This window comes from Hevea brasiliensis, chromosome 4, assembly GCF_030052815.1.
Source record: "Hevea brasiliensis isolate MT/VB/25A 57/8 chromosome 4, ASM3005281v1, whole genome shotgun sequence".
Lineage (NCBI taxonomy): Eukaryota > Viridiplantae > Streptophyta > Magnoliopsida > Malpighiales > Euphorbiaceae > Hevea > Hevea brasiliensis.
This window is the reverse complement of record NC_079496.1, coordinates 103,893,290-103,957,861: the sequence shown is the minus strand read 5'-3', so window position 1 is coordinate 103,957,861 and position 64,572 is coordinate 103,893,290. Positions and strand designations below refer to the sequence as shown.

General features: G+C 30.7%; 2 protein-coding genes across 2 annotated transcripts; one reads left to right on the top strand and one right to left on the bottom strand.

Moving 5' to 3' along the window:
- Positions 1-20,299: 20,299 nt before the first annotated feature.
- On the bottom strand, positions 20,300-24,560 carry LOC110649834 (sulfite exporter TauE/SafE family protein 3). Its single transcript, XM_021804557.2, has 12 exons — positions 23,748-24,560; positions 23,103-23,262; positions 22,701-22,901; positions 22,543-22,607; positions 22,361-22,388; positions 22,181-22,251; positions 22,019-22,105; positions 21,870-21,920; positions 21,408-21,629; positions 21,066-21,159; positions 20,817-20,957; positions 20,300-20,702 (listed from the first exon to the last, which is right to left on the bottom strand). Exons 1-12 carry the CDS (start codon positions 23,961-23,963, stop codon positions 20,617-20,619), a joined length of 1,422 nt encoding a protein of 473 aa, XP_021660249.2. The 5' UTR covers positions 23,964-24,560; the 3' UTR covers positions 20,300-20,616.
- Positions 24,561-32,946: 8,386 nt separating this feature from the next.
- LOC131179479 (uncharacterized) lies at positions 32,947-33,408 on the top strand. Its single transcript, XM_058146335.1, has 2 exons — positions 32,947-33,070; positions 33,161-33,408. The coding sequence occupies exons 1-2, from the start codon at positions 32,947-32,949 to the stop codon at positions 33,406-33,408; spliced, it is 372 nt and encodes a 123-aa protein (XP_058002318.1).
- Positions 33,409-64,572: the final 31,164 nt, after the last annotated feature.

The following is a 64,572-nucleotide window of genomic DNA, read 5'->3' as shown; positions in this document are numbered from 1 at the left end:
CTCCCCATTGGATAGTTCAGGTTATGGCCGAACTTTATCCGGTTAGTTTCTTGAATTGGGACTTAGAGTATGGGCTTCATGGTTAGGCTAGAATAGTTAGGCTTACTATAGGCTTTGTAGGCCTTATGCTTACCCAAGTTCTAGTGCCAGTTCAGCCCATAATTTCAGTTGTGACACGAATCATTGGACAACCCGCCGCTGCCACTTTTTATTACATTCCTAAGCAGAAACAATATTTAGTCACCATACTAGCATGGGGAGTCAAACCAGAGTGGGATAAGGCCATCTCACCATGTTAATCACCAGACTACCACCCTCAATGGTTGCTTCATCCTGGCCTTAGTTCCCTATTGTAACGCCCTCACTTTAGGTAGTTCCGTATATTCTACTGTTTCGATGAATAACGTCTGTTCGGATAGTCAGGATATCTGGAACCACACTAAACTAGAGTGAGGAGTCATAAATTGGATTAATAAAGTAAAAAATTAAAGAAAAACAAAAGAAGTGAAGTGCAAATGGGTTAAATGAGTACAAACCTATAGCGATAAGTGACTACAGGTCTGGTAGTTATTCCATTCCTATAAGACTTTATGCATAAATAAGTCAAGAAAATGCAAAGAAATAAGTTCAAATAAGTAAATGAAAAGCTAAGGGAAAAATGAAAGTAAGGACTTATCGGGTATTAAGGAAAAAGATAAATCGAAAACCCGGTAAGAGTAAAATTTGGTCAATGGAATTTAACGGTTCCACATTGACTAAAAATAAAATTTATTAAGTTAACAAAGTTAAATAATCTTAATTAATTGAGATTAGGAAAAATTTAACTATAATTAGCAAAATTCAAAATGAAATTATTATAAAGTTCAAGGTAATTATAAAAATGTCAACTACCCATATTTACAACTTTGCCATTAGTTAATTAAATAATATAAATATCAAAAAAAGGATTTAAAAATCTGAAAACTTAATCTTTATCCAGTAGCCTGCCGTCCCTTGTTCATTTCTCACTCTCTCTTCCATTTTCTTTCACCATTAAAGCTTAATTCAAGCTTTATATCCTAGGCTTCTTCCACCAAAATTATAGGAAAATAAGAGAAAAACTAACCTTGAGTCTTGAATTGAAGAAAATAATCAAGAAAGCAAGAAAATTTAGAGTATGGAGCAGCCAAGAATTTTGGCCATGGTGGATTTAAGAAGGTGAAGAAAGTTTTGATTGATGGAAAAGGTGATTGGAGGCTAAGGGAAGTAAGAAACTAAGGTTAGTGCTAGTAAACTCAAGGGAATTTGAAATTTTAGCAACTTGGGGTTAGGGTTTCTGAAATTGGGGGTTTAAATTTCTATACTCTATATAATGCATGTATGCCTAAATTTAGTTTATTTGGCATGCTATGAGTGTTATAAGTTGATGAGATAACAAAACCATTGATTGAATGAAAGGATGTACAATGAGACAGATTCTAGACAGTTTGTGTCCAGAGTGTTCAATTGACCATAACTTGAGTTTTATAACTCCAATTGTTATGAAATCAGTGCCAAATTAAAGATGAAATCCATATTTGAAACTTTGATGTTTTGACCCTTACCGAAATCCTTGAGCAACTTGATTAAATTGCTAGACCAAAATAGAGTAGCTAAATCTAGAATTCCTGCAATTCCAACAAAATACCTTGTGATATCCATGTACTAAAAATAGCATAACTTACAATGTATAACTCCAAATGAGATGATCCAAATTGTTCTATAACCTAAGACCTAGGGCTACAATTTTGATTTAGAGACCCTACACAAATTCTGGGTGTAAGATGCCCAAATGTGGAATAGAAAGTTGAGGTGGAAACTTGAAAACCTAGAAATTCTGGACTTTAGGCCATTCGACCAGTTGTGGCAAAAATACTATAACTCAAACTACAAAAATGCAAATGTAGTGATTCAAAAGCCAAAATCCTCATAAGACCTAGAGCTAAACTTTTGATGTTTTGACCAGAACCCAAAACCCAATGCAACTTAGGGAAATTGCTAGGAGAAATTAGGAATTCCTAACCTGGAATTCCTGCACCTAGACAGATGTGCCAATTGACACCTGAATGATAAATAGACTATAACTTCCACTAGAAAACTTCAATTGGAATGAATCAAAATGATCTGAAAACTTAAGAAATGGAGCTACAACTTTGATTCAGGAACTTGCTCAAATTTTGAGTGTAAGGACCTCAATGTAGGTTGCAAAAACTAACCTGACCCTGAAATCCTAGATGTAGAGGGTTTAGGAGTCCAGGTCAGTTAAACTGCCATAACTCATCCTAAATAACTTAAAAATTAGTGATTCTTGAATTGTGTGACCAGGACACATAGGGGAACAATTCATATTCAGAACATTAGACCAAAATATAATTGTAGCTTGTCCAAATGGCTAGATAAAGTGAGGTTCCAGAATCTGTCAGATTTTGGAATAGCAAGGGGTCAGTGAACCAGACTTACTAAATCGACATATCTTGAGCTACAAAACTCAAAATTGACTGATTCAAAAAGAAAATTAAAGTTAACACATTAAGGAATAACTTTGATAAAGAAAGTGAGGTCAAATTTCTACTGTAGATTGGCCTAACATAACAGTGAACTTAAGATACAAATTCTGAAATTTTTGAAATACTCCTAAAATGACTTGAATTATGGTTGGCAATTAATGCCAATAGCTTAATGAACTAAAATGTGAGATGAATATGAATTTGGGCTTGTGTTTCCATTATGAATGGCATGATCAAGATTTAGCATGAATAGTGCAATGAATAGTAAAATGCAATAACATAATGTAAAGAACAATGCTTAAGGTACTAAGGTGCCCATGTATGCCTAGTTTTATGATTGGTTTGGATAGGTTGGCATGCTAATAGGGTTCTGATTTGCAGTACTGCTTATGGCTCTGTGCCATTCTGTGATTTATGGCTTTTAATGCCATTCTGTGATTTATGGCTTCTAGCCGTTCCGTTGCTATCTGATGCACATGGCTTTATGCCCGATTGATGTTATGGCTCTTTAGCCATTCTGTTGCGCACCTGGCAAACATTATGTGACCGATGGTGTGACGGCCCGAGGTACTTCACACCCAGTGCTAGATTACCCGTTTATCCAGTCTAGTCAATCTGTATAGGTTACTTAGGCATTAAAATAAGTCTTGAAAATTCAATTATAAAGAATGAATCAGAGAATCAATAAAATAAGTATATAGTAAATGATTATAAAAAATGCATCCTTTATGGCATAATAACATAAATTCATTATTTTTAATTATTTAGGTTACTTTTATATTATTATTACACCACCAAGCATTATGCTTAGCACGTTACTTTTTGCCACACGTAGGTACAGGAGATAAGGAGAAAACCTAGTAGATAGTAGACTGGGAGTGTTGGGATTGGATCTGCACTTGCGTGTCATTGTGTCACCTCCTCATCTAGCAATACATTCGGTAGGGTCTACTAGCTATTGTATCTTATTTTTGGACATTGTAATTAAACATTAAGCATGTAATGTAAACTATAAATTTATATATTAATTTTGTATAAGATGTAAATTATTAAGTTTGAACATTTCATGTATAAATGTTATGTTGCAAATGAATGTGAATCAACATACAGCAGAATGTAAAGTTATGGTTTGAAAATGAGTATGATTTGATATTATAAAATGATTGGAGATATGTGAATTTAAATTTTGATGAGATTTTTAACAGGTGGTCATTTGCCAAACTGTTAATAATTTAGGGAAAACTCCGTCAGTTTCTCCGCTTGAATTATTGAATTTAAAATAACAAAATGGAATATAATTACCAAGGAATAAAGTAAGATAAGATAAGGTGCTCCGGCACAGAGTATGGCATGCCTTGCTCAGCTACACTGTAGTCCGAGTAAGGGGTGTTACATTTAGTAGTATCAGAGCACGGTTTAGACATTCCTAGGCATAGATGAATAGAAAGAGATAGAGCGCATACTATGTATTGCATCCAATAAGAGTCGAGGTGACACTAATGTAGATCTGTTTCTCTATTTGTTATAGGTTGAGGTATGGACCTAGAGTCCCAGAGAGTCATTGAGGAAGAGGTAGAAAGCCATGCTCCACTCATGGATGATGTTAGAGACAGGGGAGGTCTGACTCCACTAGTGGCTGAGGGGCTTGCACAACCCCAACAGGCCTTGTTTGAGTAGATGATAGCATTCTTCAGACAAATGACTGGGGCTATCCCACCACCACAGCCTCCATAATAGAAGTCTCATATGGAGAAACTCAAGAAGTATGGGGCTGTAGACTTCAAGAGTAAGAAGGAAGATGACCCTTCAGCTGCTGAGTAATGGTTGGAAAGGACAGAGAGAGTCCTTTAATAGCTTCACTGTACTCCTAGGGAGAGTTTAGAGTGTGCAGTATCTCTGCTCTAAGAGGATGCATTTCAATGCTAGGATACAATTTCCCGTGTGGTTCAACCAAAGCCGATAACCTGAGGATTTCTTCTTATTGGAGATTAGGAAGAAATATATCCATCAGATATATCTGGAAGCTAAGAGGAGAGAGTTCATCAGTTTGAGATAGAGACAGCTATTGGTGGCAGGGTATGAGCGAGAGTTTGTGAGGCTCAGTCATTATGGCAGGGAGATAGTCCCGACTGAGGCTGATAGATGCAGAAGGTTTGAAGAGGGGCTAAATGATAATATCAAACTCCTGATAACAGCCTTGAGGATCACAAACTTCGCACAGTTGTTTGAAGCTGCATTAAATATGGAAAGGGTTAGAAATAATGAGCAGAGCCGGAGAGATAGGCAGCGTAAGAGGGAATTTGGACAAGGACAGTGAAGTATGCCTACTGATAGTAAGAAGCCTAAGGATTCACAGGACCAGACACAAGGCTAGAGGGGCCAGTCTGGAGTATCCGTGGCTAGTTCCCTGGGTACAGTAGTAAGGGGATCAGCCTTAGTGCCTGAATGTACGCACTATGGTAGGAGACATAGAAGGTAGTGTCGATTACTGACTGGAGGGTGTTTCAAATGTGGGGCTAGAGATCATTACTTAAGAGATTGCCCCTAGAGGAGTGGTTGAATAGCTCTAACACAAGCTGATAGCCCTGCCCCTATAGTTCAAAGGGGTAGAAGACCTAGTAGAGCAGAAGCGGCTGATACTTCACAGAAGGCTGCTTCTGAAACAGTCAAGAGGCCTGAAGCCAGGGTAGCACCATGGGTATATGCCATGGAGGCTTGGGAGAAGCTGGATCCAGACAATGAAGAGGCAACACGGGAAAGTGGAGAAGCAAGGAGGTAGCAGTTCCTCCACTATTTGCACCAGGTAAATTTTAAGGACGAAATTTTAATTAGAGAAGAATTGTAACGCCCTCACTTTAGGTAGTTCCGTATATTCTACTATTTTGATAACTAACGTCTATTTGGACAGATAGGATGTTTGGAACCACACTTAAACTAGAGTGAGGAGTCATAAATTGGATTAATAAAGATCAAGTAAAAAATTAAAGAAAAATAAAAGAAGTGAAGTGCAAATGGGTTAAATGAGTACAAACCTATAGCGATAAGTGACTATGGGTCTGGTAGTTATTCCATTCCTGTAGGACCTTGTGCAAAAATAAGTCAAAAAAATGCAAAGAAATAAGTTCAAATAAGTAAATGAAAGCTGAGGGAAAAATGAAAGCAAGGACTTATCCGGTATTAAGGAAGAAGATAAACCGAAAACCCAGTAAGAGTAAAATTTGGTCAATGGAATTTAACGGTTTTACATTGACTAAAAATGGAATTTATTAAGTTAACAAAGTTAATGATCCTAATTAATTGAGATTAGGAAAAATTTAACTATAATTAGCAAAATTCAAAATGAAATTATTATAAAGTTCAAAGTAATTACAAAAATGCCATCTACCTATATTTACAACTTTGCCATTAGTTAATTAAATAATATAAATATCATAAAAAGGATTTAAAAATCAAAAAACTTAATCTTTATCCAGCAGCCTGCCATCTCTTGTTCATTTCTCACTCTCTCTTCCATTTTCTTCCACCAGTAAAGCTTAATTCAAGCTTTATAACCTAGGCTTCTTCCACCAAAATTATAGGAAAACAAGAGAAAAACTAACCTTGAGTCATGAATTGAAGGAAATAACCAAGAAAGCAAGAAAATTTAGAGCATGAAGTAGCCAATAATATCGGCCATGGTGGATTTAAGAAGGTGAAGCAAGTTTTGGTTGATGGAAAAGGTGATTGGAGGCTAAGGGAAGCGAAAAACTAAGGTTAGTGGTAGTAAAATCAAGGGAATTTGAAATTTCAGCAACTTGGGGTTAGGGTTTCTGAAATTAGGGGTTTAAATTTCTATACTCTAGATGATGCATGTATATCTAAATTTAGTTTCTTTGGCATGCTATAAGTTTTATAAGTTGATGAGATAACAAAATCATTTATTGAATGGAAGGATCTATAATGAGATAGATTTTTGACAACTTGTGTCCAGAGTGTTCAATTGACCATAACTTGAGTTCTATAACTCCAATTGTTGTGAAATCAGTGCCAAATTAAAGATGAAATCCATATTTGAAACTTTGATGTTTTGACCCTTACCGAAATCCTTGAGCAACTTGATTAAATTGCTAGATCAAAGTAGAGTAGCTGAATCTAGAATTCCTGCAATTCTAGCAAAATACCCTGTGATATCTATGTACTAAAAATGGCATAACTTACAATGTATAACTCCAAATGAGATGATCCAAACTGTTCTAGAAACCTAAGACCTAGGGCTACAATTTTGATTTAGAGACCTTACACAAATTCTGGGTGTAAGATGCCCAAATATGGAATAGAAAATTGAGGTGGAAACCTGAAAACCTGGAAATTCTAGACTTTAGGCCATCCGATCAGTTGTGAAAAAAAATGCTATAACTCAGCTTACAAAACTGCAAATGCAGTGATTCAAAAGCCAAAATTCTCATAAGACCTAGTGCTAAACTTTTGATGTTTTGACCAGAACCCAGAACCCAATGCAACTTAGGGAAATTGCTAGGAGAAATTAGGAATTCCTAACCTAGAATTCCTACACCTGGACAGATGGGCCAATTGACACCCGAATGGTAAATAGACTATAACTTCCACTAGAAAACTTCAATTGGAATGAATCAAAATGATCTGAAAACTTACGAAATGGAGCTACAACTTTGATTTAGGAACCTTGCTCAAATTTTGAGTGTAAGGACCTCAAATGTGGGTTGCAAAGACTGACCTGACCCTGAAATCCTGGATGTACAGGGTTTAGGAGTCTAAGTCAGTTAAATTGCCATAACTCATCATATATAGCTTAAAAATTAGTGATTCTTGAATTGTATGACTAAGACACATAGCGGAACAATTCATATGAAGAACATTAGGCCAAAATATAATTGTAGCTTGTCCAAATGGCTGGACAGAGTGAGGTTCCAGAATCTATCAGATTCTGGAACAGTAAGGGGTCAGTGAACTAGACTTGGTTCATTGACTATATCTTGAGCTACAAAACTCAAAATTAACTAATTCAAAAAGGGAATTAAAGTTAACACATTAAGGAATAACTTTGATGAAGAAAGTTAGGTCAACTTTTTACTGTAGATTGGCCTAATGTAACAGTGAATTTAAGATAGAAATTCTGAAATTTTTGAAATACTCCTAAAAAGACTTGAATTATGGTTGGCAATTAATGCCAATAGCTTAATGAACCAAAATGTGGGATGAATATGAATTTGGGCTTGTGTTTTCATTATGAATGGCATGATCAAGATTTAGCATGAATAGTGCAATGAATAGTAAAATACAATAACATAATGTAAAGAACAATGCTTAAGGTACTAAGGTGCCCATGTATGCCTAGTTTTATGATTGGTTTGGATAGGTTGACATGCCAACAGAGTTTTGATTTGTAGTACTGCTTATGGCTCTATGCCATTCTTTGATTTGTGGCTTTTAATGTCATTCTATGATTTATGGCTTCTAGCGATTCCGTTGCTATCTGTTGCACACTTGGCAGATACTATGTGACAGATGGTGTGACGGCCCGAGGTACTTGATACCCAGTGCTAGATTACCTATTTATCCAGTCCAGTCAATCTATATAGGTTACTTGGCCATTAAAATAAGTCTTGAAAATTCAATAATAAAGAATGAATTGAAGAATCAATAAAAGAAGTATATAGTAAATGATTATAAAAAAAAAATGCATCCTTTATGGCATAATAACATAAATTCATTGTTTTTAATTATTTAGGTTATTTTTATATTATTATTACACCACTAAGTATTATGCTTAGGGCGTTACTTTTTACCATGTGTAAGTATAGGAGATAAGGAGAAAACCTAGTAGACAGCAGACTGGGAGTGTTGAGATTGGATCTGCACTTGTGTGTGATTGTGTCAACTCCTCATCTAGCAGTACATTCAGTAGGGTCCACTAGCTATTGTATCTTATTTTTGGAAATTGTAATTAAACATTAGGCATTTAATGTAAGCTATAAATTTATATATTAATTTTGTATAAGATGTAAATTATTAAGTTTGAACATTTCATGTATAATTGTTATGTTGGAAATGCATGTGAATCAACATACAGCAGAATGTAAAGTTATGGTTTGAAAATGAGTATGATTTGATATCATAAAATGATTGGAGATATGTGAATTTAAATTTTGATGAGATTTTTAACAGGTGGTCATTCACCAAACTGTTAATAATTTAGGGAAAACTCCGTCAAATTTTCAACTTAAATTATTGAATTTAAAATAACAAAATGGAATATAATTACTAAGGAATAAAGTAAGATAAGATAAGTTACTCCGGCATAGAGTGTGGCATGCCTTGCATGGCTACACTGTAGTCCGGGTAAGGGGTGTTATACCTATATATTGTGCTTGTACATATTTCTTATATTGTTTGGACAAAAGTTTGCCATGAATGGCAATTTCTAATTGTACAAAAATAGTCTATAAAAATATATTTTGGATTGTTTTCTTATTATTATTATTATTATTATTATTATTATTATTATTATTATTATTTATTTAATAATGAGTTTAAATAATGAGATGAGTGAAGCAATTTAACTTGTATATTAAAGATAAATACTTGGGCTAGATTAAGGGAGGCCAGCATGAGAGTGTAGAAAAGAAATTCCACATGGATAATTAAGAAAAATTTTGATCCTCTCCTCCCACCAACAAAAACCCAACCCCCACACCACCCAAACCAACCCCCCACCCCGCCCCTCCTTCCCCTTCAATGTCCATGTAGTCCCTGATTATCATGCTCGTATGAATCTCCACTTACCTTATGTTTGAATGGAAGAATGTAAAATATGATATTTGAATTCAATAAAAGTAAATATTTTCATTCAATTAATTAGAATTATAAATATATATATTAGGCTTTTAAATCTCAAAAGCATGTTATTTGAGTACGGATTTAAAATGATTTACAAAATGATGTTATTTTAAATCAATTCTAAAAAAATTTTAATATCCAAAATAGTGTTATTTAAAATTTGTAATCTATTAAGAATTTATACTGAAATTAAATTCAAATCCCTTCATTTCAAATGTTAGTATCAAACATAGCATTGAGTTATGTTTTCAAATATATATATGTACCGTGTTTGATTTGTAGGGTAGAATGTTACAGATGCAAAAAGTAAAGAAGTCCTTTCTTTTTTGCCGATATGCCGTGTATGTGTTTGTGTATGCACATGCACACATTTTCCATGTGTATGCAAATGTAAAAAGTTCTATTGAGAGCAATGAAATGCTTTTCCACTAACATTGCATCGTATATAATATAATAAAAATATAATTAAGAATGAAAAGATAGGGCATAATAATTGCATTACTTGTAATAGAAAGAAATTATAGACTATAAACAAATGATAGAACAAAAGAAAAGCATTGCAGATAATGTTTGGCTAAAGAACAGTTGGTAGGCTTGTCTATGCAATTTATGCAGTAAAAAATAAAAGAAAAAAAAAAGATTTTGGTATGTTAGACACCTTAGGTTTTGTTTCAATGATAATGAAGGAGAAGTAAATAAAAATGATGAGGGTAACTAATTTATGTATCATTGCTTAGAATGGATAAGTTAATAGAGTGTAAGAGTAAGTTTTACCCTCTCTTACCCCTTAAACCTCAATTTTTGAGTTGTAAACTAATTTATTTCTTACACCTCTCAAATTTATCATTTTTTCATTTATTTCAAATATAAAAAATATGCATTACCTCTCTTTATCTTTTCAAATATAATTTTTTTTTTATTGTAACCCTCCTTATCATGTCTTTTCATTAATTATCCTTCACTCACCCTATCCAAACAAAGTTGTAAACTCAAGTTAGAAATGGCTTATAAGTTAATGAAATCTACTTACAAATAAAAAGCCATAGGTAGAATAGTGATTGATTTAGCTTATGTCTTCCAATTATTTTAAAACTACTCTTTGACAAAGAAAAAAGACCATATGATCTTAATAATTTTTAAAAAATGCTAGATCCTTGTTCTAACAAACTCTTAACTACTTAGAAGTACTACATCCTTTTGGGTTATTTTGACATATTAATTACTTTTAAGCACATGTTAACAAAGCACTTAAATTAATTAAAATTAACTTTTAAATAATTTTATTAAATATTCATGTAACACCCTCACTTTAGCCTGACCGTACGTTCTACTGTTCTGGTGACTAAGGTTTGTTCGGACAGCTAAAATATCTGGAATTATATTTAGACTAGAGTGAGGAGTCATAAATAATTCAAATAAGTATAAGAAAAATTAAAGAAAAATTTTAGAAATAAAATACAACTAAGTTAAATGAGCCGGCACTCTAGCGATGGGTGACCTAACGGGAAATTGCTGTCTTCACAGCCAAAAGCCCTAAACCCGAGGGAAAATCCGTGAAATAATTTTTGGGACTCCAGAGAAGAGTCATTGAGGTTTCGATGGCATTAGAATGCCAAGAAAATGCTTAGAAAAATTTTTAGATCGGTACAGATAATTTTAGTCTGTTAAGCAAAACGAAGGGCATTTTGGTCATTTTGGTCATTTTGTCTTCAGAGATGATTTTTAGCCAACTTGTCCAATTAAGTAAATAAATTATATGACATAAAATGTAAATAAATATTTTTAAATATTTAATTAAAAATGAGTAAAAAAGAAAAGAAAAGAAAAGAAAAAGAGAATTAAATTAGATTTATGATATAGATATGACCTAAGCATGATGCAATTAAAATCTCCCAACCAATCCCATTTAGACACACACTTATAAAACCATTAAAAAGACATAAAAATTGACTAAAATTCTGTTGTCTTCCTTATTTGTTCAGCTGGCCGAAATTGTTGAGAGAGAAAACCTCCATGGAAGCCTTGATCCCAAGCTTGCTTTCCACCCAAAACTATCATAAAATCTCATCCTTCCTTCACTAAAAATTACCTTTACTACTAAAACAAGACTTGAGTAGCAATTAGAAGAAGAGAAAGTGAAAGAAAGTGAGGTGTGAACAAGCTTAGAAAATCACTAAAGAGGTTAGTGCCATATTCTTTACTCTTACTTCCTTCTAAGCATGAATTTAAGTTAAGTTAAGTTGAAAACTTGATGAAAAATGAATTAAATATGCATGATTATATTCCATGGAATTTTTTTAGGTTTAGGTGAATTTCTTGATTTAAAGTAACATATTAGTTGCCCCTAGTATGAATTATATGATTAGTACAACAATTAGGAGTAAGATGCATGAATTGACAGTTTTGGTCAATTAGGGTTGGGGTTTTGAAACTCAAGTTTGGGGGTTGATGAAATTGAACATAAATTAATGTTGTAATGGTCAATTAGTGACCATTTGGCTATATTTGATGAGGAATTGAAGTGATTTGTACCAATAGAATTGAGGTTAGATATGCTGCCTTTGGTGACCTGCAGGGCTGGATGTGAGTCCAGCAGGTTTGGGCAGCTGTAACTTGAGTTGTGTAGGTTCAATAGGTGTAGAGCCAATTGGACATGAAATTAGATACATAATGGAAAAAACTTTGATGAAGAAACCCTGCCCAGAAAACCACAATAGACTGACCTAAAAATTGACCAAATCCGGGTAACACACATTCTGCTTGGGCAAAATGACCAAATGAACAGGATTCATTCAATTGGTCATAATTCAGTGTAGAAAGGTCTAATTGACCTGAAGTTTATATCAATTAAAAGCTTAGACAATTTAGAATAACTTTCATGTAGAATACAAACTCAAATTCTAGACTTAACCAAATGAAATTATTAGCCAAAATTGAGCTACCAAATCTGGCAAAACCAGGACTACCCAGAAACTCTGGGTAAAAAGAAATCCGGACAGTTATGGTAAAATGGCCATAACTTGAGCTGCAAAACTCCAAATGGAGTGATTCAAAAAGAGAATTAAAGAAGACACATAAAGGAACAACTTTGATTAAGAACATTTGTCAAAATTCTCACTGTAGAATTGCCTAATAGAATAGTGAACTCTAACACCCAAAATTGAAATTTTTGATTTATTTCCTATTGGTTTTAAGTATTGATTGGCAAATAATGCCAATACTTTTGTGAACCAAAATGTGGTAATTTCATGTGATTAGAACTCATGTAACTATTATGCATGAGAAAGTCAATATTTTGACTTGAATAGTAAAATAAATAGTAATAATTGAACTTCAATTGCAAAGAATTGCATAATTAAAAGTGTAAGATGCCCTAGTAGGCCTAATATGATTGGTTTGGATAGGTTGGCATGCCAATAGGGTTCTGATAGCAGTACTGCGTATGGCTTCACGCCATTCTGTGTTTTATGGCCTATTATGCCATTCTGTGATATGATAGCCTATGGCTATACTGATTATGATATTATGCTTGGCTTTATGCCTTATTGCTTTTATGGCTTATTAGCCATTTTGTCTTCATACCGGGAGACACATTGTGACCGATGGTGTGACGGCCCGAGATACTTGGTACCCAGTACTAGTTTACCCATTTATCCAGTCCGATCAATTTGTATAGGTTACTCGGGCATGGAAAAGTATTAATAAAAATTAAATTAAGTTTAAAGGAAATAAATTGATGAAATATTAAGTTAAGAAACAAAAATGATTCCAATAAAAATAAATGTTCTTAAGGGTCAGAAAATGAAGATAAATAAATACATGAGGCTTAAAATCATTATGAGATCGATTAATAACATGCTAGGAAGAGTTAATATTATAAGATTTAATCAGCCTTAAATAAAACAAAAATTTAGAAACTATTTATTATTCTTATAAGTACACTAACTAAGAAATTATTATTTTTATTTGTATATTATATTTTCTTGTATTATTGGCACCACTAAGTTTTATGCTTAGCGCGTCGCTGTTTGCAATGCGTAGGTACAGAAGATTTGGTCAGAGAACCCAGTAGACCATAGACTGGGAGATTAGAAGTTTTGATCTGTATTTAAGTCCCGAGTGTCACCTCCTCAGCAGTGTATATTTTGATAGTGTCCAGCAGCTTGTATTTTATTTTTTATTATTATAATCAAATTTTGAACATTTAAGGGAAATTATGTATTTTTGTACATAAAATGTGCATATTATGTAAATTAATATAGTTTTAAAATTTTCATATTTGAATTGTATATGTATGGAAATGATTTAAATTTTTTTATGTATTTATAAGAGTGAAACTTATTAATGTTCTGAATGAGAAAACGATTTTGAGAATCTGTACAAAAATAATTGTTTCACACAGGTGGAAAATTTATCAAATTGTTAAGAAATGAGGGGAAACTCCGTCAGTTTATCCATAAAAAAAAGGAAAAAAAAATAATAAAATAAAATAAATGAACAATTGATTAAATTTAATGAAAACTGAATGTGATAATTAAGAAGTAATAAATTGAGATAAGATAAGATAGGGTACTCCGATACCGAGTGTAACATACCCTGCTCGGCTATACTGTAAACTGGTAAGAGGTGTCACAATTCAAAACTACTTATTTTTAAATTGACTTATAAATAAAATTTGTATATATTAAGTAAAAAAATTAAAAGTAATTAGTCAAACGATACACTCGTTAAACCTTTAAAGTTAGAAGACAAAAATGTCCATGTCTCAGATCCCAATCATCTCCTAATGTAGAGGTGACTACAGTCCAGTTTGGAATCGGAACTGAACTGGAATTGAACCAATCAAACTCAAACCGAAACTGATCAAAACTAGAATTTTTATTAAACTAAACCTAAACCAACTCCCATGATTTGGTTTAAATTCAAAATATTATAAAATTATTGAACTGTCGGTTCAATCCGGTTCAAAACCATCAGTTTGGAGTCAAATGAAACCGATAGCTCAATTAATAATAAATCAAGCTTGCACTGCAAGCTAGACTTAGTGCCCAGAGCTAGGCATCAAGCCCACCATGGCAGCACCTACCTCTTGCACCCTACAAATTGAATGACCATTGGTCATTCATAAGTCATTTCATTATTAATTTTTTTTATATTCATTAATAAGTATTTCATATGGTTTATACTTTTTTTTTCTTTCAAACGGTAAAAATTTTTACCATTGCATTTTTTTTTTTCAATTTTAGTTGTAAAATTACTCTTTAATCCTTAATAACAGTAAAAAAAATACTTTATTTTTAGGAATAGTATTAGAGTTAAAAATTTATAAAAACTCTATAAATACCCCAACTCACCCTTAATTCATTTATACAACTCTTAAATTGTCTCAAATCTATCAAATTCTCTACATAATTATTTTCAAATCTCTCTTTAATTCTCAATATTCTCTAAATTTTTAAACTTTATTTTTTTTATGAACTCATAAAAAATTCTATTATTCCATTATTTTACTCAATAACTCTATTATTATTTTTTTATACTATCATTAAAATTCAATATTTTCTCTATTACTCAATTTTTTTATATCCTCAAAAAAATTTCAAATGCCTCTATTTTTTTTATTTAATATTCTACTCCATTTTTTTAGTTTCAAATTCTAGTACCTTATTTTTTTATCTTCTATAATTTATTTTTTGAAATTTCTAGTACCTTCTATTTTTTATCATCTTCTACACTATTGTTTTTTTTTTTTCAAATTTCATCATAGTATCATACCTTTGTTTTTTTTTTTTTTTTTTTTTTGAGAAAATGGCAAGTAGTGAATTTGGAAGTTCATCAAGTAGCAGTGGGAAGAGTAAGGTTGGTGAATCAACATACCCAAATCTAAATGAGCTTACTACAGTTGATTTAGATAACATAATAAAGCAAATTGTGGATGATGATGATAATGTTGAAGTTCAACAGTTATTTCATCATGGGCAAGAAAGCCAACAAGCTGAGAAAGATGAGGCAAAAAAAGTACTCACTTTTGATATTTTCAAAGTCCACTTCACAAAAAAATGAAAATTCAAAAATACATTTGATGTAATTTACAAATACTATGGCCAAGTCTACAAGTTCAAAATGGGAGGTGGATATGAAACATTCAAGAGGCATTTGGAGTAGAAACATCCAATCAAAATCAAGGGTATAATAAGTCTCAAACTCAAATATTCAGGTACGCAAATACTAAATCTCAGCCTTTATTTCAATATTTTGATTAGAAAAATAAAGATGAGTTAGCAAAAATAATTTATATTGAGCATTTATTATTTAGTTTTGGAGAAAAACTTGGTTTTACTATCTATTGTCAAAATACTTTAAATGCTAGTACAAAACATGTTCCTAGAAATACTTTAAAATGCACAGTTTTTTCTTTATTTAGAAAAAGAAAAAAAGAATTGCAAGAAATTTTTTAAATATGAGTGCACAAGTTTCTATTTTTAGTGATATTTGGAGTGATCATTGACAAATGCATTTTTATATAGGCATAACATGTCATTAGATTAGTGATGATTAGATCATACAAAAAAAAAATTGCATTTCGTATTTTTGATAAAAGACATACTGCTGATAATATCTATAGAAGGATTAAAAATATTTTAGAAGAATATAGATTAGTTTATAAAACTTTTTCAATTGATTTTGATAATGTTGCTGTAAATTCTGTATCAATTAGTGACCTTAAAAAAATTTACCAACCCAATCTCGAGGGAAAATTTTTCCATATTAGGTGTGCATGTCATGTTTTAAATTTGCGTGTGCAAGATGGTTTGAGAACACTTGATGAATTTATTTCTCCCATCAAAAAATTAATTTCAGTTTTATAGGGACATCCCAAATTTATGAAATAATGTGCTAAATTTTGTAAAATAAATAATAAAAGACTAAAAAGATTTTCAAGAAATGTTTTCACTTGTTGGAATTTAACATATGAATTGTTAAACAAGTCATTTGAATATAGAGATTTATTATGCACATTTATTAGCAATAATGTGCCACAAGTTCAACTATATCTATAAAATTGAGACATTTATACAAAAATTTTGGATATTTTAAAATTTTTTAGTGATGCTGCATATACATTGAGTGTTGTTTATTATCCTATATCTCATTTATTTATAATTGAATTCTTAATATTATTGGTGTATTGCAAGACCATGAAAATGATGTTAATTTAAAAGATTACATTTTTAATATGAAGAAAAAATGGTTGAATTATTTCAAAAATATTCTTCCACTTTATCTTGTTGCTTGTGTTTTTTTTTTTTTTTTTTTTATCCTAGATGTAAATTAGATGGTTTAAATAATTATTTGTCTCTTTATTATTTATGTTTAAATCTTGATGATGAGATTGATTTTGATGTTCATACAATAATTGTTGAAGTTAAAAATTAATTTTAGATTTATATAGTGAATTTTGTTCTTCCAACCAACAATTAGTTTTTTAATCTCAATCTTCCAATCAAGTTCAGAATGAGCTATCCTTCAAAATAAGCATGGGTGATCATGCCTAAAACCTATGTAGTTGGAACTTAGCCAATCAAATGCACTCCTATGAAGCAAACTTCATGGATTTGTTTTTATTTGCTTCTTATTGGTATTTAAACATAAAAATGACAATTTTGAAATTACTAATTGAAGCCTCCATAAAACATTTTAAACATTAAAAAAATAACTAACTGTTTTTATATGGTATATGACCATATAAAAATTTAGGAGAATTACCTAGGTGCTTTTACAATTAAGAGCTTATGATTAATTTTGTGATAAAATGGTATCTCATAGTTTTACATTGTCAATAAATAGTAGTCTAGCTGATTTTTCTCCGCTTTTTAGGTGCAAAAAGCGAAGAGGTATCGGGTTCGACTCTCCCCATCTATATATTATAGGATTTTTCACCATTATTGCAAGAGAGAGAGAGAGCATTACCCCACTATATAGTCTATCAGTTGTATCCGGCTCCTCATAGTTCTTTCGCTGAATTAAAAAAAAAATTTAAATAGAGATTTTTTTTATTAATGTTATGTAAAAAAGCTAACGTGAAAAAGGAAAAAAAAAAAAAAAGGTAAAAGACTCTTTTAAATCCTTGAGAAATGGACTAAAAGTTACTTCAGTGTTGGTCAAATTAAATGAACCCCTTAAGCCCTTATTTTTTGAAAATGGCTCAATAATATGCAAAACTTATCAAAGTTTTGTTATTATATAGAATATTATATATAATTTAATAATATTCATATATTTTTTAATAATATTTTAAAAATTTTTTAAAGGAGGTTCTGACGTTCAAGTTTGGTTTTTGGTTGATAAAAAAAGAAAGAAAATTAATTTCTTTGTGTGTGTTTGGCTGAATTAAAGGAATTTTATACATTTTAAATAAATTTAAATTTAAAATATTTATAAATTATTTAATAATATTTCATTCATTTTATGGATTTTATAAAAAATATTTTTTATTTATTAATAGTATAAATTAACATAATTTGTTTAATAAATTTAGTTATTAAACAGTTAAAATTAAATTTATTTATTCAATAAGACTTAATAATTACTATATTTTTTCGTAATAATTTAAATGGTCATCTTTATTTAATTCAGAAATAGAAACTTAACTCTGATAAGTTTTGAATTTTATTAAGCTATTTTTAAAAATACAAGTGACCCACCCATTTAATATTTAATTCATTTCTCAATGACTTAAAAAAGGCCTTTTTCTAATAAAAAAAATTAACAAATATTACTTGACCCACTTGTCATAATAATAATAATAGAACACAATTAATCAAATACATAAAATGCATTCTGAAAATTTAAGCAAGTGGGTCATACCAACACTGACCTCTCCCTTTCAATTTTTTTCTCTTTTTTCAACTTTTCTTTCTCATAATCCAATTCAACAGTTTTCTTCAGCTTTTACCATATTCCTTTACAGTCCCATCTCTCAAAATCTGCTTCTTCTTCTTCTTCATCTTCCATCTCAAGCTTTAGCTACAAGTCTGTAATGCAAAAATAATTCTCTCTTTCCTTTTTGCGAAAATAAGGCCTCCTTGAGAAGTTGCTCTGTTTTCTTTTTTGGCATTGATATTAGAGAAGTTGAATTCTTCAAATTTTTGAAGAATTTGTTTGGTATTTCTTGAGATTTTTGAGCCCCTTTGTGGGTATTCTTTGGATTTTTATTTTTACTCATTTCCCCATGACACTGGACCTGCTAGCTTTGTCAACTTGAATGTCGACATGGTTTTATCCGTTTCTTAATATTAATCATAACATCTTTTTGGATTCTATTTTGAGTCCATTTCTCCTCTGCGGTGTGTTCAATGATTAAAGTAAAATTACTAGCTATAAAAAAAATAATAAAATGAGTTAAACAATTTTATAATCCAATCTCATGAGATTTTTATAAAATAACGTTTTTAATAAAATAATTAATTATGAAAAAATTATGAATTTAACGAAAATGATAAAGTAAAGCACATAATATTTTTTTAATGATTATGAGTAAGGGTAATCTATTAACGTAGGTAAATATAATTTATATTTATAATTTTTAAATAAATTTGCCACATGTAATTTGCTAATTGGATTTTTTTTTAACAAAATATTATATTTTTTTTATTTGAAAATTTTGACTTTTGTATTAAGTTAACAAATTTTTCATAATTAAATACTTAAAAAATTATTTTTAAAAAAATCTCATGAAATGAGATGTAAAATTATGTTAAATCATCTTAATTTTTTTAACAAAGCTTTTTACTTTGCATAAAACAATGATGGAAGAGAAATCCAAGTAGACAGAGAAAGAAATGAGTAGGGTTGGTGGGTACTAGATAGGATGGATTTTTTTTTTTATCTAATTTTATTTTAAGTGTCAATCATATTTTTAATTACATATTTAATATTATGTCAACAATATTAAGAGAAAAAGACACTTTATTAACGGTAGAATTCATAACTTCCATTGCCAATAGTAAAGTTAAAAATTTAAGTTAGTTAGGAGGTCAAACATCTTGTAAAATTTTTTACTCCCTTTTTGCTTCATCCTTACTTTTTTTTTCTTTTAATTGTAAAAAATGAGAGCTCTTCGGATATAACGGTCATAACTCCTAGGTTTGAGGTCCGGAGTCAATTGGTTGTCATCCTCAATTTAATCTAACTCTATAGGAAGACCTACCATTGAACCCAAGATGGTAACCACCGTCTTTCATTGCACTCCTAAGCTGAGACAATATTTAATCATTATACTGGTGTGGATAGTTGAATAGAAGTGGAATAAAGCCATCTCACCAAGTTAATTATCAGGCTACTACGTTCAATGGTTGCTTCATCCTGACCTTACTTATATATTGTGCTTGTAAATATTTCTTATATTGTTTGAACAAAAGTTTGCCACGCATGGCAATTTCTAATTGCACAAAAATAGTCTATAAAAATATATTTTGGATTGTTTTCTTATTATTGTTATTATATAGTTAATAGTGAGTTTAAATAATGAGATAAGTGAAGCAATTTAACTTATGTTAAAGATAAGATAAATACTTGGGCTAGCCCAGCATGAGAGTGTAGAAAAGAAATTCCAGATGGATAATTAAAAAAAATTTTGATGGAATCCACAACACCACCCCCCACCCAACCCCAGCATGAGAGTGTAGAAAAGAAATTCCAAATGGATAATTAAAAAAAATATGCTAGCATTATCCTCGTTCTAACAAACTCTTAACTAAACACCGGAAACAAAATATATCCGTGTCCCGTATCCCAATCACCCCCTACTGAAAAAGGAAGAGTGTGGTGAGTATCTCAGTACCCGTTGCATATATGCCACAATTGTTTGATGACTTGAGGAAAACATATTCTTCCATGTATGGTTGTAACAAGAAATATTCAGTCCAATCAACTACAAACTAGTTTAGTTGGCACTTTTAAGGTAATTTAAGGTCCAAATCTTGAGAATAAAATCAGACACTTTTCCAAGAAAATACCAAAAAAAAAATCCAGTGCGCCTTGTCTCCTTATCCTAAGTATGAAGTGAAAGTGTATACAGTAAAGTTCTAAGAAGAATATTAAAATCAGTTGGTGATCATCCTTTCCTCCCACCAACCCAAGTCCAAGAACTTGCAGTAGCGTCAACAAATATTACAGCATCTGGGAACCTTGAACACAGAATAACATGACAAAATTTTAATGAAAAATGCTACCTCTAGCCCTCATATTTGCAGAGGTTCTCAAATCCCATGTATTCGTTATGCTGTATCTTCCTGATCATGTTCGATATGCCAACACCACCTATCAAGACAAGCAAAAGACCTCTGTGAGAATCTGTGGAGTTCAAATAGTTTCATCATGTATTGAAAAAGTGCGACTCTTCGATTCAAAACAATAGAAAATATAATAACTCACCTAGTGAAATTGCACTAACAAATATGGTGAAAGCTAGGATGAAGATGATAAGTGATGCCCTTCCAAACATAATGATCAACCTTCTCACAATGTGCTGCCCTATTAAGGCAGCAAGTGTAGCCACAGCTACAAAGTAAAGAGCTGCCAGAAATATCTCAAACATGTAAATCCATAGGATACTGAGAGAAAATTAACATATTCTAATTCTTTACAGGCAAAGTTGTCCAAGTGTAATTAGTTCTAACTTACCATAAGGAACTGGAAAACGTTTCAGAAGGTAGTATTCTACAACAGACATGGATGAGGAGAAAGTCATTGCAAAAGTGGCTGTTGCACTTGATACCTGCATGGAAGTCATTATGCTGTTAAAACGAGAAAATCACAATCAGGAAACTTTTGCCTTTTATTTGGCCATGTCAATTGATTCATCCTTCAAGTAAGAAACAAGGTAAATCCCCACAAGTTCTCAGCAACTTTTCTAATGTTGTCCATGTAATCATGTTGATCACATTCACATAACTTTTATCAGACTTCCCAAATTTGTCTAGGGTACTCAACCTCGTGCAGTTGCTTATATCAGAACTGGCTCACCTGAGGAGGGATTCCCAACTCCAAAAATAGTGGACCCATAATGAATCCTCCACCTAGTCCAAGCAGCCCACCAACTACTCCAGCCAGTACACCACAGGCACTGTAAAGTACAAGCTGATGAACTTTGAAATTTGTGCCTTCATCTCCCTTGGATGCTATGATTCTCCGTCCTTTGTAAAGGCTTACTGCCTCGTATAGTGTCACCGCAACAGAGACTGGAATCTGCACAACATGGAATGGACACACCAAACCAGATTTCAGAGAATGCTTTGGGTTTGAAAAATAAGATTTTAATGCATTGTTTCTCAGATCCTAAATCTCAATCATGCAAGACCACCCCTAGTTGGCTAGCTTTCTCTATCTCTCACACAGCAGAACATGGTATGCGCATACAAGCAGAAACACAAACGTGCGTGCACACAATAAACAGAGATTATTATTTCTTGTATCAATTGAACGTACCTGTAACAAGTTCACTATCCAGTATTCTGTTGAACAAGTAGTCATATGATTCTGTTTCACAAAACTCAACATTTCTTATCACACAGCCCTTGTTATAGTATATAAATGGCATAAAGCAAGTATTGAATGACAAAGCATAGAATTAAAACCTTTGAAATCTGCAATGCAAGGAATGCAACCCAGACAAAAACAAGAAGCCCAAGTTCCTTCCAGCACACATTCTCAAGAATAGTAACCTGCAATAATCACACTTAAGAAATTAGACTCGAGAAATCTCTAGTGTTAATTCCAGCTGATGGAGTACGACTCACCTCTGCTTTGTTAGTGTCCTTTTCAGGGCCACTAGGAAGAGGCTTGTATTCCACTTCCCCATCTCCTATACCTGATTCAACAGGACAAAAAAATATAAGCCGAGTCCTAGAGAAGGAATAAATTATCAGGGATCAGTTTATGGCCTTTCACAGAATCAAAGAAACAGTAATTCAACTCACCATTTGATTCTAAACGCTTAGCAGCCTCCTGTAATGGAGACAAAAGAAGAAGCAATTAGAACATATAAAATAGGTACTACAACCACACTGGATTCTCTCTGTTTTGAAATGAGGTTCCACTAGAACCAAGACTTTAGGATTGAATGCAAAACTAAGTGCAAAACTAAGTTAAATAAATTTACCTGTTTCATTATTGTTTCCTTTTTCCACGTCTCAACACCCTTGAAGAATGCCTTTGTTGATGTGCCTGCAAAGTGCAAAACATGACAATCAGCTCACAAAGGAAGTTACAAGAACAGAATGGCTAGCAAAAGCAAGTGAAATTCAACTAAAAATTTACCTATAAAGAGAGTAATAAGCAGTACTGTGACCATCCAATCTGAAAATACCACGTTGAAAGCAACACCTATACTAATTCCTAGCATGAGCATTGGCTGGATGAGTAGAGTCAAATCATAGTCAATGATGGGCATATCAATTGTAGGATGCCTTAGCTTAAGGTTATAGTAAACAGTTGATGCTGCTGCACCCATAATCATACCTAAAAAAAATAAAATAACCATAATTAATTGTTTCATCGATTCTTAGAACAGTCCGGTTCAACTTTGATACCATCAAAAAAATTTTAATAGTTAAACCAACTAGTTTGATATTAAGACTTAATTGTTGTTCTCATCGTCTTTTTAATAGTTAGAAAAAGGAAGGGGATTCCTATCACAAAGATAGCATAGGAGAGTCTTACATTTAGAGATTGCAGTTGCGGATTTGGGATCAAACCCAATAATTAGGCTTAGCATGGGAACAAAAATGCCACCCCCACCAACGCCCCCTACACTCCCAAATGCTGCCCCAAAGAATCCAACAATAGTACCCAAAACAATTTGCCAACCAAATTTCATTTCCTGTACACAAAAACTCTTAATTAGTAGTAATAATAATAAAACAAAACAAAATTAGTAAGCCAAAAGGCGGCCTTTATTTTAACACTCCCTAATCTCCAAGGGGAAGATCACTTTTTATCACGTAATCATAAAGAAAAAGAAACAGTAGATTTTGCACTTACCCTTTACCACTTAAAACAACTATTTAAGAAAGCAAATGGGTCTGAAGAATCTAATGAAATATGATAGAGAATGGTAGCAGAATACTCTTGAAGATGGGTTGTGAATATCATAATGAGGCAAACTAATAGCCTGCTTGGTACAGTAGATATCTGATTAGATATCTGATTTTTGAAAGAAACACCATTGTAATCATCTTGAAAAAGCGGATTGAATATAATTAAAACACGTTAAGTTTAATTAAAATTTTTTAATAAATTTTAATTAATATATTCAAACATTCCTAAAAGGACCTTTAAGGACAAGAAGTATCAGCATTTAATTACCGGCCAAACATGTTGATACCCTGATGCATCAGGTTGCCATAAGAAATCTGCGGCTTTGAGAAAATAACTTGACAGATCCTCCTCTGTTTGAGGGACTGATGTAAATTCACGCTTCCAGCCTCTCTCGGCTGAAACAAGCACGAAAGCTAACAGAAAGTTTAAGGATAGCGTTAATGTCGATCTCAAACCCCGCCATTTCCCCCCAAACTCAGCCATCAGATCCTGAATTTAGCACCCACCACCACGCACTCCTTTTTCACTTTTTCCTCGACTCTTTCTCAAACACCAAGAAGTCTCGTCTGTTTGCTCACTTGGATTAGCTCAAAAGTGGTGAAGAAAATCTCCAAATTTCAAACTCTCAACAACCCAAAACTGGACAAGCTATTATCTATAACACTAGATCACAAGTTTTTCTCTTTCTTGATCTTTTCAGTTATAAAAGAAAATATTCAAGTGGTTGCTTAGCAAGAAAAACATAAAAACAAAAAGGAAAAAAGAAGAAGAAAACGATGAAGATCGACGACAAAGAAATTTGGATGCAAGTGTGATTGGCTCCTGCGAGATATGCGGATCCTTGGACAAAAACAGGTACGACGCGGAAAATTTTCCGGGGAAACAAGATCAGAAATAAATTTTATTTAGAAAAAAAAAAAAGAAAATATGTGCATGTGATTTGGAGACAGCAGGTGATCACCAGAAGAAAAAGGAAATAGTGAATATTCTTTGGAAGGTTTGTGTGAGAGAATCTGTTTCTCTCTTTTGCTCTTTCTCTCTCTCTCTCTCTCTGGTTCATGAACAGGAAACAGACATTTATAACAAGAAACAGACATTAATTAGGCTTGTTTGAAAGCTAATAAATGATTAGTGAGAAAATTTTCCATTATTTAGGCTTAAAGATGGCAATGAGTAGGTGACCGCAAAAACCACGGTGCCGAAGCTAAGCTCCATTCATATTATCAAAATTTGAATACCTCTTAAAATTAATTAAAATTTATTTTTAATTATTTAAATTTAATTATTATTATTTAAAAAAATTTAAATATATTAATTTTATATATTTTAATTAATATTTTATATAAAAAAATTATTAATAATTTATATTTTAAAATTTTAATAATTATATAAAATATTTAAATTTTATTTTATATAAAATAAAATATATAAATATTTATAAATATTATTATAAAAAATATATATTTTATATTTAATTAAGTATTTATATAAACAAGTATATCCAACATATAAAATTTAAATTCGTCATAAATATTATTTTTTAAATTCAAATATATCTCAAATTTGATTATATAATACTCAATTTTATTCTATTAAAAATCGATTAAATCAAATACCCGTAAAAATTTTACCCATTCTCATCCCTATTTGGGCTCTCTCATGAAGATATTTTCTAAATGACTAGTCAATGGTTTGCTACCAACTACCCCCACAACCATTCTTATACTTCTTAGTATACAATATTTATCACATAATAAAAAATATAGTAATTCAAATCTTAGTATTTCTATATATTACACAAAAATAATTTTTAATTATATTTATTCACACTAATTTTTTTATATATAAATTAAAAAATTGAAAATAAGTTAAAATTGGAAAATAAGCAAAAGAAAATAATTTAAAAAAAAAAAAGAAAAGCACAACCACTATATTATTTCTTTCTACATATTCATTGTTTATAAGACATAAAATTTCTGCTGGTATGTTAAATTTTTTTCTTTTTCCTAATAAAATTATATATGTATATTTATTTAATTTTAAATCTTGTAATTAATATATTAGTTGTATTTGCCTTTTTTTTTCTTGAATTTTTATTTCTTTATATTAAAATTTATATGTGCTCCATTTACTTTAGGAAAAAATATATTTTCAATATTTGAGAAAAAAAAATATTTTCCCTAATATTTGGAAATTAAAAATATTCACCATTTTAAGGCTGAAAACTACATAAAAGTCATTACAGTTTTTTCCCTCCTTTCTCTACACCTCGTTTGATTGAATTCTAAAACACAAAATTTTATGGAATTAAATTTCATATTTTATGTGTTTGGTGTATATATAATTTAATTTTATGAATCGATTACAATTAAAACAAATTCATATTGAATTTAATGAAATTTGAAAGTAATTTCATAAAATTTACGTAATATTATTTTACAGACTAAAATGCCTTTATTAAAAAATTTTCTCCCACTCCATCTATTATTTAGTCATATATTAATTACATTTAATATTAATTAATGCGCTTGTATATGTAATAAGAAGATACAAATGCATGTCTGGTAGGATTTTGAAATCTCCCATTCCTTTCCATGAATTTCATTGGGCTTTTAATTTTAAATATGCCAACTATTTTTTTTATTTTACAACTGATTTTGTAAAACATTTTTTACTAAAATAATAAAAATAAGGCCAATAATAATAATAATAATAATAATCTTTGTATTGAATTATAAGAGTAAGCAAAATTTAATTTAAATTGAAAAAATCATCCGAACCAATTTAATTCGAGAATTTAGTTTTTTTTATAATATTTTATTTGATTTTCTAAGAAAATAAAAATTTGTTTCCAAAAAAGACTTATGAAAAATAGAAATTGTTATGTAATTTAATAACTTGTGCATATTATATAATGTCAGATTTTTGCTAGTCCAACAAATTATGTGTAAAAACACCTAATACCATTGATTTATTTGGAAGAATAAAAACCAAATAATAATAGAGAAATTATCCAAAATCAAAATAAAATATTTGAAAATAAAAAAAATCACAAGGAAAAGGAAGAGAATCAATATTTCAATCAGAGATGTTGGAGTGGCATAAGAAATAATTTTTAAATTCATGAATTTCATCTTAATATTATATATTCATTTATGCATTATTTAGATATTTTACGTTTATAAATTTAAAATTAACTTTAATTCGGATAAAAAAAATTCATAAAAAAAGTGAAAATTCATTCATATACAGTTTGTCAAATAATAAGCCCAATTCATTAATATACATAAGTTTCATTCTACAAGAATTTAATTTTATTTGCAATAATGTTAAGCATAAATATTTAATAAAATATTTCTATATTATATAATAATATATTTATTATCTTTTTTAAAAATTATACTATATTTATTATAAATAATAAATATGAAATATATTTATTTTTAAATATAAAATTTATATTAAGAGATTATTTTGTTAATAAAATAAAATTTTAAAAATATAATAAAATAGTTATCAAACTATAACTCATGAGCATCAAAATAAGAATTTCTTAACTTATTTTTCTTTTTAACTTATAAATTTGACTTTTAAATTTAAAATTTATTATAAATAAATAGATCAATCTGTTTTTAAAATTTATAAGCCGATTTAATCCGCTTTCAAGCTAAAATAAATAAGCTTTCTAGTTTTAATACTTATGAAAAATGAAACCATTCCAAGCTCTAGGTTCTTTTTGGCAACATGTTTTCTGAATTATTTGCCTCCGTCTCACTTCTTTATTAATATAGAAATTATGATATTTAATATTGCTTATACAATACTGCATTTCAAAGTGGTGACATCCCAGTTCACCTATTTAATAAATGCCTCTAGTTATCAAATTATACCCAAAAAATAAAAAAAAAAAATTAAATACTAGCACAACAGTGTCTTTGTAAATTTTACCCAATACGAATATTTAAATTTAAAATTTGCTGGCTTGACAACTGACTGATCACTGTACCAATTTGTGGGGACAGAGTATCATTGCCTATTTATTTTTAGGATGAAAATGAATTTATTATTTAATTATTATTTTTTTGAAAACTATTTAATTATTAAATGTTATTCAATAAGTATAAACAATTCATTGTGTTTGCCTTCGTCATACATCAAAATTTATTTTATTATTTATTATGATTTAAATTTAAAATTTTACAAACATAAAAAATAAATTTAATATTATTACATTAAAATTTATATTTTAATTAATATATTAATCGTTTCAAAATTATAAAATTTTAAATTTAAATTTAAAGTTAATTGAATTAAAAAAATAATTTAAGTTCATATTTAAAATAATTTTATTATAACACCTCATTAAATTTAATCCTTAAGAAATATTTAACACGTGATTGAAATGGTCCCACCCAATGACACCAACCTTCCGTGTGGGAAAAGATAAGCAGTATATGGCCAATCACATCTGTTTTTCTTTTTTCTTTTTGAAAAAGTTCTACATTTATTTAATATTTCAGAGATTTTAATTATTAATTTTTTAAAATTTTGAACTACTAATTATTAAAAATCAATAATTGACTGACTAAATCAAACGCAATCATTAAAATAATAATTAAATTTCAATAATAATAATTTTAAATTTTAAATTGGATGTTTAGAAGGTATTAGAGTTGGAAATGATGTGAATATGGAGGACAAGATGAATACGACTAGTAGGTTTGAAAAGGAGTGGCTGACGAATCATTTTAAGAAAATTGTACGTTGTTTTTGTCTCCGTTCCTACTAATTTAAAATGGGAAGCAGCCTCCTTGGTGTGGACGGCAATCCCATCCGCAACACCGTCCTGCTTTTATTAGCCTAACTTTTTTTAGTTTACCTCAACACTATGTTTGGATGAAAAAAAAATTGAAGAGAAAAATAAATTTTTTTTTAAAGAAAAATACTGAGAGAAAAAATTTTTAAAATAATAAAATTATAAATTTACCTATTCAAAAATAACATAGAAAATATAATGATATTTTTATAATTTTAAATATTTTTCTTTTTTTTTTCAATTTAGAGAGAAAATAGAAATAAAATCTATCATTTATTTTCTTTTTAAAATTTTCTTTCCTTTTTATTTTTCTCTTAACCAAACATAGATAAGTGAAAAATAAAGTTATTTTCCTCTTAATTTTTTTTCTCTCTTATTTTCCTTTAAACCAAAGCAATGCAGATATACAAAATAGAATCTTAAATTTAAAGCTCTATTTATTTTGTGAAAAATATTTTTAAAATATATGTCACGACCCAACCTATGGGCCGGACCGGCACTAGGACCTGGGCCAGCCTAAAGCCCCCGAGGTCCGTAGTAAGCCTAACTGTTCATTAACCCAACTCTAAGGCCCATTTGGGCCCAATTTCAAGAAATCAACCGGACAGAGTCCGGCCATAAAGTGGACCTTTCAACGGGGAGTTTTTGACTCACCCGACCTGTAAACAAAATATATCATCAATTGGGGAGCTCAGCTCACCCTCCACATACTTATATCAGCATAAAAATAAATGAGCTCCCTCATCCAATCCATCAAACATGCATATAATTTTACAGGTCCACATGACAATTTATATTACAGACCCAAATCATTTAAATATTTCTAACATATGCGGAAATTCTAAGAGTAAATAAAATTACAAAACTATTGATAAACAACCTGCGAAGGAGAAAAGCAGGTTAACCACAATAAAATCCTCCTGTAGCCTGAAAAAATATTGAACAGGAGTGAGCGTCACTAGAGTAAAATATCAATTTTAACCATAATCTCTATAACTATCTAAATCTAATGCACCCTGTAGAGTGAAATGCAACATCCACATCATTTTCACATCATAACATCAAAAAGGTAATTTGGAGCACTCACGCACCCTGTAACATCAATCATAATATATGGGAGCTGATCCCCTATACAGCTCTCTTAAATCCAACCTGGTGCCAGCGAAGAACTCAGCTCGGACTTCCACTTAAATACCAAATCGGGGTCCCAGCGAAGAACTCAAGCCGTGTCTACCCCAAGGACCGGTCCCAAATAAGAACTCAAGTCGTATCTACCCGTCCTATCCATAGTCCACACCACATCACACGCACGCCAACGCACGCACACTGCTCCAAATTACCACAATAACATACATGGCACTTTAACATTTATCAATGCATCAAAAATCGTGCCTAGAGTTTAACTACATAAATATATGCATATAAGTGATGCATGGGCATGCTGAACATATAATAATATCGAAATTACAATTAAAATTAATATTCTACTCACAGACTTGACGACAATCACTGTGGCGGCTGGGCGGAGGAAGAAGGCTGTCCCGGCTCACCTGACAATCATATTACATTTATTTAATACAATCTGACTCAATACAAACAAAGAAAAGACCAATTACGCCCTAAGTCGCATCAAAATCCAGTCTCCCTATACCTAGGACCTACCCAACCTGCAAAGGGTTCAAAACACACTTCTATACTCACAATCCATATATCCACAGTTCAATCATATCACACAGCCCCTCCTGGGCCCATCAAATCAGTCATCCATCACAATACGCAAAATTTCAATTTAGTCCTTATTATTGATCATTTTTGCAAAAACTACCCAAACAAGCTCTAAAAATTATAAAACTTTGCCCCGCGGTCCTTAGCAATATTACTAAGCTATTGCAAATAGAATCGTAATTTTCTAAGCTACCACGAATATTTTATGGATTTTTAATCCTATTTAAGCACTAGAAAATTACGAAAAAGCAAGGTTCGGGTTTACCTTTGCCGATTCCGACTTCGGGAACGCGCTCGGGACGTCTGACAATGGGGGGCTAGCCAAAACCTCGATCCAATTCGGGGACTTTTCCTAGAAGTCCATGCGCCCGAAATTTGCGTACTGCTCAACTGTCGAATTTCCGCGAATCAAGGATACCTACACGAAGCCCAATAATAATATATAAAAAAAATCAGGGGTGTTACAATATATATATACATTTTATATTTTTTTAACATTTAGACTACTTAGAAAATGGATTAGCGAAACTTTAATAATTTATTAAGATGTGAAAATACTTATACATACGTAATATAAACACATCTTATTAGTTTAACATTACAACTAAACAACAAAAAATATTTTCATTAAAAGGTTTTCATATATAAATTATTTTGACAAAGCTTAATTGAGAATATATATTTATTTATTTATTTTCATTTCACTCCATATATTGTCTTTTTCACCAAATTATAGGGGAAGAAAAGAAGGTTAGACATGTCATTCAACATAATGAATGAATAAAAATAATAAAGAAAAGAATTTTATGGGTGATATAACCCTTTATTAAAACTCGGATATATTGTCTCTCTTTTTTATTATGAAGATAAATAATTTTCGCTCCTTACTTTTTTAAAATAGATAAAAATCCAATTTGTTTTATATATAATATGAATAATATCTAAATTTATATTTATAAATAAAAATTATAACTTATAAATTGAATATACTCAGTTTAGTACATAGCTAGAGAGATATCATACTATTCTATTTATATAATTTAGATAGTCTTATCACTTATTATATATTAATTTTTTTTAAATGATTGACTTCCATTAAAACTCAAATTCGAGATCTCACACCACTTAATTAAAGTTTATTAATTAATTGGTATGGTATGTTTGAGTGATAAAATTAGCCACCATAACATAAACATATTAGGTGACAAAGATAACAACATATTATAATAATAAATGAAATAAAGTTCCATAACACCTCTGTACTTCTTAGAGTAGTTCAATTTAGTTTATTTTTAATTTTTTTTCAATTTTTTTTATCAAATTTAACTTAGAAGTTTCAATTTAAACTCAATTTAGCCCAAAAATAAAGAAAATCAACTTCTTGATTTTTTATTTAAATAAAAAAATTAAGAAATTTAGTCCATAAATTTTAATTTTTTGGCTAAATTGAACTCAAATTAAAACTTTAGACTAAAATGGACAAAAATTGAAAATGGGATAAATTAAACTTCCTCAATTAGTATTGGGGCTAAATTGAACATTTTGCCTAACAGGGGACAAAGCTAATCTCTTATTATAATATGTGCATATGTGTATGTATATTAAGTGGCATAGTTATCCATTTATAAATAAATGGCCTATTCGTACAAAAAATCCAAACCTTGTCGTGTTTTGGTAAATTTATGCAATCCTTTAAAACTGGGCAAAAATGACTAGAAATTCAAATTTTGTAAAAGTTGTAGCCACTTTTCAGATGGGATCAAGAGGCCGTATGCCAAAACTAAGCTGGCATCACACATGGCAATTTTTAATATTTTCGGGTGGGACATATGTAGCCACATCAGCTAACTGAGGTTACTAAAATGTAACCCAACTCAACAATTAACTCAGGTTCAATTAATCTATCATAGTTAGTTGAAAAATTAAAATTAAACAAAAATTAATTAAGAAAACAAAAAAAATTGAAATCCCTAATATCCCATCACTTCGAAAATCCTAAACCAGCGTTCTCATTGACTAATCTTGATACTAAAGAAGCTCTATAAAGAATGATTCTTAGAAGGATTTTCTTTTCTCATTAACAGCGCCTTTGATTGTTCACTTATATCAGTAGAAGGACGATTCGGTGGTGGTGCTCGTTGGTGCAACATCGATAGCAAATTTTGTGCGAGGTGGTCCAAAAGAGAGATAAAACAACAATATATCAGAGGTGGTCCTAGCCTTTTTATGCAAAATGAAACATAAAAAGGACAACTGGAGGGCCATTTATCAAGGACCCGAAAAAAGGTAAAGTGATTTTTGTTTGTTTATATGTATAATCAATGTCTGATACTTTATATATGTCTGTGTTTGGTGTAGAATATTAAATCATGCTCATTACAAACGTTTCTTTCATGTTGAATTGCATGGGTTTGTTATGGAACAATAACACACGTTCGAGAATTGCATGCATATTAGGGTTTCAAACAGTTACCACTTGTAGTTAAGGTTTAATATGTTTGATGTGTACTTAACTAGTTGGATTTTATATTTAAAAATTTTTAGTATAAGTGATTAGTATGTTTGATGATATTAACTTAATAATTATTTGAACAAATTTCTTATTGAGGTTCATGTGGGTGTGAAGTTTACTGAGGGTCCAATGTTTAATTATTTGGGTGGACATGCTATAAAAGGATGTTAGACAAATTGCTATAAACTGATTTATGAAGATATTGAAAATAGGTTGAAGGATCTTGAGTATGCTGATAAGGTTAATAAGATAGGGATTACAAAACCAGAGGGGATTGGTAGCACCAAACATTGGTGAATAATGATGCTGAGGTGAGACAAATGTGGGAAGAAGGACTAGATTGAAATTGGCTGAAGCTTTTCATAGAATTTAGGGAAAAGAATGAGGAAGATCAAGGGGAGGTGTCCAATACAATGCCTCACATTGATAGCAATGAGATTGAGAATATGCAAAGCCAAGTTAGAAATGAGACTAAGAATGTGCATACCCAAGATAGGAATGAGAATGAGAAAGTGCAAAGTGAAGTTAGGAATGAGAGTGCGCCTACCCATGTTAGGAATGAGAATGTTGCACCTCATATAGATGATAGTAGTGATGAATAATTTCACTTATATAATGAGATTGAAGAGAGTTCAGAAGATGAGAGTTTAGTAGAAGGGATTGAAACTGATGATGAAGATTATATAATTGCTATGCAAAACAAGAAGGCCCTCAAGGCTTCTCATGGGGGTAAGGTGCAAGTTGATGGGAATTTGGCTGCTAGTGCACATGTTAGTGATTATGAAGATAGTGAAGATGATGGGTTTGATACCACATATAGTAGTGATGAGAACGATTTAGGAGAAACTGTTAAGAGGAAAAGGAAAAAAATTTGATGTGTACAATCCTAATTGTGACCATACTAAGTTTGAATATATTTTATTACACTTTGTTCATTGTTATTATTATTGCATTAAAGTTAATTCTTGTTTTTCAAATCAATACAACAACCACTTTTTATGATATATTAGTATATCATACTGAAATCGATATATTAGCTACACTGATCATATTTCTAATCTTAATTAGGAATGAGATTGACATCAATAATTGTTGCCATTAACCAAAGACATAAAGAACATACCACAAAAGCAATACATAATGCAATACATAAGACAAGAGAAATAGTAATTTCATTGATAGTTAGAAGCCAATTACACCATCCATTACATTAGGGAATATTAAAGTAGTAGAAACAACATCTAACACATTGGGCAAGCCAGCTACCCTAAACTTTTATTTATTATATAGTAGAAACAACATCACAAGCATGGTTGAAACAAATATAAGCCTCATTCTCCACCCATTAGCTTGCATTTTCTACAATCTCGACTGGAGCAGCTTCTTGTCCTTCTTCAATTTCTGGGCTTTTTCTCTCTTCCTCATTAGCTTCCCCTGAGCTTTATTCAAATTCCTTTTTAACTCCAATTCAGTTACCTATTTGCCTTTCACTTTACCCTGCAGCCTTTCCATTTTGTCAAAAATGATATCAAAGATAGTTCTTTCTCTCTAGCTAGGTTCAAGCTCATCACCATACCACATAAAAAAGTCGCAATTATTTAGCTGTTTGAAACAACCCATATTAACAAATTAACACCTATTACTGTATAAAACCCTAATACCCATTATTAAGAAAAAAATAAAAATATGCATCACTATACTTGCTTCAACGTACAACAATAAAACCTACGACCCAAGTTCTTTTTGGTGAAGGAAGTAACCACAATTACAACCTCATTGTGTAGTGGATAGTAAACACAATCTTGGGAGTGATTTGAAGATGAAGCACTGATACTTGACATTCTTCACGTCACTCCATACACCAAATCACTTGCAAATGTTGAAGACGAAGCACTTATCTTGGAGCTAGAAAATGAGTGGTGTTTAATGGGTAAGAGAATCACAGAGTTTGGCTATGGTGATGGTAAAAACGAGCTGAGATGGGTAGAGAGGCAGATTTCTCTCTTTTTATTTATGAATTTTAATTTACAAAATTACATTTATGTCCTTGAGTTAAGTTACAAACCATGGTTAGCTTTTTTTTTTAGCCGATGTGGCTATGTGGGTCCCACCTGAAAATATTAAAAATTGCCACGTGTGATGCCAACTCAGCTTTGGCATGTGGCCTCCTGATCTCATATGAAAAGTGGCTATAAGTTTTATAAAATTTCAACTTTTGGTCATTTTTGCCAAGTTTTAAAGGATTGGATAAATTTGCCAAAACACGCAAAGGTTTAGATTTTTTTTACCAATAGGCCTAAATAAATAAATAAATATAGAGCACATAGTTATTATATATTAATCAGTACAATTTGTGTTGTTAATGTAAAATGTAATTTTGTCTAAGGAGATGTGGAAGCAGTTAAGAAAGTGGGGATTAACTAATAACTATGTTAAGTTCAGAACATTATTTCCTATGTTACTGGAGGTGCTATCCCTATTATATTTGCTGAAATCTTTCATGATATTTCTTTTCTTTCTAGATCTTTTCAAATTGTTAAGTTTGGGTTTGCTAATAGAGAATATAATCGATGTGTATATACATATAGAGATTGATCCCCTATACAACTCTCTTAATTCCTATACCTACCAGCGAGATCAACTCGAGCCAGACTTTCTCTTAATAATTTGAATGCGGGGGTCAGCGAGATTAACTCAAAGCCGTACTCACCCCACATCAAGTGAGTCAAGCTTCAGCCGGGACTACCCGTCCTACCCATATCCATAATCACACCATACGCACGCTGACACATGCACACAGCTCCAAATTACCTTAAGGTGACATCCACAATAGTCTTATCAAATAAAATATGCAACATAAGGGTGTGCCTAACATTTAATTATATATATATATATATATATATATATATATATATATATATATATATATATAAATGCATGAGCATGCCTTGAATAAATAATAATAATATTGAAATTATAAATAAAATCAATATCTAGTCACAGATTATCCCAATGTCACTGAGATGGCTGAGAAGATGAGAAAGGTTGAGTCGGATTACCTAAACAATTATATTCAAGAAATTTATCAATATTAACTCAAAACAAAGAGCTAAAGAGCCTAAGACACCCTAGGTTTATGTCGAAAATCCAGCAAAGTTTTCCTTCTACCTAGGACCTACCCAACCTATAAAATAACGCAACTAATACTTCTCAATCCAAAAGGTCTTAGGCCCACAACACAACAATTACACAATGGCCTTCCTGGGCCTGCCAAACTAGTCAATTCCCATATAAAATAATTATCAAATCCTTCCATAACTATCTTTAATCTTACATTTATTACTTTGATCTTTGTACTTCTTAGTAACTTGTGAGTAACATTTATACCTGTCAAGTCCTCTACTATTGTTCTGTTACCTACTATCAAACTGTCATTCATGTTTTCTCACAAAGTTACTTAGTTGGTCACACTGAAAACACTTGCTTAACTTTCGATTACAGACTCTAGGTCTCACCATTTTGAATTCTAACATCAAACCTCTGTGCCATTATCCCTCATTCTTTTCTCTCATCAGGCATATTTGAATCCATTAGATTGAGTTTTATTCAACCTACTATCTACTGACTTTGCTTCTTTGTCTGATAAGACAGTTCAAGTTACCATTGCACCCCTCTAGTTACTACCTACTTTAGTTGCATACCTCATCTAACTTTCCTCATACTATTAATAATCTAAAAGGTCCTTGTTGCATTGTCTCTTATTCTACCTTAGGGACAGAAAATAGACAAAGTATATTCCAAATCCTATAACTCTAAGCTTCATGTTCTGGCTCCTAACACTACACCAACTACGAGTTGCTCTGAGTTTTGCATTTTTGGATTCTATATTGGGACAAATGTTTTCCTTTGTATCATGACACTACTCTTCCTAATCTTATCCTAATTTGGGCCTTTCAATTTATTCTTTAGCCAACTTCTTTTATCTTACCCAAATTTAAACTTTGACTATTTTATTCTTTAGCTCTATTCTCTTTCTTGACCTGACTGTTATGTTAGAAACTTGTACCTTTTCACCATCTCCACTAAGTCATCTACACCTCGATGTTACTCAGAATTGGTCCTTTAACCACTCTAGCTAATACTTCCACTGGCATTCGGGTTATGCTTCATCTGTAACTAACTGTCAAAATTTTCATTTCTACACTTCCTATATTTAATAGCATTTTGTAATTTACCTTTGCTGACTTACTACCCTTAACATTATTCTGTTTAGAGCATATTCTTTTCTTGAGTAATAAGAAGTTGAAAAGGAACTCAGAGAATTGTAGCCATACATTTACTGTGTGATCTCTATCCCTATCCTTTAGACTACATACTACCCCCTAATACCTTAAGGAGGGGATCTGCAGGGATTCTATTTTCCCATATCCACTCAATTAGCCAAAATTTAAGATATTGAGTATCTAAACCCGTCATTCAATTCAAAGGCTTCACATCCATCATGATCTGATCACTTATGATTCCTACAATGGAACTTGTACCCTCTATAGGATACTTGAGCTAACAACTCTCTACCTCACTCTACAGTCCCATTTGGGACACTATTCCATAGGTCACCATCACCAGTAGTAACCTTCTGTCCCTTCTAAAAGGATAAGACCATATCCTACATCACAACTAACTATAAAGGAGGCACTACATCTGTCACCTTGCCACAACCATGTCAAGCTATCTGCTCTCTTATCATACTACAAAGTCCTTAAAGCATTATTTCACAAGTTATAAATACCATTCATAGCATCCGATCTCCTTTTTAGGGGAGCAAAGTCGTACTTTACGCCTTGCTGCCACACAAAGAAGATACTATTTTAACTAAATTTTAGGCAAAATATCCATTGTAATGCCAAAACTATCTAAGACCCCATATTAGAGACCAGATGGTCTCACTCTATAAGTGCTACCTTTACTTACAACTATACTTAAACCTCTAATCTTATGACAACTCCTGATGTAACTCTAGCTCATGCTAAGGTAACCGAGTTACTGACTTTAGTTATTGCCCAACTAGGACCTTCGATATTCTAGCTCAAGGGTTTTAAACACCTAACTAGGAGTCCGAAACTCCTTTGCAAAAATAGAACTCAAATTTGGTATATCCATACAAAAACAAAAGCTAGCTGCAAAAATCCGCGAAAAACACATTAGGTATGCACGTAGTTCTACATAATAATTTCATGTCGGTACTGTAATCTGTAGCTTACCGCACAAACAATGAGAGCATTACGTAGGTCACTACAGTACGTCCCAACAGATCAGGTTTTTTAACCTCTTATCTCTCTTTAACCCACTGATACCATAATCTTGCCCTGAATGGGCTGTCCACTGATAACTGCCAACAGTGGTACCCTTACCTTCATCTAGGGTAGTTATACTACTCACATTTATATACTTGTGCCTTACATTAGATGGGCACGCTAATTAGCCCTATTTAAATAAAAACATGACATTTCATAGAGTATGTATCCCTTTGGTAGACCTCAACATGTCTGCTAGCTCAAGTTCATATCACTATGTACTCCATGAAGATTGAGACACTAAAATCAAGCACTCTTACACTATCCAAAAAATAACGCAGAATCTAAAAACAAGGAGTTACAGAAAAAGACAAAAAAGGAACCTATACTCCGTATGTGACAATTTTGGATACACACTTTCCCATAAATCTGAAGCCTAAGCTTTGATATCAACTTTGTCACGACTCGAATTCTAAGCCAGACTGACACTAGAACTTGGATCAGCATAAGACTCCCAAAGCTCATATAAGCCTAACTATTCCTAGACCAACCATAAAGCTCATAAACATAGTCCAATTTTGAGAAAATAAACAGATAGAATCTGGCTATAAATTGGACTATCCAATAAAGAGTATTAACTCATCCGACCTGTAAGCACAAAATAACCAAATTTGGGGAGCTTAACTCACCCTCATAATACTCAATGCAAATAAATAATCAAATGGGAGCTCAGCTCCCTCATTCAAGGTAAGTCCTCATCTCATACATCCAAACATACCCACATAATATGTTTACAAGCCCAAAAGAATTAAATTACTTTAATACTAATAAGATTAGAACACTACTAGCACATGCGGAGTTCTAGATTATAAATCAAGGAAATGAAATATAACTAAGCCGCTGCTGGTAAATCTGTGAGAAAAGAAATAGGTTATTCACAATAAGAGTCCACCTATCACCTGAGGAAAAATAGTTGAACAGGGGTGAGCATTCGACTCATAGAGTAAAATATTGATTTCAAATATAATTTCTATAACTATCTAAGCCTAAATGCATTCCTATGTATGAAATGCAACAAACACACATATTTCCAAACAGTTCAAATAATATTCGCACAAAAGATAATTTGGAGCACTCACACACCCTGTGTCACATCAATGTGTATATACATATGGGAGCTGATCCCCTATACAACTCTCTTAATTCCAACACCTGCCAGCGAGATCAACTCGAGCCGGACTTTCTCTTAATAATCCAAATGCGGGGGTCAGCGAGATCAACTTAAAACGTTGCTCACCCTGACTTATCCACAAAAAGGATTAGGTCCCAATGAGTCGAGCTTCAGTCATGACTACTCGTCCTGCGCGTATCCATAATCACAGCACACGTATGCCGACATATGCACACAACTCCAAATTACCTTAAGGTGATATCTACAACAGTCTTATCAAATAAAATATGCAACATAAGGGCGTGCCTAGCATTTAACTATATATATATATATATATATATCAGGTCCCAATGAGTCGAGCTTCAATCGTGACTACTCGTCCTGCGCGTATCCATAATCACAGCACACATATGCCGACATATGCACACAACTCCAAATTACCTTAAGGTGATATCTACAACAGTCTTATCAAATAAAATATGCAACATAAGGGTGTGCCTAGCATTTAATTATATAATTATATGTATATATATATATATATATATATATATATATATATATATATATATATATATATATATATATATATATATAAGTGAATGCATGAGCATACCTTGAATATATAATAATAATAATAATAATAATAATAATAATAATAATAATAATAATAATAATAATGATATTGAAATTATAAATAAAATCAATATCTACTCACAGATTATCCAAATGTCACTGGGGCAGCTGAGAAGATGAGGAAAGTTGACTCGGATCACCTAAACAATCATATTAAAGAAATTTATCAATATTAACTCAAAACAAAGAGCTAAAGAGCCTAAGACATCCTAGGTTTATGCCGGAAATTCGGTAAAATTTCTCCTGTACCTATAGCCTACCCAACCTGTAAAATAACTCAGCTAACACTTCTCAATCCAAAAGACCTCAAGCTTACAACACAATAACTATACAATACCTTTTCTGGGCCTGTCAAACCAATCAATTCTCACATAAAATAATTATTTAAAAATTCAAGACGTTATACCACCGGCATTATTATTATTATTATTATTATTATTATTATTATTATTATTATTATTATTATTATTATCATTATTAAAGTTAAATTTCATTTATCAGGGAAGTTTAATTTAATTATTTTTAATTTAAGTTTAATTTAATATAAAAATAAAGAAAATAAAAAATTAAAATTTTTAATTTTTGATTTTGAATCAAGAAATTTAATCTATAAATCAATAAAATGAAATTCTTGATTTGTCATTTAAATTAAAAAAATCAAAAAATATTGTCTATAAATTTTAATTTTTGAATTAAATGGAGTTTAAATTGAAACTTTTAAGTTAATTTAGATAAAAAGTAAAAAATGCACTAAATTAAACTTACCAAAAAATATTGGGATGAAATTAAACATTTTGCTGTTATTTTTTTTTGGGGATTTTTAATATAATGTAAAATGAAATACAAAATTGTTGGATGAGAGAATTGTTCCACGTCTATTAGAAATAATAAAATCTAAGAGAAAATATAGTGAAAGGAAATTAAATAAAATTAGGTTAAGCTATTTTAATAGAGGCAGCTTTAAATTTAGTGTGTAGACTTTTGTAAACTGTCATATGCATTATTGAAATTAAAGAATTTCACATAATATCAAAGTTGGTTACAATTAGATACTTAAAAAGTACGATGGACAATACCACAACAAACTAAATTTAAGTGAATTCATGAGTTAAATAAAATAGAGCCGAACAAGCTTAAGAAAATATATAGCAATCGCACTTGAGGATAGAGTACTCAATGAGGTAATTATTCCACACAATTAGAAATAATAAGACAAATTAACTTAACCCATTTTAGTGGAGATAACTCCAAATTTAATGCATAGACTTTGTGTCACGACCTAACCTATGGGTCGGACCGGCACTGGGACCTGGGCCAGCCTAAAGCCCCTGAGACCCGTAGTAAGCCTAACTATTCCTCAACCCAACTCTAAGGCTCATTTGGGCTCAATTTCAAGAATTCAACTGGACAGAGTTCGGCCATAAAATGGACCATTTAACGGAGAGTTTTTTACTAGCACGACCTGTAAACACAATATATAATCATCTGGGGAGCTCAGTTCACCCTCCACATAATCAAATATCATGAAAATAAATGGGAGCTCGGGTCCCTCATCAAATCCAATAGACATGCTTTTAATAAGTTTACAGGTCCAACATGGCAATTATATTACAGACCCAAATCGAATAAATATTTTCAACACATGCGAAAATTCTAGGAGTGAACTAAATTATACAAACATTACAAACATTAATAGACGATCTGGAAAGGAGAAAAGCAGGTTAACAATAACAATAATCCTCCTGTAGCCTAGAAAAATAATGAACAGGAGTGAGCGTTTGACTCAGAGAGTAAAATATCAATTTTAACCATAATCTCTATAGCTATCTAAAGCTAATGCACCCTGCGGAGTAAAATGCAACATCGTCATAAATTTCATACAAATCACATCAAAAAGGCAATTTGGAGCACTTATACACCCAATAATGTCAAACAATACATATATGGGAGCTGATCTCCTATACAGCCCTCTTAATCCAACCTCTGCTAGTGAAGATCTCAAGCCGGACTTTCGCTTAATAAACCAAATATGGGGTTCTAGCGAAGATCTCAAGCCGTATCTATCCCGAAGGACCGGGTCCCAGCGAAGATCTCAAGCCGTGTCTACCCGTCCTGTCCATATCCAACACTATACCACACGCATGCCAACGCACGCACACTGCTCTAAATTACCACAAACAACATCCATGGCACTTTAACAGTTGTGAATACAACATAAAACGTGCCTAGAGTTTAACTACATAGATACATATTTATAAGTAATGCATAGGCATGCTTGAACGTATAATAATATCGAAATTACAATTAAAATTAATATTTTACTCACACACTCAACCGAAGTCACTGTGGTGGCTGGGCGGAGAAGGAAGGTTGTCCCGGCTTACCTGACAATTTTATTACAATTATTTAATACATTTGACTCAACATAAATTAAGAAAATACCAAAGATGTCCTAAGTCGTGCCGAAAATCTGGCAGAATCTCCCCTATACCTAGGGAGGAGAGAGAAAACGGGGGAGAGAGGAAGGGCGACGGGAACGCGTGGGGAGAAGAAAAAAGAAGAAGTAGGCCGGTCCGATTCAATCCGGTTCGATTCGGCAGGTCCGATTCAGGATACAAAATTTTAAATTTTTACTTTACCTTGGGATCGAAAATGAGGCCCAAAAATTTCAAAAAAATTCTAAAAAACTCAGAAAAATTTGTAGAGTCTAAATATATTTTTAGTTTTACCACGTGGACTTTAAATTAATTTTTAAAAATTATTAAAGTTTTATATTTTCAGAAAATCAAACCCGATTTCTAAAATCCGAAAAATTTCAAATAATTTTCAAAAAATTTAAATAAAATAAAATATTAATATTTGCTCACAATATAATAAATTTAAAAATTTGAGATGTTACACTTTGCAGACTATGATCTACACTCCCAAATGAAGAGTTTCACAATAAAATTTATAGCATATATAATCCTATTATAATTAACATCTTGCATATTTTCTTAGGTTAGCCAATAAATAGTTAAAATAAATTATAATTATAATTAATGGAATGAGTGAAAATGCATTAGTTTAAAATTTTATTTTCTATTTTATAAGCATATTTTCTAATTTAAAGAAAAAGCTAAATGAAAGTTCAAACACCATTACCTTATTTATTTATATATATATATATATATATATATAAGTCTTGTTTTATATTGAATTTCAGAGCCTGAAATTATTTTTTTAAATAGAAGTATCATTTTAGATGCTATTGAGAAAAATAGTTTGAAAAAAATTATTTTATTATATAAGTCTTGTTTTATATTGAGTTTCAGAGTCTGAAATTATTTTTTTAAGTAGAAGTATCATTTTAGATGCTATTGAGAAAAATAATTTGAAAAAAATTATTTTATTATTTTAATATTTTTATGACTAAAATTAATTTTTAATTATTTTTTAATACTCTCTAATTAATATATTTAAAAAAATAATTTTCTTATTAGTAATTTTAACAGTAATATCAAACAGATCTATAATTATTTTGTCCCAAAATCACATCATTAACAAAATAAATTATATTATTAATAATAATTAATTTTTTATAATTTTAATAAAATAAATTTTTGTTTATAAAAATATATTTTAATTTATAGATTAATTTACTCTAGATTAACTTCTATTTTAATTATATTTTAAAAACTAAATTGTAAAATATTCTTTTGTTCTAATTAATTTTGCCAGCGAAAGTTTAGCCCTTAGTTAGTTGTGTATGATCCCAAAGTGCTGGTGGTACATGCGTGTCAAAGGTGGAGAACTTATCGACTCCACGCCAGCAGACTAATACGACAAAAGGAAATGATTAAAGTCAAAGTCGTTTGATTGCAGTTCCAGGAACCAGTGGATGTCTCAGAGACTTTTTTTTTTTTTTTTACACTGTTACAAAGACGTCTTCATTATCACACGTGAAAATTCCTCGCTTTAAAGATCGAAGTATGTTATAACATAATAATTCATCAATTCTATAAAAGAAAAATAATAATTCATCAATTAAAATGTAACTAAATTTAAAAAAAAAATGCAGTAAAATTTAAACCACCAAGAATCAAAATGAAAGGAAAATTTTAAATATTTATTAGAATTGTTTATAAATTATAGAAACTAATATTCTTAATCATTTCAGAAAATAAAGGGCAAAATATAACTAACTTTTTTTTTAAATATATACTTTTTTAATAATATTTAAAAAATATTTTTATTTTAAAATCTTACATATAGTTATATTATTATTAAATTAAAATTTATTAATTAAATAAATTATTTTTAAAAAAATTAAGTTACATCATAACTTCAAACAAACAGATTCTTATCTGAAGTCTGACACTGACTTAAATATAATATCTTAAAAAAAAATTATTAAGTTATAAAATTTTTTTTTTTCGAATATTAGGTTTTAAAATATAGGTTAGGTAAATTCATACAAAATCATATTCAACATATGCCATTAATTTCCTTTTTATATGATAGTAGTAGTTTTGGTCTGACCATTATACTATTGGGCACTAAATAATGCCTATCAACTTTTAAAAAGAAAAAAAATTAGAGTGAACCATTTGTCAAATAGGTTGATTTTTTAAAATCCTACGTTGATTGTAGATGAGTGTGTAAGTTTATAAGAGTTAATGTGATGATTTTATTAAATAGTGTATTTATTTTTTGAATTTATATGCTTATATATTTATTTTAGATAAAATAGAAAAACTTATTAAAAAAATATGATCTTTCCTGAGTACATATCATATTATTAATTAAATGACTAAAAAACTAGTGGTACAATTATCAATATTAATAATTAATTCCACTGCTCAATAACAAGTATTATTATTATTATTATTTTTACAATTGAATTGGATTAGAGTTTAAATTTGTGATCTTCATGTTTAGATATTACTCTAATACCATTACGTTAAAGGTAATTGATATTTGGGAATGATTATTGATAGATGAATAACAGTGATTATCAAAGCAATATAATCATAAAATATTTCTTGTGTACATAAAAATAGTATTCTTACTTTCGTAGAAAAGTGAATATTTCTTATAATATGAACAATGAATCCCATATGATTGTAAGAGATATACCGAATGCATTTAACAATCTCTTTATAATTATATTTAATTTATAAATAATATAATTCAGTCAATGAATATAAATTAAATATTATTTATTTTATAATAAGCATATGCAATTATAAATAATTAAGAATGGTAAAATAAAATTAAACTTTTAAATGTTGAAGGATGTTTAGTTTAAATGTTAGAGGCTAATCGATAATTTTTTACTTTTAATAATTAAATTAATCTTTTTAGTAATACTGAAGAATCAATAATCGAGAGCTTTATAAATAGATTTGCCCTTATTTTATTAATTATTATTTAAAATTTAGATTAAAATTTTAGTAAAATATATTTTTTAATTTTATTAATACCTTAATTTTGGTATAAAAAAATTAAAAAGGAATTTAGCATGTGACATAAAAAAGTTGACCTATTACACAATTAAAAAAAATATAAAATTTGTCAAAATAATTGTGCTAAATGTGGCCATATGTTTAATATAATAATAATAATAATAATAATATAATATGATGGAGTGTCCAACCCAGTTGGCCTTCACTAAAACTCTTAATGATCAAAGCTAAGTGGATTTACTGGGCTCAATAATTGAGAAAATGTGCACATCTTTTACTTTTTATTTATTTATTTATTATTAAGGTTTCTTTCATGACTTTATTATTCTTAAAAATTAAAGATCCCATTGAACAATTATGTGTGTGTGTGTTTTTTTTTTTTAATGGTTTCTTTGTGTTCATTCCCAGAAAGGAGCACGCCTTTTGATTGGCGAAAGGATGCAACTTGCAAACCCACACAATGAAAACTAGCAAAATCTATGAACATTTCATCTGGTATACTCGATTATTAGAAATATGTGATAAAAAGTGCGATTATCATCTTGAACACTGAGATGATGATGATAGCTATCACAGTTGCAAGAAAGGAAAAAAGAAGCAAAACTTTTCTTGTAAAACTAAATTTAAATGTTATAAAATATTTTTAATCATATTAAATTAAAATTTATTTATAATTAATTTTTTTTTATAAAAAAATATATATGAATCAATAATAAAAAAAGTATAATATAATGAAAAGAAATGATAAAATTTGAACAGTAAGGATAACAAGGAAATCTCGTATTAAGTAATCTATAACAAATAATTAATATAATTTAAAAAAATATGTGTGCTCTCTCTTCTTGCTTAAGTGAACTCGGTACCCCAAAAAACACTTTGCAATGTCTGAAGACAGAATTCAATGGCTCCTTCTAAAAAGCCGAAAACTTGGGATATTGGTTTTGGGCATATTTTTCATCATTAATCTCCTATGGCCTCACCGGTACGGCAACAGTTACATCTTTAATTAATTAATTAATTATTTATTTATTTTTTTCTGAAGAATGGTTTCAAACCTAGTGACATGATGTGGAAGGAATCAATAAAGAATCTTAGCGGAGTTAGCAAAGCTATCATAAAATTTTAATTTTTAATTAAAAATATGTTAAATATTAGTACTTCTATAATAGAATTTGACATTTGACATCTTAAAAATATTTCTCAAAAAAAATTTAAAATATTAATTAAAAAATTTAGTTAACTCATATTTTAAAAATTTAAAATTGAGTTCATATTTTTTAAAATTTAAAAGTTATTTATTTATTTATTTAATTAAATTAAAAATTAGAGACTTATATTTTTAAATTTTTTTAAGTAATAAAAAATAAATTTAAAAAATAAAACTTAAATTGTGAGTAAAACACACTAAAATACACCTAAATATAAATATTATATTTGTCGATGCACTTTTAAATTTAAATACAATACACCTTACATTTTTTAATAGCACCTTTAAATTTAAATGATGCGATTGTAACTAAAATAAATAATAAGAGAAAGAAAAATATTTAAAATAATATAGACAGAAGTAATATTAATAAATTTATAATTTTTAAATATTAATTTTGAATAATTTATATAATCAATTTCAATTAATTAAAATTAAATTTTAATTATTATTATTATTTTCAAGCTTAGTTGAATGTTTCCATCCTTTTGATACTTAGGCTTGTGATAAGGGTGCTCTGTTGGGATGAGTATTACTTAATTGTAAGATTTTTTTTTTTTTTGTGAGAAGTTTAATTGTAAGATTTATAATGAGATTAACGTAAAGTTTTCATGATTTCTAATAAATGTACCTTTCCAATTTATTAAAGACAAAAGACAAATCATTAATGCTGAAAGAAATTTAAAATTTTTGTATATATATAATTTAATCTTAAAATTCGGATTCTATGTATACAATAAAATATAAAATAAACTCAATTATCAATTGTGTCATTAATCCATGCAATTACTTGTTTACAAATACAAATAATATTTTCATTTTAATGAAATTCTGATTTCATGTTAAAGAAAAATAGAAATAATATAGTCAACAACACCAGTACATGTAGATACAAGTACATATGATGGGTCAAAATCAAAATCATGACATCTCTTTCCTTTTCCTTTTTAATTAGAAACAAAAAGAAAAGAAAACTTTATAATTTGATAATTAAGTTTTATCTTATATTATATTATAGTCTTTAAATTTTAAAAATTAATTATTTAGTCACTAAATATTTATATTATATTATATTTTAATTCTTAAAATTTAAAAAATGAATTATTTAGTACCTTTAATTTTAATATATAGAGTAATTTATTCTCCATAATTTTAATATTTACAATCATTTTATTTATTAACAAAAAGATTAAATTATTTTATTTATTAAAATTACAAGAACTAAAGCATAATATAGTATAAAATTTATGGACTAAATAATTAATTTCTAAAGTTCTAGAGACTAAAATATAATATAATATAAAATTTAGAGACTAAATAATTAAATTTTTAAAATTTAAAGACTAAAATATAATATAAATAAAAACTTAAGGACTAAAGCGTAAACTTTGCAAAAAAAATAGGACTCCATATCTTTGGAGTTGAGCCAAAAATCATTCAAATGTTAAATAAAGTAAACTAAATACAAAATATCCAATTACCCATTATAGTGAAATATAAGCAAATTATGGTTATTACCTCTCCCTAGTATCTAGAGAGAGTTTTTCTCTATTTTGTTTCTTTTGTTTTTGGGAGACTAGGTCCTTCCCATCTACTGAGCTACAGTTGTCCTCTGCCCCTTCTGAGCAAAGGATGGTCTTTCCCTAGTCTTGGAGAATGGGTTTCCCTCCCTACTTCCAGGGTTGAGATGTAAATGGGGGCATTTTACTGATCCAGTATTGATGGAGAGGGTTTTCGTTTTGATCTGCATGTCCCAGTTTTTATGTTCTACTCAATCTACTATCAAAGCTCATTATTTTAGTGCTTGATGGCTGTTGTTTGCTCTCTTTCTTATGCCATCTGGTGCCTTGGAAGAAGGATTTGGCCATAAGGGTTTGAAGGATCAAGCTTATTCGGTTACGTAACTAATGCCTTGCTAACATCTAGTCCCTTCATAGTTGTGAAGAATGCCTTATCCTGGTTGAGCCTCAGAAGTCATTTTCCTATTTTGACTACATAGAGATGTGTGGGTGTTGTGTGCTTTATAGAGGATCCTTCTAGCCTTGATGGATTTTTTTTTTTTTTTTTTTTTTTTTTGCTATTGTTTTCAGGCGATATGGCTCCCTTTGTGTGGACTCTTTTTTGTGATATAATCCCATACCCTCTCTGTTTTAGCATTTACAGGAGGCTGAGCAAGTCTCTACAGGTCGGTTTTACCAAGTCTTAGGGTTCTTCAGTTTGGGTTTTCTTTTTCAATTGGGGATTTTAATGGATTATGGATTTGGAGCATTTGTTGTTTAACGGGCCTTTGATGTTCATGTTTTGATAGGCTTTAACTTTTTCTATTTGATTGTTGCATATCCATAATTGTAATGTCTGCCACTTTTTTAATGAAATCTATCTCTATTTTTCATTAAAAAAAATAAATTACATGTTTCAATAAAGAAAGTTGTTAGATTCAGCTAGGAATAGGATAATCATAAAAATCATAGTTTGGGAAACCATAAGAGGTCCATTCTCATGACTTTAGCTCATGTTTCCACCATTTTTATGACTGCCAAGGCCACAAGCAGCAAAATTCATACCTTATGTTTAACATGAACTAAACAGCTCGTGTAGTGACAGATCTAGAAATTTTTTTTTTCTCCGGGGTCAATATATAAGTAAATTATATAATATATTTCGTGCACTAAAAAAATAATGCGCTTAATATTCATATAAAAAGCTATTGAGTTTTAAATTTATCAAGATGAGATCCATATCTTTTTGTGGGTAAAGATGAACTTACACTATAAGCACATAATTTGTTCAATATATATGGGTCAATTAATTTTCTATCAATAAAAATACATTTTTCTATTAAAAAAAAAGGATTTAATACTTAAATTAATGAGAGGTCAATTTAAGTAAGTATATATGGTAGTGAGTATTGGGCACTGAAGTAATCGTATGTGTCTAAGAAAAGAGTTGCAAAGATGAGAATGTTAAGGTAGATGAGTAGTCATACTAAATTAGATAAAGTCCGTAATGAGAGTATTAGAGAAAATGTAGAAGTGGTGCTAATTGAGGATAAGTTGAGAGAAGGGAGATTGAGGTGATTTGGTCATATGAAATATAGACATACAGAGGCTCCAGTTAGACAAGTAGAGCACCTTAGGTTAGAGGATAGAAAGAAAAAAAAAAAAGGATAGACCTAAACTGACTTGGAGGAGAGTAATACAACATGACCTAGAAGCATTACACATTTCCGAGGATTTAATCCAAAATCGTTTAGAGTGGAAAAAGATAATCCATATAGTCGACTCCAAATTTTTGAGATAAAAGTTAAGTTAAGTTAAGTATAAACATATAAAAGCACTCTATAAAAAGAAGGGATCAATTGATCCCTCTTTTCTTGCATTGGATTTACCACTGGGCTTGTGAGCATTATTCGATACTTGATTTGATAAATAATTTGAACGAATTAGACTCGAGTTTAAATTTTAGACTTATTTAATAAATAATTTGAATTCGAGTTTATTGATATTGGCTCGTTAAGCATCGCTAGTTTGCTTATTTAATAGATTCATGAACTTTCGGCTTGGTAGCTAATTAATATTCAACTCAAGCTTGAGAAAATTCTAACAAGCTCAGCCGAACTTTAATAAACTCAGGCTGGGCTTAGTTCGTTTACATCTCTATTATCCAGGCCAACCAAAATCGTTCCAACTGCCCAACCAGGCCCAGAAAATTCATTGGGCCTAGTAAAAAACTGCCATTAGAACCCAAGAATCTCTTCACACCAGGCCTCATCAGTGTCGCTTGCCCAATATTCGCCTCTTTAGTAGGGCCTAGTTAAAAACTGCCATTAGAACCCAAGAATCTCTTCACACCAGGCCTCATCAGTGTCGCTTGCCCAATGTTCGCCTCTCTAGTAAAACATATCATCTTTCCCTCCAAAAGGGGGCTGAAAATGGAAATGATGGGGCTGTTTCAGCTTCGGTTGCAGCAACTTTCGACGGTGAAACCTTGTTATTCCTGCACTTTTATGCCCATGGCTTCTTATAACTCTTTCTTAAACTCTCTCACCGTTTCTCCTCATCTCTCGGCTTATCCAAAACTGATCATCGCCCCCTTGAATTCTCCTTGTTTCCTTCCTTCTTTACCTGTTGTCCGATCTCGCTTTATGTGCAAGATGAATGGCTCAGGCGAATTCTTGCTCTGCGCTTATAAGCTTATTTAGCTACCTGAAAACAATCATCTGGGTTGCTTTTTCTATTTGGATTAACGAGAAGCTCTTGGGTCTTTTGACTTGAGTAGAGAGAGTGAAAGATTTATTCTTTTGGGAATTTTTACAAACAGCTGCCGTGGGAGTCAATTTTAAAAATATGTTGCTCCTTTTATTATGCAATTGAAGCTTGGTGAATTGAATTCTGTGTCTGTAATAAGGTGATGTTTAAGCAGCTGTGTATTATTTCTATACTAGATATGATTCAACAGCTCGAACTTGACAAGCCAGAAGAGAGAAGAAAACCAGAGAAACGTGCAAATGGCGTCTTCTGGATTATACTTCTCAATCTTGGAATATATGTTGCAGATCAAGTTTTTCAGGTCGTTAATTCCACAAAACTTACGTAATATTATTTTACAAACTAAAATATCCTTATTAAAAAATTTTCTCCTACTCCATCTATTATTTAGTCATATATTAATTTTTATTTAATATTAATTAATGTGCCCTGTATGTAATAATAAGATACAAATGCATTTCTGGTGGGATTTTGAAATCTCCCATTCTATTTCAATTTAACTTAATTTTTTTAATATTTTATTTAATTATCTAAGAAAATAAAAATTTGTTTCCAAAAAAGACTTATGAAAATAGAAATTGTTATGTAATATCTTGTGCATATTATATAACGTCAGATTTTTGCTAGTCCAACTTATTATGTGTAAAAACACCTAATACCATTGATTTATTTGGAAGAATAAAAACCAAATAATAATAGAGAAATTATCCAAAATCAAAATCAAATATTTGAAAATGAGAAAAAAAAAATTCACAAGGAAAAGGAAGAGAGAAGAGTTATTGATTACATGGCTAATTTTACTTATATTAATTAAATCATATTGTGATCATTAAGAAATTATTTTATTAAAATAATTTGAATATTAGTTTAATTCAATTAGAATATTGTTACTTCCTATAATCAATATTTCAATCAGAGATGTTGAAGTGGCATAAAAAATAATTTTTAAATTCATGAATTTCATCTTAATATTATTTATTCATTTATGCATTATTTAGATATTTTATGTTTAAAAATTTAAAAATAACTTTAATTCAGATAAAAAAAATTTCATAAAAAAATGAAAATTCATTCATATACGGTTTGTCAAATAATAAGCCCAATTCATTAACATACCTAAGTTTCATTCTACGAGAATTTAATTTATTTGCAATAATGTTGAACATAAATATTTAATAAAATATTTCTATATTATATGATAATATATTTATTATATTTTTTAAAAAATTATACTATATTTATTAAAATAATAAATATGAAATATATTTACTTTTTAAATATAAAATTTATATTAAGAGACTATTTTATTAATAAAATAAAATTTTAAAAATATATTATAATTTATTATTTTTTCCAAATTTAATTTAGCTCATTGACTACAATTATAACTAGCTATAAAAATTTAGCTTTTATTATATAAGATTTAAAGAATTGATTATGATCCTGAGTTTACATAAATTTTTTGTTTGAAATAGATCTTTTACTTTTTTATTTATTAATAAAATTAGGAGGATGTTTGGCTTAATTTATGAAAATTAATTTATTACTTATAAGTATTTAAAATTTTAAACAGTTTTATATTTAGTTAAAGTGTTTATAAGTGACTGATAAATAATTAATATATTTGATAAAAAATAATTTATAAGTACATTTATCATTACAAGACTTATAAGTACTAAAATAAAAAATTTAATCATCTTATTTCTTTTTAGCTTATAAACTCAACTTATAAAAAAAATATTATAAATAAACAGATCAGTTTATATTTAAAGTTTATAAACTGATTTGATTAGTTTATAAATTAAAATAAATACTCTTTCTAATTCTTGAAAAAAAAAAACCTCTTTAGTTGTAGTACTTCTGAAAAATGAAACCATTCCAAGCTCAAGGTCCTTTTGGCAGCATATTTTCTGAATTATTTGCCTCCATCTCACTTCTTTATTAATATAGAAATTATGATATTTAATATTGCCTATACAATACTTCATTTCAAAGTAGTGACATCCCAGTTCCCCTATTTAATAAATACCTCTCGTTATCAAATTATACGCAAAAAAAAAAAAAAATTAAATACTTGCACAACAGTGTCTTTGTAAATTTTACCCAATATGAACCATTAAATTTAAAATTTGCTGGCCTGACAATTGACTGTTCATTGTATCAATTTGTGGTTAGAACAGTGGGTAACAGGGATGGCCACGGTTTAGGAACCGCCAGCTCAAGTTTAATAAAATCATGAATCTGAACAAAACTGTTATGAGATAGTTTGGAAGACGGTTCCTGAACCGCCGGTTCTAGTTTGAGCTTCGATTTAAAACGGTTTAAAGGATGGTTCAAAGAATAACGGTTCAAAATGGTTTGGAGGACGGTTTGAAAGCGGTTTAAGGGCAGTTTAAGAGCGACTTAAAGGAAAAAATTAGAGAAAATTTTTATTGATTTAGAATTTAAATTATATTTATAAAAATATTTTAATTTTTCTTAGAAATATTTCAATCAAAATAAAATAAGAAAAAAAAAGAATGAAAATGACTTCTTTTTAAGAAAAATTTAATAAACAAAAACTTGAACTTATTAAAAAACTAGAAATGAAATTAATTTAAAAAAAATTTAAAAAATGTACATGAACTTAATTTTGCCTATGCATTCCTTTAGGATTTAAGTGAATCAAAATTTTCAGTTCTAAATTGAGAGAAAAGAGATTGAGATGGTTTCGTCATGCGAAGCGTAGTCATACGAAAGCTCTAGTTAGACAAGTAAAGCACATTGAGCTAGAGGATAGAAAAAAAAAAAAGGTAGACTTAAATTGGAGGAGAGTAGTACAATATGATCTAGAAGCATTACACGTTTCCAAGCATTTAACCCAAAATTATTTAGAGTGGAGAAAGAGAATCCATATAGCCGACCCCAATAAATTTTTAGGATAAAAACTTAATTGAGTTGAGTATTACTTGCCATTTTTTAAAAAATTATATGATAATTGATAATTAAAAAATATAAAAGAAAAAAAAATTAAAATAGAAGGTATTGAAAATTTTATTGAAGATATAAAATAATAACAGAGTAATTGAGATAGCATTATAAAAATTTTAGTGAGAATATAAAACAATAAAATAGGGAATTGTGAGAGTACTGAGAATTAAAAAGAGTGTATAAAATAATTATTTAGAAAATTTAAGAGAAATTGATAAAGTATTAAGAATTAAAGAGACTGTAGAGAATAATTATATTGAAAATTATATATATATATATATATATATATATATATATATATATATATATATATATATATATATATATGAATTAGGAGTGGAGTGAGGTATTTATTAAATTTTTTTGTATTTAAATTACCGATTTAGTCCGGTTCAGAATCATCGGTTCAATTCGGTTCGGAACTACCAATTCACGGTTTCTAAAAAATATGAATCTGAATCAAACCGTAGAAGGATGGTTTTGGTCCGGTTCGAAGTCGGTTCTGATTTTGGCCTGTTTCGGTCCTATTTTAATCGGTTTTAGTCCGATTTTGACCGAACCAGAACTAGTTTGAAACCGGACCATGGCCACCTCTAGTAGGTAGACTCAAATCATGTGCCTCTTTTTTTTTTGGGATGAAAATGAATTTATTATTTAATTATTAAATGTTATTCAATAAATATAAACAATTCATTGTGTTTCCCTTATACATCAAAATTTATTTTATTATTTATTATGATTTAAATTTGAAAATTTACAAATTTAAAAAATAAATTTAATATTATCAAATTAAAATTTATATTTTCATTAATATACTGAACCATTTTAAAATTATAAAATTTTAAATTTAAATTTAAAGCTAATTGAATTAAAAAAAAATAATTTAAGTACATATTTAAAATGATTTTACTATAACACCTCATTAAATTTAATCCTTAAGAAATATTTAACACGTGATTGAAATGGTCCCACCCAATGACACCAACCTTCGGTGTGGCAAAAGATGAGTAGCATATGGTCAGTCGCATCTATTTTTCTTTTTTTTTTTTTTTAAATTCTATATTTATTTAACATTTCAGAGATTTTAATTATTAATTTTTAAAAATTTTCGACTATTAATTATTAAAAATCAATAAGTGACTGACTAAATCAAACACAATCATTAAAATAATACTTAAATTTCAATAATAATAATTTAAAATTTAAAATTGGGTGTTTAAAAAGGGTATTAATTTAATTAATTAAATATTTTTTAATTAATTAAACTTAATGTTATAACAAGCACGTAAATCTAAGCACATACATAAATTGTATAATCACACAATATTAAAAAGAAAAGAAGAATAACACAAGATTTAATGTGGTTCAACCGTAAGGTCTACGTCCATGGTCAAGACAAAAGAAAAAGTTCCACTATGATGAAAAGAGCAATATACAATCAATCAGAACTCTCAAACCCTAACCTCAGTGTGTTTCTCAAATATCTCACAACTCTACCGCAAATGGTAGAATATTATAATATTTATATTGTTCCATACCACGGGGGCAATAATGGTAGGCTTTGGGCCCGGGCCTATTGGCTCGTGCCCTCCTCTACCACTACAGATCTCACTTTTTATCCTAATTGGGTTGCAAGGCAAAATTTTCGGGTCGGGTCATAATTCGGGTTCATAAAAAAACATATTCCAAAATTCAAAGCCACAAAAATAATAATTATTCCCCTTAGCTTGAATTTCCTCTATCATCAACAAAAAACCATAATAACACTCTGTCTTGCCATATGCCCTCACAAGGGCATTATTAGGCACTACAAACACTAACCAAGTCTAGGCAATGCTTAAACTTATTGACTGGGACTCCCTTGGTCATCATATCTGCTGGATTATCATGTGTAGAGACTTTTTGCACAACTACAGTCCCTTGAGATACAATGTCCCAAATGAAGTGATATCTGACATCAATGTGCTTAGTTCGCTCATGGTACATCTGATTCTTTGTGAGATGTATTGCACTATGGCTATCACAAAATATTGTTGCCTTGTTCTGTATCAACCCAAGATCACCCACCAGACCTTGTAACCATAAAACTTCCTTTACTGCCTCTGCTAAGGCCATATATTCAGCCTCTGTGGCTGACAAAGTAACTGTAGCTTGCAATGTTGGCTTCCAACTAATAGCACTTCCAGAAAGAGTAAACAAATAACCTGTTAAAGATCTCCTCTTATCTAAGTTCCCTGCAAAATCTGAATTCACATAGCCAACAACTGATCACTTATCTTGGCCCAGTCAAATGTCAAACCAATATCTATAGTACCCTTCCAATGCCTCAAAATCCATTTCAATGCCTACTAATGCTCTTTCCCAGGACATGCCATGTATCTACTCACAACACTAACTGCATGTGAAATGTCAGGTCGGGTGCATACCATAGCATACATGATGCTACTAATAGCACTCGAATAGGGAACACTAGACATGTGCTTCATCCCCTCATCTATTTTTGGTGACATGTCTGCAAATAACTTGAAATGAGCAGCAAACGGAACAGTCATAGGCTTCGCATTATTTATGTTGAAACGCTTAAGCAATTTCTCAACATAGGCCTGTTGAGACAAGAAAAGCTTCCCAACACTTCTATCCCTAGTAATTTCCATTTCCAATATCTTCTTTGCTGTACCCAAATCCTTCATCTCAAACTCATCACTCAACTGCTTTTTTAGAATGTTAATTTGTGACATGCTTTTAGTAGCAATAAGCATATCACCCACATACAACAGTAAATAAACAAAGGAATCATCTGAAAGCTTCTTATGATACACATAACTGTTATATGAACTATGATTAAAGCCATTATGAACCATGAATGTATCAAATCTTTTGTACTACTGCCTAGGAGATTGTTTCAGACCATATAAAGATTTCTTAAGCAAGCAAACACGGTTTTCCATACCTGGAATGACAAATCCCTCAGGCTGACTCATATAAATTTGCTCTTCCTACTCACTATGCAAAAATGCTGTCTTCACATCTAGTTGCTCAAGCTCTAGATCATGAAGAGCAACCATAGCAAGTAAGACTCTGATAGAACTGTGCTTCACAACTGGAGAAAACACTTTATTAAAGTCAATCCCCTCCCTCTGAGTAAAGTCTTTTGCTACCAACTGTGCCTTATATCGAGGTGCTTCAACCCTTGGAGTGCCTTCCTTTTGCTTGAACACCCATTTGCAACCTACCACTTTTTGTCCCTTAGGCAATGTTAAAGCTCCTAAGTCTGATTCTTGTGAAGAGATTCAATTTCTTCACTCATAGCACCGACCCACTGATTTGCATCTGAACAATAAATAGCTTTTCTATAATTGCTGGGTTCATGCACATCAATTGTTTTAGCAACTAACAAGGCAAACGCAACTAGATTTGCATATGCATATGTCTGCGGTGGTCTAATCTATCTTCTCTCTCTACCAATTGCAATGCCATATGTGTAATGCCCTCACTTTAGATAGTTCATACATTCTACTATTCCGGTGACTGATGTTTGTCCGGACAGCTTGAATGTCTGAAACTATATGTAAACTAGAGTGAGGATTCATAAATAACCCAAATAATGGTAATAAAAATTTAGGAAAATTTTAAGAAAAGAAATGCAATAAAGTTAAATGAGCCATAGCCCTAGCAATGGGTAACCTTAATGGAAAGCTACTGTGAGTATAGTTAACAACCCTAAACCCTAGGAGAATTCTGTGAAATAATTTTTGGGACTCCAGGGAAGAGTTATTGAGGGTTCGATGACAATAAATTACTAAGAAAACCCAAGGAAAATTAAATCAATCGGTACAGACGATTTTAGCTCGTTAAGCTAAACGGAGGGCATTTTGGTCATTTCACCTCTAGAGATGATTTTTGACCGACTTGTCCATTTAAGTAGGTGAATTATATGACCTAAAATATGAATTGATATTGGTGAGAAATTAATTAAAAATGAATAGAAAGAAGAACAAAACAAAAAAAATAAAATAAATGGATTTATTACATGAGTATGTCATCATAATGATGTCATTAAAAAGCTCCCACCAATTATATTTTTGACAAACCCTTATTAAACCATTAAAAAGAAGATAAAATGAGGAAAAAACTTAAAAAGAACTCAGCCTTCTTCTTCCTTAAACACCGGCTGAACTAGCTTCCTCCATAGTCCACCATTGTTGTTTCAAAATTTCTCCATTTCTTCCTCAATTCAACCTTAAAACCCCTAGCTCACTTCATTAAAACTTGTCCACTTCTCTTGGGAAGGTGTTTGGCTGCCAAGAAACCAAGAGAAAGTGAAAGAAAGTGAGTTGTGAATAAGCTTAGAAAATCACCAAAGAGGTTAGTGCCATATTTCTTACCTTTAACTCCTTTTAGTTATGAATTCAAGTTGAGTTAAGGTAGAAATTGAAGAAAAGTGAATTAAATATGCATGAATGGATTTTCATGGAATTTCGGCCAGCTCTATGGGAGTGAGAGTTTGAGGGTTTCGATGGATTCAAAGGGTTTAGAAAGGGTGTTAGAGGTGTAAACATCAATTGATAGTGGATTAGTCAGTCTAATTGATAGGTGTTGCATGAATTTTGAATTGGAGCTAGGGTTTGGAATTACAATTTGGGGGTTTTGCTAAAGTGTGGTTAAATTGGTATTCTTGAGGTCAATTAGTGACCTTTTGATATTATTTGACCTAAAAATTGAACTAATTATGGCATGGAATTGTGAGTTGAACATGCTACCCTCATGCTGGAATTCCTGGACTTGGAGTTCAGTGTGTTTGGATAGTCCTAGTAGGACTTGTGTAGCTCCAATTGGTGCAAGACCAATTGGAGGTGAAAATTGACACATAATGCAACATTTTTGGTGAAGAAACCCTGCTAGAAAACCAACTTAAGTTGACTTAAAAATTGCCTCAATCCGGGTGACCAACATGTTGTCCCTGGAAAATGACTAAATGAACAGTGTTTGTTCAAATGGTCATAACTCAGTGTAGAAATGTCCAATTGACCTGAATTTTATATCAATGGAAAGATTAGAAAATTTAGAACAAACTTAATGAAGAACACAAGTCCAAATTTTGATCATAACCCATCTGAAATGCTAGCCAAAGTCAGGATACCAAAACTGCCAGAACCAAATGGTGCCCAGAAATTCTGGGTACTGACCAATCCAGCCAGTTATGGTTACAAGGCCATAACTTGAGCTACAAAACTATAATGGAGTGATTCAAAAAGGGAATTAAGGAAGACACAATAAGGAATAACTTTGATGAAGAGAGTGTAGCCAAATTTTTACTGTAGCAATGACCAATAGAACAGTAAACTTAAGGCATGAAATTTGAAATTTGGAAGTAACATACTTTGAGTTTTGAAATTGAAATTGCAATAAATGCCAACATTTGTAGAATGCAAAATGTGGTATATTAGTGTTATTAGAACCAATTTACCTATTGTGTATGAAAAAATCAATATTTTGGTTGGCTAGTAAAATGAATAGTAACTAATGAATATTAAATACAGAGAATTACACATTAAATTTTTATAATATGCCCTAGTATGCCTAGTATGATTGGTTTGGATAGGTTGGCATGTCAATAGGGTTCTGTTAGCAGTACTGCATATGGCATTATGCCATTCTGTGATTTATGGCATTTCGTGCCATTCTGTGATATTATGGCCTATGGCCATTCTATTATACTTGATACACTTGGCCTTGTGCCCAATGATTATTACAGCTCATTCGCTGTTCTGTTGCACACCTGGAGACATTTTGTGACTGATGGTGTGATGGCCCGAGGTACTTGGTACCCAGTGCCAGTTTACTGGTTTATCCAGTCCGGTCAGTTTGTATAGGTTACTTGGGCAACTAAAATAAGTCTAAATAAATTATTATCAAATAATGAACATAAAAGTACAAAATATACAAAAATGTTAATAATTATAAAAAATCTTAGTTTGCATAAAATAACAACATAATACTTGCATGTTTAATTATTTCAATTTATTTTTATTTTATATTGGAACCACTAAGCTTTATACTTAGCGCGTTGCTATTTGCAACGCGTAGGTACTGGAGACACGGAGCGAGAACCCAGCAGACTCCAGACTGTGTGAGAGTCAGATATGCATTTTGGTGTCTAGTATCACCTCACATCTGCAGTGCAATGGTAGGACACTAGGCTACATTTTGTATTTTTGTAAATTTTTATAATTAGACTTCCATTTTGCCCTGTACACAATAAACTCATGTAATTATGTATTAATGTAATTATCTGTAAATTGTGTTTATAAATAAAATTTGAGTATTTCTTCATCAATTGAGCATGAGTATGAAATGAATTGAATGATGGAAATTGAAAATTTGATGAGAAATGTTGGGACTGTGTTTAATTTATTTGGAGGTTGGGGATGTGTTAAATATATTTGGGAGTGTTTTTCATAGGTTTCAAAGAACTGTTTTTCCCATTTTTAGTAGGCACTCTGCCGGATTTTCAATAAAATTTTCGGTATTTCAAATTAATTCATAATTTCAATAAATGACATAAATGGTATAAATTTCACTTAACAATTCTTAATAAATATATTAAGAAATAATAAATTGAAATAAGATGAGAAAAGGTGCTCCGGCATACAATGTGATACACCTTGCTCGGCTACACTGTAGACGGGTAAGGGGTGTCATAATATGGTTCCTGTTGCTGTTGCTCAGGTGTATCTTCCTGTTGATCAGGATCTTGCACCTCATCCTTTGAATCAATGGACTGAACTGCTGAAGTATCAATATCAAGCTTCACCTGTTCTCTGACACCATGATCTAATTCTGCTATTGACTTTTCTCTTTGACTATCTAATGAAGTAGACTCATTAAATGTCACATCTCTGCTGATAATTAATCTTGGAGACTTTGGATCATTGCACCACAATCTGTAGCCTTTCACTCCATATGCATACCCTAGAAATATGTATTTTCTTACCCTCGGCTCAAGCTTACCATCTCTCATATGAGCATAAGTAGGGCAACCAAATACTCTCAGCTGAGAGTAATCAGTAGGTGAGCCAGACCAGATCTCAAAATGAGTTTTTCACTCAATAGCTGTAGATGGAGATCTATTAACCAAGAAACATGCTGTATTAATTGCTTTAGCCCAGAAATCCTTTCCCAACCCTAAATGTGAGAGCATCCTATGTGCTTTGTCACAAAGCATTCTGTTCATGCGTTCTACAATACCATTCTGTTGTGGTGTCCTTGTACAAGTGTGATGTCTCACTATACCTTCATTATTGCAGAATGCATTGAACTCATGATTGCAAAATTCTAACCCGTTATCAATTCTAAGATGCTTGACCTTCTTTTTTGTCTGCTTTTCAATCATCGTCTTCCACTTTACAAAGGTTGAAAATGCCTCATCTTTTGTTTTCAAAAAATACACCCATTCCATTTGAGAGTAATCATCAATCAAAGTCATGAAATACCTGGCACCGCTCTTGGAAGGGATTCTGTTAGGACCCCATAGATCTGAGTGGATATAATCCACTGTTCCTCTAGTCTTGTGCACTGCCTTTTTATTGAACTTCACCCTGGTCTATTTGCCAAAGACATAGTGTTCATAAAAGTCCATAGATTCTATTTTCTGCCCAACCAACAAATCCTGCTTGCTTAACACAGATAATCCTCTTTCACTCATATGACCAAGACGCATATGCCACAATTGAATCTAATTCTGATTATTGCTTTCGGATGCTACTGCAGCTTCCCCTGAAACTATACTGTCCAGAAGAAAATACAATCCTGAAACCAAACTGCTCTTCATGAGTACCATAGAGCCCTTACTCACTTTGAGAACTCCATTCTCTACATGGTATCAAAATCCATGAGAGTCAAGTGTCCCAAGAGAAATTAGGCTCCTCTTTAGTCCTGGAACATGCTAACACTCTATAGTTCTGACAGCACCATCAAACATCCTCAATCTGATATTACCAATTCCTTCAACAATTAATGCATGATCATTGCCTAGAAACACCTTACCACTCATTTGTTTGTAAGTGACAAACTAGTTTCTGTGTGGACAGATGTTATAAGTAGCACTAGTATCAAGAATCCAGGAATTTTATCCATGATCTGAACTCACAGATAAAATTTCTCTAACACTGTCATCACCTTCAAAATCAATAAAACTATCAATCACATTTGCAGAACTTTCTGGTTACTTTCCCTTTTTATTTTTCAACTTGGGATAGTCTCTCTTATAGTGACCTTGCTTCCCGCTGTAACACCCCTATTTTCGGTAGTGCGTTCTACTGTTTCGATGACCAGTGTCTGTCCGGATAGTTAGGATGCCTGAAATTATACTTAAATATTAGTGAGGAGACATAAAATAATGAAATACAATAGAGGGAAATACAAGAAAAACAATGAAAAAATAATAGCAATGAAATGTAACCAAGTTAAACGAGCCAAAAATCGTAGCGATGGGTGACAGCATCGGGAAGTTGCGGCGTGGACCGTTGACTAGCCCTGGACCGCAGGGAACCCTGAGAAATATTTTTAAGACTTAAATAAACATCTATTGAAGTATAAATGACATTGGAAATGTCAAAGAAAAATTAATTAATTAGTACAAAGAAAAACGAGAAACCGATAAAAATTAGTATTACCAAAAATTCGGGAATACAATCCGAATAGGGGCATTGTGGTCAATTGACACCTAGAGTTGGCTTTTGACCTAAATGTCCATTAAAAATAAATAGTATTAAAATTTGGGGACCCCATGAAAAAGAAAATTAAATGTGTAATGAAATTTAGGGAAATGTGGGGATTAAATGTAATTATGAAAACTTTAAACTATAATAAGATTAAAATAAATTAGTGGAGTACTATGGACACCTTAAAAAATTACTAAGGGACAAATTAGTGGAGCACTAACCATTTCATCTTCTTCTTCCACAAATCCTTCAAAGTTACCGAACCCAACTTTTCTCCCAAACCACCATTGCCGTCCCATTTGTGAGCTTCATGCATCCATGATCCAAGCTTCAAGTGGTTAAGGTTTCTTCATTAAAAGTTGTCTACACACCTTGGGAAGAAATTAGGGAGCAAGAAAGATAAGTTTTGATGAGTTTTTAAGAAGCTTCAAAAGAGGTAAGTGGTTGTTTTCATTTCTTGTTTCATTAAAATTGTAACTAAGGTTGTGGTGAGTTGATTTATGAAAGAAAAGTTGAAGTTTTGATGAGTTAGGTTGATGCTCCATTTTGGCAGCCATGGAAGTTCATCATGTATAGCTTGTTTTTGCATGTAAATGGTATTTTGAGATGTTGAATTAAGTGCTTATATGTATAGGAGTGATTTACCTTGTATAAAGTGTGATTTGTAAGTTGAAAAGTGAAAATGGAAGTTTGATACGTATGTGTGTTACGTTGGCAGCCTTATAGTGAAGATTGGCAATGTTTAAGTTCATGAAATGTTATTGAAGTATGATACAAAAAAATGGCAGCATATGTATATGAAATAGTAGTGATAAGGTATGTAATTTGATGATGGAAGTATGTGTAATAATTAGGAGTGTTTATGTATATATATTGTTGGGTTTGGACTTTGTGAATTATGATCGCAATTGGTGTATTGTGAAGTTGTTATATTCTGTCCAAGTTGACCTATAATGTAAAGTAATAAATGGTTATGGTTAGTACCAAATGCAGAATGGTTTGGGGAAGTGAAGATATAGTTGGTGAATATGTGTTTGGTTTGGTGTTTGAGAGGCATGTAGAGGGCAGTGTGCAAATGAGCCTATAACCCTAAATGTGTGACTCCAATTGGTATGAGGCTAATTGGAGGTGAAGCTAGGCACAAAATGTGCCAACTTTCATGAAGAAAGCTTACCTAAATTCTGTCCAAAAAGTGACATGAGAATTGACCAAATCTAGATTAGTGACTTTACAAACTTGAAAATTGATCATTTGGATAGCAGTCAGTGTTTTGGCCATAACTCACTCAAAATAGGTCCAAATGACCTGAAATTTATACCATGGATAGCTTAGACGTAGAGCCACAACTCTTATGATGACACCAAAACCCAGAAATGACCATATGCAAGTCAAATGCTTGCACAAGTTCGGATATAAAAACTGCCAGAATCAGAAATGACCTAAAAATGATCTAAGTTTGCCATTTTAGTGCAATCTGTCTGGCAATAGTAAAATGACCATAACTTGGTCTAGTAAACTCCAAATGACCTTAAATTGTGGCAAAGTTTCACTAAGACATTGTCACATCTTACCCCTCTATAAGGCATAACATGATCCCGTAGAATACTTAATGAACTACCGAACTTCACCTACCGATAACTCATTAAGTACCCTACAAGGGATTTTAAAATAATTTTCTTACATTTTAGAAGTAGTGAGCATTTTGGTAGGAATTAAAACCATTTATCCAAAGTTTAATTATTAGTATAAATTTTTGTCCATTTTAATTTTTCCACAAATTTTATAAAAATTTTGACAGAGTTTCGTTTGTATTTGGAGAAAACAGTTCTTCAAATACCTGAGAAAAACACTTCCAATAATTTTTCACAACTCCCAACCTCCAAATAATCTCAAGTCAACACAATTCAATTCACTTCAAAATAATTCCACAATCCAATTAAAGTTTATCATCTCAAAATATTTCATAACTTCATTCACAGTGCATAAAGTATGAAATTCACAAAATACAAATCTTAATTTACAAAAAGAAGTTCCAAAAATAATATTATTACAATTTATTATACAATTGCTCAACTTTACATTGATACATAAAACATTGCAATATTTACATCAAAATTAACTACAAGGGTATAAAATTATACCCGTACAAAATGATCAATGTGGTCCTAAATTCAATAGCAGCTCACTCTGCTACTTTCTCCTTGCTCTTATCTGCGACAGCAAAATAAGCTATCGCTGAGTATAAAAATACTCAGTGGTACACAATAAAAATTTTAAATACAATACATAAATCATTCATTAACAAAACACAATTTAAATATTTCTC

What these genes read in the sequence shown, in the direction of transcription:
- LOC110649834 (XM_021804557.2), bottom strand. Translation starts at nt 23,963, where the DNA reads ATGGCTGAGTTTGGGGGGAAATGGCGGGGTTTGAGATCGACATTAACG. An exon ending in GGTATCAACATGTTTGGCCG is followed by an intron (nt 23,263 to 23,747) that starts GTAATTAAATGC and finishes TTTTGTGTACAG; the next exon opens with GAAATGAAATTTGGTTGGCA. An exon ending in GGATAGTGAACTTGTTACAG is followed by an intron (nt 21,630 to 21,869) that starts GTACGTTCAATT and finishes CATGTTGTGCAG; the next exon opens with ATTCCAGTCTCTGTTGCGGT.
- LOC131179479 (XM_058146335.1), top strand. Translation starts at nt 32,947, where the DNA reads ATGCCTCACATTGATAGCAATGAGATTGAGAATATGCAAAGCCAAGTT. An exon ending in AAGTGAAGTTAGGAATGAGA is followed by an intron (nt 33,071 to 33,160) that starts GTGCGCCTACCC and finishes ATGAGATTGAAG; the next exon opens with AGAGTTCAGAAGATGAGAGT.